General features: G+C 44.1%; 1 long non-coding RNA gene across 1 annotated transcript; it reads left to right on the top strand.

Annotated features, from left to right (window-relative positions):
- Window positions 1-14,389: 14,389 nt before the first annotated feature.
- Window positions 14,390-25,212, top strand: LOC139239601 (uncharacterized). The gene is made up of 3 exons (XR_011588686.1): window positions 14,390-14,470; window positions 18,004-18,091; window positions 24,955-25,212. It is a non-coding gene; the product is annotated as an uncharacterized lncRNA (long non-coding RNA).
- Window positions 25,213-72,089: the final 46,877 nt, after the last annotated feature.

Genomic DNA, 72,089 nt, shown 5'->3' with positions numbered 1-72,089 from the left:
AACCCCTGAACAGTTCTTTGATATCTACCTGCAATGTACAGCTTTCTTCCTCATTATCAAGCATACCTGGTTGACCAATCTTTTAGTCACCTGCGCTAATTTGTATTTAGTGGCTCGGTGTCAAATTTGTATCGCATAATACTCTCGTGAAGTGCCTTGGACGTTTCGCTAATTTCAAGGTGCTAATGATATATAAGTTGTTGTTGTTGTTTAAAATGTGTGTTACATAACGTTATATAGAGATTGCATCACAGAAAGAGATAATTGTACCTATCTGGTGTTGCTAGAGTTAATGCTGCACAATACCCTACTTCACTTGATCCTATCAGCATATTATTCTCTTGCTTTCTCAGTCATGTGCTTAGGTAATTCCCTTTAAAATGAATCTGTGCTATTCGCTTTAACTACTGCTCGTGTAGCATCTTCCACATTGTAAACACTCTTTGGTAAATAAGTTGCTCTTGAATTGTCTATTGAATTTATCGGTGACCTCCCGTTCTGAACTCCTGCACAATAGCAAACATTTTATCCACATCAACTCGATCAAATATCTTCATAATGTTAAAAATCTATCTCACTTGTTTTTCGAGAAAGAAGCTCCCCAGACTGTTCAGTTTTTCCCGAAATGTAAATTCTTTCAGTTCTGACCGAAATTTTTCCTTCTTTGCTGTGAGATTCTGTGATTCGACGACTTAATTTTCACTTCGTCTGGGAGATCCAATCGGGCAAGCATGCAGGCGGTCTCTCTGATAAATTGCACCAACGATTGGACTATTAAAGCAGCTCTACTGTGTAGCTGCGATGGCCGAGTGGTTAAGGCATTGGACTCGAAATTCAGGTTCGAACTCTGCTCGCAGCGATTCTACAAGTGCTCTTTTTTTATCGACTCACGGTATCTCATTGGAATCTGATCATAATTCCATCCACTGCCCTTTATTACACTGATTGACGCGAAGCTCTTGTTCGAACTGGAAACATGAATAGTTTATTAATTTTTGGTTTTTGGACACTATCTGCAAAAATCAGTGAGCAATATACACAGCATGAAAAATGCCTTTTAATAAAGATCAGTGCATTGTTTGGGAGAAACTCACCTTTAGTTAATGAGTGCGAACGAGGTTTGGTTTTATAAAGATGAACAAGTTTTGCCAAAATGACCACGGCAGCGTTTGACGTTGCAATTGTCTGATAACATCAGTGTTTGCATCAAAGTAGATGCCTTATCCATTAAGCGACGTGGCCCCTGCAGTTTGCAGCTAACTAATGTACAGCAAAATTCTAAAGGGTCAAAGTGTAATAAAAAGGCAAGCATGAAATCTCGGTGCCGCAATGCAAGGAGTATTCGGAACCCAGGAGAGGGCTCTGAGCTAGTTAGAGTGCGTGAGAGCTCAGATCACAGGACCCCAAGAAAAAATGCAAAAGGCAGGAGGCAACAGATCAGAGTAGCACTGGGGTGAGTGTAAACGACGAGGTGATAGGAAGGGACAATATGTATGAACATAAATGGGCTGCAGGAGGGGTCAAAACTAAAAATCATGGTTTAAAAACTAGTATTAAAACACTCTACCTAACCGCACGCAGCATTCGAAATAAAGTAAATGAGTTGACGGCACAAATCATCATAAATGGGTAAGATTTGGTGGCTATTACAAAAACGTTGCTGGTTGGTCAGGACAGGGAATTAAACATACAGCAGTATCTGATAATTCGGAAAGATAGACAAGAAGAGAAAAGAGGTGGGGAAGCTCTGTTAAGAAAGGATGATATAAGGGCAGTTGTGAGAGACGATATTGGCTCTAATGAACAAAATGTTGAATCATTGTGGGTGGAGATTAGAGATAGTAAGGGGAAAAAGTCACTGGTGGGCGTAGTTTATAGGCACCCAAATAATAGCTTCACGGTGGGGCGGGCAATAATCAGGGGAATAATGGAGGCATGTGAAAAAGGAACGGCAGTAATCATGGGGGATTTTAACCTACATATCGATTGGTCAAATCAAATCACACTGGGTAGCCTTGAGGAGGAATTCATAGAATGCGTACGGGATTGTTTCTAAGAACAGTATGTTACAGAACATACAAGGGAGCAAGCTATCTTTGATCTGGTCCTGTGTAATGAGACAGGAATAATAAACGATCTCCCAGTATAAGATCCTCTCGGAATGAGTGATCACAGTATGGTTGAATTTGTAATACAGTTTGAGGGTGAGGAAGTAGTGTCTCAAACGAGCGTACTATGCTTAACCAAAGGTGACTATAGTGGGATGAGGGCAGATTTGGCTAAAGTAGACTGAAAACACAAACTAAACGATGGCACAATTGAGGAACAATGGAGGACTTTTATGGAGCTCTTTCATAGTGCTCAACAAAAATGTATTCCAGTGAAAAAGAAGAGCGGTAAGAGAAGGGATAACCAGCCATGGATAACCAAGGAAATAAAGGAGAGTGTCAAAATAAAAACCAATGCGTATAAGGTGGCCAAGGTTAATGGGAAACTAGCAGATTTGGAAAAATTTAAACGACAACAAAAAATGACGAAGAAAGCAATAAAGAAAGGAAAGATTGATTACGAAGATAAACTTGCACAAAACATAAAAATACTTAGTAAAAGCTTTTACCGATATATAAAACGGAAAAGAGTGACTAAAGTAAATGTTGGTCCCTTAGAAGATGAGAAGGGGGTTTTAATAATGGGAAATGTGGAAATGGCTGAGACCTCAAACAATTATTTTGCTTCGGTCTTCACAGTGGAACACACAAAAACCATGCCAAAACTTGCTGGTCACGGGAATGTGGGAAGGGAGGACTTTGAGGCAATCACTATCACTAGGGGGGTAGTGCTGGACAGGCTAATAGGACTCAAGGTAGAAATGTCCCCTGGTCCTGATGAAATGCATCCCAGGGTATTAAAAGAGATGGCGGACGTTCTTGCAGCTGAATTCGTTATAATCTACCAAAATTCTCTGGACTCTGGAGAGGTACCAGCGAATTAAAAAGCAGCAAATGTAACGCCTCTGTTTAAAAAAGTGGGCAGACAAAAGGCATGTAACTATAGGCAGGTTAGTTTAATATCTATAGTGGGGGAAATGCTTGAAGCTATCATTAAGGAAGAAATAGCGGGACATCTAGATAGGAATAGTACAATCAACCAGACGCAACATGGATTCAGGAAGGGGAAAGCATGTTTAAATAATTTACTGGAATTCTTTGAGGATATAACGAGCATGGAGGATAGAGGTGTACCGATGGATGTGGTGTATTTAGATTTCCAAAAGGCTTTCGATAAGGTGCCGCACAAAAGGTTACTGCAGAAGATAAAGGTACGCGGAGTCATAGGAAATCTATTAGCATGGATAGAGAACTGACTTGCTAACAGAAAGCAGAGAGTCGGGATAAATTGGTCCTTTTCGGGTTAGAAATCAGTGGTTAGTGGTGTGCCACAGGAATCGGTGCTGGGACCACAACTGTTTACAATATACATAGATGACCTGGAACAGGGGACAGAGTGTCGTGTAACAAAATTTGCAGATAACACAAAGATTAGTGGGAAAGCGGATTGTGTAGAGGACACAGAGAGACTGCAAAGAGAATTAGATAGGTTAAGCGAATGGGCTAAGGTTTTGCAGATGGAATACAATGTCGCAAAATGTGAGGTCATCCACCTTGGGGGAAAAAACAGTAAAAAGGAATATTATTTGAATAGGGAGAAATTAGAACACGCTGCGGTGCAGAGGGACCTGGGGGTCCTTGTGCATGAATACAAAAATGTTGGTTTGCAGGTGCAGCAGGTAATCAGGAAGGCGAATGGAATGTTTGCCTTCATTACGAGAGGGATGGAGTACAAAAGCTGGGAGGTCCTGCTGCAACTGTATAGGGTATTGGTAAGGATGCAACTGGAGTACTGCGTGCAGTTTTGATCACCTTTCTTTAGGAAGGATATACTAGCTTTGAAGGGGGTACAGAGACGATTCACTAGGCTGATTCCGGAGATGAGGGGGTTACCTTATTATGATAGATTGCGTAGACTGGGTCTTTACTCGTTGGAGTTCAGAAGGATGAGGGGTGATCTGAAAGAAACATTTAAAATAATGAAAGGAATAGACAAGATAGAGGCAGAGAGGTTGTTTCCACTACGGGAGACTAGAACTAGGGGGCACAGCCTCAAAATACGGGGGAGCCAAATTTAAACCGAGTCGAGAAGGCATTTCTTCTCCCAGAGAGTTGTGAATCTGTGGAATTCTGTGCCCAAGGAAGCAGTTGAGGCTAGCTCATTGAATGTATGCAAATCACAGATAGATACATTTTTAACAAATAAGGGAATTAAGGGTTATGGGGAGCGGGCGGGTCAGTGGAGCTGAGTCCACGGCCAGATCAGCCATGATCTTGTTGAATGGCGGATCAGGCTCGAGGGGCTAGATGGCCTACTCCTGTTCCTAATTCTTATGTTCTTATAATGAGGGATTATGCAGTGGAATTGTATTTAGATCAGTTCCGTACTTTGCACTACAAACCAATCAGCGGCAGTGAGCATTTCACTGATTGAAAATCGAGAAGTCACAAATCCACCGGAGGATGTGGAATTGTTCATTTAATGCTGGAAACACTCCGCAGGGGCACCAGATCTCGGCAGAACTAATGTTTTGCAGCATTGCTTCAATGTATTACAGGTTTGGTGTGAGTTTCGTTCCTGAATGTTTCAGCTGCTCTAAAATACTTGCAGCCCAACCGCACCACCAAAAATAAAATGAATAGCCCAAATTGGGTTCGAACTCGCCAATTTGGCGTTAGCAACACCAAGCGCTAACCAAGTGAGGCAACCGGCCTTCATGCTATGTATTTTCTTATGGCACTCTTACATTAACATGATAGCATTACTATAGCGACTTTCACTTCAGCACTTCCCAAAGCGGTTCAGAGCAAATTAATTACTTTTAAAATGTAATCACTTTGCAGTGTAGGAAATGCAAAAATGTACAGCATGGCAGGAGGCCATATCAGCCAATAGTGCCCGAGGAGGCCGATCAAGGGCTTTCCAGCCTAATTCCCACTTCCCAGCTCTAAGTCCATCCTATGGGTTACAGCAAATTAAGTGGCATTCTAGTATTTTTAAAATGTGTGAGGATTTCTGCCGCATTGAGGCGTTGAGTTCCCGACCACCATGACGCCCTGGGTAAAGACATTTATCCTCACAGCTCGTCTAACTCTCCCCCTAATTCATCATCATAGGCAGTCCCTCGGAATCAAGGAAGACTTGCTTCCACTCTTAGCATGTGTTCTTAGATGGCTGTACAGTTCAATACGGGAACCACAGTCTCTGTTACAGGTCAGACAGACCGTCGTTGAGGGAAAGGATGGGCAGGGAGCCTGGTTTGCCGCAGCTCCTTCCGCTGCCTGCACCTGATTTCTGCATGCTCTCGGCGACGATTCTCGAGGATCTCAGCACACTCCCGCATGCACTTCCTCCACTTAGAGCGATATATGGCCAAGGACTCCCAGGTCACAGTGGGGATGTCACACTTTATCAGGGAGGCTTTGAGCGTGTCTTTGTAACGTTTCCTCTGTCCGCCTTTGGCTCATTTGCCGTGACCTCAAAGAGCTCAACGCCCTCCCGGATGGATTTTCTCCACCTCGGGCGATCTGCGGCCAGGGTCTCCCAGTTGTCAGTGGTGATGTCGCACTTTACCAGCGAGGCTTTGAGGGTGTCCTTATAATGTTTACGCTGTCCTCCTTTGGCTCGTTTACCATGAAGAAGCTCCGCATGAAGCATTGCTTAGAGAGTCTCACATCTGGCATGCGTGCTATGTGGCCTGCCCAGCGAAGCTGATCGATTGTGGACAGTGCTTCAATACTGGGGATGTTACCCTGGTCGAGGACACTGATGTTGATGCGCCTGTCCTCCCAGGAGATTTGCAGGATCTTGCGGAGACATCGTTGGTGATATATCTCCAGCGGCTTGATGTGCCTTCTGCACATCGTCCATGCCTCAGACCCATATAGGAGGGCGGGTATTATTACAGCCCTGTAGACCATGAGTTTGGTGGTAGATTTGAGGGCCTGGTCTTCAAACAGTCTTTTCCGCAGGCAGCCGAAGGCTGCACTGGAGCACTGGAGGCGATGCTGAATCTCCATATCAGTGTCTGCCTTTGTTGATAAGAGGCACCCTCTCATTTCCAATGGAATTCTTCCAGTCACACAGCCTTCCTTCAATCAAAAATATCTATATTATGAATCAATTCTTTATTTATTTAAAACAAATCAAATTACTTTTTTTTAAATGAAATTTAAATGTATTTATTTTGTTAAAATGTTAAATATATATATATTTGTAAATTGGCTGTCAGTCTGGGCTGGTTTTACGTCCCTCCCTCCTCCCTGCCTGTCTATCACCTGTGGCTTCAATAACCGTCTCTGCCCCGCGTGGTCCTGAGCCCCACTGCACAATTGCCTTCAGTGATGACAGAAATCTCACTTTATTCTTTTAAAAGGGAACTGCGGTCAGTCAAGGGTGATTCTGCATTTGGGTAAAAGCGATGTCCTTGCAGTCCCCGATCATTCTGTATCTCTTTAAAAGGGCTAGTTGTCAGTTCCGGTTCATAAACTTTCCCTTTAAAACGGTTTTTCTCATAAACCCGGGTCATCCTGTATAGTTTGAGAAGGAGTATGATTTCAGCTGCAATGACCGAATTGTTAAACTGTTGTGTTCCAATTTACATTGGGGTTTCCTGTGCCGGTGCGCACCCTGATCGCAGTGCATCTGTTCAGTTGCTCGAAATATGCTCATCTTTTCCTCAATCCACTCCTTGATTTTGCTCGCAATATACACAACAACACATTGCACAATGGCAGCAGCGGCCGCGTGGTCTAATGGATACAGCGTCTGGCTTCGATTATAACCGCGAACTTATCAAAACATTGCAGATTCGTATCTTGCCGCGGTCACTTAACTCGCTGCCTGAAATTTTATATTCGTTGTTGAGATTCTGCCGAGAAACCAACCATCACTTCCAGTCACTCAGCTGAAGTAAAGGCAGGCTGTTTGCTTTAAGAATCTAATAGCACGTTTTCATCATTGTCGATCTGCATACACGGGCGCAGCAAGCTGTGAAGTGGACTTTCTTGCACATTATCTCTATTGGGTTACAAAAAGCAGGAGATTGAAAGGCTGACGCTTGGCTGCATACGGGACGAGATGGCCGAGAAGTTAAGGCAATGGACTACTAATCAATTTTGTTCTACACGCATGGGTTCGAATCCCATCCTCGTCGTATTTGTGTTCAGCTTTGACTCCTCTGGTCACTTTGTCAATCACATTAACCTCATCGCTGAATTTCCCTTTCACTGACAAGGATGCTCATGTTATGTCTCAAATTCATAATATATTCGTCAAAAGGATAACATTTGTCGGACTGCGGAGAGGGGGACTAATTAGAATGGTCCCTGAGGGACAGCACAAGCACGATGGGCCTAATATCTTTTCTCACTACCGTCAGAATCTAAGAACTGCGCTTTTCACTGTCGGCGGCTCGTTGGTCTCGGGGTATGATTGTCGCTTAGGAATGATCACATTTGAAATGCGAGAGGTCTCGGGCTAAATCCTGAACGAGCCCCGTCATTTTTTATTCAAAGTTCCGCTTCTCACAGCCGCTTGACATGTGAGAAAACAGACATATTTCACATTAAAACGTGTAATTTTGCGCCGATTGTTCCCACAGCGTCCAAATCCCAGAGCAAAGTGAAACTCACCCAACTGAGTAAAGTTAAAGTATCTCAGAGGTACTCGGCTCTGTGATTCGTTGGATAACCTAAGCCCGTGTTTAGTTCCGGCCAATAAATGATCAGTATATCCTCCTGTCTGTACGCATCAGCTCAGCTCAGTGGGGATATGCATACCTTCAGCGTCAATCTCCACCTCTGCCCTGAATATGAAGGCGTCTTGTTTCTCGAGAGCTGAAAAGATGTGAGAAGCTGGCTTTTGAATTAGTCTCTTGGTTGACGGATTCAGAGCGGACAGGAAATCAATCCGGGCTGGCCAAGCTTCCTAGTCTGATTAAAAGGCGTTCACACCTTATATTGCAGGCATGTTATAGTCTTCTGGCCTCAACATTAGGTTCAACGTATCGGGTGATAAGCACCGCTCCCATTGTCTAGTAATGGTTCTGCTATTCCCACTAACACCTCCTCTGGACCATCCTTTGATACGTTATTAACCGATTACCACCCACTTTGCCTTCTCCATTGTGCCATTTATTATTTAATCACTCCTGCGTTCCACTGTATCACAGACATTCTCATTTGAGCTTTCTCGCTGCTTATTATTTCCAGGCGCTATTTTTGTTGAAAAAAATCTGTAATCTTGAAATGTTTCCTGAAATATAGGAATGATTATCCGACAGAACGTGAAACCGCGTTCTTCATCCACAGAATCTGCACGACCTGCTGAGTTTTACATATTTATCTGTTTTTATTCATTCTGTTTCCGTGTCCCTTTAATGGATGTGTTGTCTGTCCGGGATCATTCTCTGTCTGTTTAAAATGGTGTGCTATCAGACCCGCATCATTCTGTGTCTGTTTAAAAGCGATGTGCTGTCTGTCCCGGAGTTCACATTTCAAATTTCAAAAACTGCCTTTAGAGGGTGCAGGAATTTTAGTTTGTTTGTGTGTTTGTGTAAGCCAGAGTGTGTGCAAACGTGCTGTGCGATCTTACTATCATGTGAGAAAAATGCATTACATGCAGCTTGAAACCGTACTGATTTGATTGAACACTCCTTCGTGGACTCTCGGACGGTAGAAGAATCTGCTGTGAGATTTTGCTATTCCACATCTAAAAGAAGGGAAAATACACAAGTTAGAAATATAGCGATTTTATCGAGGGCTTGCGTGTGGGCTGTGTGACATGATGACATCCTCCATCCTTATTTTCAAATTCAAATCAAATCAAATAAAATCAAGAAAAGACGAGACAAGACAAGACAAGACATGACTGACTGACTGACTTTGTATATCTAAATATATGTATATTTATATCCAATCCCAACTTTTTAACTTCCAAAATAAATGTACTTTTTCTGTTCTGCCTGCACGGGGCTCGATGACATTTGACCTCTTTCACATTTGACCTCTTTCACAGCACAAGCAGCTGCTGTCAGATCCAGCAGAAAGACACACGTGGCACATACTGGATCAGTATTAAGAGCAATTGATGTGGCTAAATTTTACTCATATTTAGCGCAGTAGTACTGAGGACAACTATAACCCGTGAATTGCTGCCTTGGCTGAAATCAACTAACAGCCCAGATCAAGGACCGAACTTGGCACCTTCCCAGTCAGTATTGCAGAGTATTCTAAAATTTGGGAGCTGAGGGAGGGTGAGAAAGAATATTTTGAAACAAATTTTACTCTACCTTTAAACAAAACCTTTGTCAAACTGCACAATTCTGAAATTTTGACAAATAAGACAAGCAAGTCAAATGGATTATAAAAACAATGTGACATTTTAGAAAGGCTCAAGTCACTGAAATAGACAGCTTTACAATCACAGCACAGTACAGAAGGGAACGAATGGTAATGGTAGCTCGGTTCGTGAAGTCCGCCAACACTCTAAGATAAACTGGACTGTTCCTTAAAGTATAAATAGGCAGAGAAAAGAGAGTGCCTGTCCGTTTAAATAGCTACCCGATTCCCCCGGGCAGTGGGAGGAGCAACGGCGCGCTATCTCTTGAGATACTGAAACAGCAAACACCGCCTGATGGCTTCCCGCGGGTTCCTAAAGTCCGAAGAAATAAAATTGCATCAGGTTAAGTCGAACAACTGAAAAGAATGCACACAGAGTCGTTGCTGTGTGTGTGTGTAAACAAAACACATCATTCTTAATGTTTGATAGAGATAAGCTATTATCTGCACCAGTTATTTTCCAGCATTTTATTTCCTATTATTTACAATGTAATTGAAGAGTGTTTAATTCATTTACCATTTATTGATGACGCATTGTCTTGTGTGCTATTGGATAGAAAGTGATGTCACAATGACCATTCCATTACCAAGATGACCGTCTGTCCAGAGTATTCAGTGGGAAAGGGGATTAAATATCACCGAGGGTAATGAGCAGCCATCCATCAGTCTCTGCACTTTATTGTCCAGTGATCACCTCACCATCACACAGAAGATCCTAGATTTACCTCCAGTGTGGATGACTTGTGTAAGTGATGTTGAAAATGAAACTGTCGGGATGAAAGAGGAGTTGGAGGAGGTGGGTTTGGAGAGTAGGGTGAAAGAGGAGTTGGGGTGAAGGTTTGAAATAAATGGGGTGATAGAGAAGTTGGGGTGAGGGGTTTGGTAAGTAGGGGTGAAAGAGTAGTTGGCGAGGGGGAGTTGGAGAGTAGGGGTGAAGGAGGTGTATGAATCAGTGGGATTTACTGCCCATTAATTGCCTTTGTTGAACTATGATGGGTTTATTTTTCTTTTAAAATGTTTTGCACTGTGTTCCACTGAAGCGAAATGCGGGGCAACAGTTCCTTGCAGGCACTGGGCTGTTTCTGGTGAAATAGTATGGGTAGTGTTAATTGGGAATAGATTTTAATGATATTTTTCTGTGCTGAATGCGCTGCTGGGCTGCGGGGTTGTCATCAGTCCCAATGACGAGGTGCTGTTGACAACAAATCCAAGATTCCCTTACATTGTGACACCAAATCCAGGGACCACAGGAACTGAGGCATCAAATCCAGGGACCCCTTACACTGAGGCACCAAATCCAGGGAGCCCTTACTGAGGGATCAAATCCAGGGACTCCTTACACTGAGGCACCAAATCCACGGACCCCTCACACTGAGACACCAAATCCAGGGACCCCTTACACTGAGGCATCAAATCCAGGGAACCTTTACACTGAGGCACCAAATCCAGGGATCCCTTATGCTGAGGCATCAAATCCAGGGACCGTTTACACTGAGGCATCAAATCCAGGGATCCCTTACACTGAGAGACGAAATCCAGGGACCACTTAATCAGAGGCACCAAATCCAGGGAACCTTTACACTGAGGCACCAAATCCAGGGACCCCTTACACTGAGGCACCAAATCCAGGGACCCCTTGCACTGAGGCACCAAATCCATGAACCCCTTACACTGAGGCACCAAATCTAGGGACCCCTTACACTGAGGCATCAAATCCAGGGACCCCTTACACTGAGGCACCAAATCCAGGAAATTCTTACACTGAGGCACCAAATCCAGGGAGCCCTTACACTGAGGCATTAAATGCAGGGACCCCTTACAATGAGACATCAAATCCAGGGACCTATTACACTGAGACATCAAATCCAGGGAGCCCTTACACTGAGACACCACATTCTGGGACCCCTTACGCTGAGGCATCAAATCCAGGGACCCTTACACTGAGACATCAAATCCAGGGACCCTTTACACTGAGACATCAAATCCAGGGTGCCCTTACACTGAGGCACCAAATCCAGGGAACCTTTTACACTGATGCACCAAATCCAGGGACCCCTTACACTGAGACACCAAATCCAGGGACCCCTTGCACTGAGGCACCAAATCCAGGGACCCCTTACACTGAGGCACCAAATCTAGGGACCCCTTACACTGAGGCATCACATCCAGGGACCCTGTACACGGAGGCACCAAATACAGGGAACCCTTACACTGAGGCACCAAATCCACGGACCACTTACACTGAGGCATCAAATCTAGGGACCCCTTACACTGAGACAGCAAATGCAGTGACCCATTACAGTGAGGCATCAAATCCAGGGACCCCTTACACTGAGACATCAAATCCAGGGACCCCTCCCAATGAGACATCAAATCCACGGACCCCTTACACTGAGACATCAAATCCAGGGACTCCTTACACTGAGACATCAAATCCAGGGACCCCTTACACTGATACATCAAATCCAGGGACCCCTTACACTGCGGCATCAAATCCAGGGACCCCTTACACTGAGGCATCACATCCAGGGACCCCTTACACTGAGACACCACATCCAGCGACCCTTTACACTGAGACACCAAATCCAGGGACCCCTTACACTGAGACACCAAATCCAGGGAGCCCTTACACTGCTACATCAAATCTAGGGATTCCTTACACTGAGGCATGAAATCCAGGGACCACTTACACTGAGACATCAAATCCAGGGACCACTTACACTGAGGCATCAAATCCATGGATCCCTTACACTGAGGCATCAAATCTCGGGACCACTAACACTGAGGAACCAAATCCATGGACCCCTTACACTGAGACATCAAATCCAGGGACCCCTTACAATGAGGCACCAAATCTAGGGACCCCTTAAACTGAGGCATCAAATCCAGGGACCCATTACACTGAGGCACCAAATCCAGGGACCCCTTACACTGAGGCATCAAATCCAGGGACCCTTTATACTGAGGCATCAAATCCAGGGACCCCTTACACTGAGACATCAAATCCAGAGACCCCTTACACTGAGGCACCAAATCCAGGGACCCCTTACAATGAGACATCAAATCCAGGGAGCCCTTACACTGAGGCATCAAATCCAGGGACCCCTTACAATGAGACATCAAATCCAGGGACCAGTTACACTGAGGCACCAAATCCAGGGACCAATTACAATGAGGATCAAATCCAGGATGAATAACACCGTGACACCAAATTGAGAGATTAATAATACCGTGACAACAAATCCAGGGACCACTTACACGAAGACTACAAAATTACACAGAAATGAGCCATTCGGTCTAACCAGTCCATGCCTGTGTTTTTGCTCTGCTCGGGAATTAGTGAGCTTCAGTATGGGGAATGGTGATGCCGGTGAAAACAGCTCTACTTCGGGGGAATGGTGGGTAATGAATGAACAGACGATGCGGGAATCAGACGGTGACTGGTGAGGCCTGGTGACAGATTATTGTCAGAAGTCCTTTTCAGGCAGGCTGATGATTAGATGTAACCAGCGCAACAAATATATCCATCTGTTATTGGCCCAAAATACCCAAATCTAATGTCACTCAATTATTTTTCCATGAGAAATGTCGAGATTACGATGTGCTGTTGACAGAAAGGAGCGAGTAAATGAGGCTTGTACTGAATGAAGGTTCCTTGAATGAACACATTGTGAGGCTGTTTTGTGACTCGGCTCTGTGAGGTTGAAAATTTGAAATGGAAAAGGGCATGTCCAGTAACACTTATATTGGCAATAGTTCTTTCTAAGTTCATAATTATATCCTAAGCCAAATATCCCATTGACTATCCCAATCACTAATCCCAATCCTAACAAATAACCACAAACCACAACCACTAAACCTTCATCTAAACCCAGCCCGGTTACCAATGCTAAGAACATCTGAACTAGGATTAGCAGTCGGCCATCTGGCCACTTGAGCCCACCCCGCCATTCAATATGATCTTGGCTGATCTGATCTTGGCCTCAATTCCACTTCCCTGCCCTTTCCCCATAAACCTTGACTCCACCATCTTTCAAAAATCACTCTATCTGCAACTTAAATATTTTCAATGACCCAGACTCCACTGTTCTCTGGGGTAGAAAATTTCAAAGATTCACGACCCTCTGAGAGAAGAAATTCCTCTTCATTTCATTTTAAATGGGTGCCCCCTTATGCTCAGGCTTTACCACCTAGTTCTCGATTCCCCCACAAGAGGAAACAGAGATCAGTGGGGAAGCTAAAGACCTGATAAAGGAAGTAGGTAAACAATTATTTTGATGCAAGAAATAGTGCAAGGTATGTTAGTAACAAGAAATTGTAATCAACTAACCCATCAAAATTAGCAAAGGCAATTACAAAGGTCAGAACATTTCAAAGTTGATCACATGCAGTATGTGTGGAGATCTATTAACCGCATTCAAAAATCGTTAAATACAGGAAATAACAGATTTACAGTCTTACGCAAGATAGTTCTTTCAAGGGTTGGTTGAAAGGAAGGTTAAATGACTGGAAAGTGAGACACGCCGGTTCAGTCTGAGACATCCACAAGCCGTATACTCAAATGAAACAAGTTTGGGATTTGATGTGGGAAAAGATGATTTACGTGAGATGTGAAATAATCTAGAGTAAGAAAAGGCCCTAAATGGAAGGGAAGGGAACATGAATTAGTCTCTTTTTGTGGAGAAATGAAATATTGGACACACGATTTTGAAACAATATTGAGACAGAACATTAATCTCCAGCTCAGGTATCGGGTTATTCAGAGCAGCAGAAACAAAGTCTGAGTGCCAGAATGAACATGGTTCAGTGCCCAATGGGGGCCCAGTAAATACTGCCCCGTTCACTGAGGTGGTCTTGGTATTTATCCAGCATTCCCCGCGACGGAGAACGTGCCTTCTACAGGGGCCCAGTGCGCAGGCGCGAGATCGAGCTGTGTTTGGAGCATGCGCGGTGCGTGTAATGGCGGCGTGGACATGGTGAACATCTGCTCCGCAAAACAGTCGTTGTTCAGCGTGGCGGAGGTGAGTAATGGAGCAGCGGGTAGGCGGGGAGGATTCATAAACTACTGGTCCCCGCCGCAAGCCCGGAATAATAACCGGAATATCGGCGGCTGCAGGCTCGAGGCTTTCTCCCGGTCACAGGCCCAGGGTAACGGCGGCCATTTTTGTACAGGAAGGCAGGGTCAGTCCTCCGCCATCTTGGTTCAGCGAGCAGCAAAGCGAATGCGCGGTCATCTTGGTAAAGTAACAACTGAGTTATTTTATTCTCGACACCTCGGAGTTCTCACCATCTCCTAAAGGCGCTGCTCAGTGCTAAGCTTCTGGTTACATCCCAGACAATTGTAACAGGAAAGACCCAGAGCTGTTCAGTCCCAGGGTTAGAGTCCCCAAGTACAGTCCCAGGGTTAGAGTCCCCACGTACAGTCCCAGGGTCAGAGTCCCCATGGAGAGTCCCAGGGTCAGAGTCCCCATGTACAGTCCCAGGGTTAGAGTCCCCATGTACACTCCCAGGGTTAGAGTCCCCATGTACAGTCGCAGGGTTAGAGTCACCATGTATAGTCCCAGGGTTAGAGTCCCCATGTAAAGTCCCAGGGTTAGAGTCCCCATGTACAGTCCCAGGGATATTATCTCATAATAACATAATAACATAAGAAATAGGAGCAGGAGTGGATCATTTGCCCCTTGGATCCTGCTCTGCCATTCAATAAGATAATGTGATCTGATCATGGACTCACCTCCACTTCTCTGGCCGCTCCCCATAACCCTTTAATCCCTTATCGCTCAAAAATCTGTCTCGCTCTGCCTTAAATATATTCAATGACCCAGCCTCCACAGCTCTCGGGTAGAGAATTCCACAGATTTGCAATCCTCTGTGTGAAGAAATTTCTCCTCATCTTCGTTTTAAATGGGTGACCCCTTATTCTGAGACGATGCATCCTAGTTTTAGTTTACCCTATGAGTGGCAATATCCTCTCTGGATCTACCTTGTCGAGTCCCCTTGATATATGTTTCAATAAGATCACCTCTCATTCTTTTGAACTCCAAGTGTATCAGCCCAACCTTCTCACCATATCCTCATCAGACAACTCCCTCATCGCCGGAATCAACCTCTGAACAGCCTCCAATGCAAGTATATCCTTCCTTAAATCCGCAGACCAAAAGTGCATGCAGTATTCCAGGTGTGGTCTCACCAATACCCTGTACAGTTGTAGCAGGACGTCTCTGCTTTTTATACTTTATCCCTCTTGCAATAAAGGCCAACATTCCATTTGCCTTCCTGATTACTTGCTGTACCGACATACTACCTCTTTGTGTTTTATGCACAAACAGCCTCAGGTCCTTCTGTCCTGTAGCACTTGCAATTTTTCTCCATTTAAATTATAATTTGCTTTTCTATTATTTATGCCAAAGTGGATAACCTCACATTTTCCCATATTATACGACATCTGACAAATTTTTGCCCACTCATTGAGCCTGTCTATATCCCTTTGCAGATTTATTTTGTCCTCAATTTGCTTTCTCACCCATCTTTGTATCATCAGCAAACTTGGCTATATTACACTCGGTCCTTTTCTCCAAGTCATTAATATAGATTGTAAATCGTTGAGGAACAAGCACCGATTCCTGCGGCACCCAACTAGTCACCATTTGCCAACCAGAAAAAGACCCATTTATCCCGACTCTCTGTTTTCTGTCAGTTAGCCTATCCTCTATCCATGCTAATATACTGCCCCCAACCCAGTGAGCTTTTATCTTGTGCAGTAACCTCTTATGTGCCACCTTATCAAATGCCTTCTGGAAATGCAAATACACCACATCCACTGGTTCTGCCTTATCCATCCTACTCATTATATCCTCAAAGAACTCCAGCAAATTTGTCAAACATGATTTTCCTTTCATGAAGCCATACTGACTCTGCTCGATTGAATCATGCTTTTCCAAATGTCCCACAACGACTTCCTTAATAATGGCCTTAAACATTTACCCAATGACAGATATTAGGCTAACTGGTCTATAGTTTCCTGCTTTTTGTCAACCTGCTTTTTTTAAATAGAGGCATTACTTTTTTGGTTTTCTAATCTGTTGGGACCGTCCCAAAATCCAGGGAATTTTGGTAGATTACAACCAATGTGTCCACTATCTCTGCAGCCACTTCTCTTAAGACCCTACGATGTAAGCCATCAGGGCAGGGTGACTTGTCTGCCTTTAGTCCCATTATTTTAACGAGTACTACTTCATTATGAATAGTGATTGTATTAAGTTCCTCCCTGACTATCGCCCCTTGATTATCCACTTCAGTATTACTCTCAGTATCCGAGTGTTTTACTCTAATTAAACTGATCTCAGATTCTTTCTGTCAGATATTAACTCCTGCACGGTCCCAGCAAACACTCCCTCGTCCCTCTGATGTTTTTGCAGAATTGCTTTGTGAAGATGGGCTCACGGAGAGAAACACCCTGCACGGAATGATCCCAAATTGAGCATCTCCAAGGGACAAGGCTCCCAGCTTTTATCGTTCTCTGTCCTCTTCCCCCTCAGGCCCAGTTCCTTTGCACAGATTCTGATAAAAGTAAATTGGGGAATGTGCGCTTTGATTTTTACAGATTGAATTATTGCAGAGAGATGCGCATGCGAGGTTCAGCCCCACCCCCTGTGTCGATTTCCAGTGATCAGAAGAGCACATGCGCCCTCCCCTCCCCCAGCCCTGCCTGTGATCACCATTCACTCAGTGAGTGGAAGAAGATGGTTTAAAACAGCCAGGAATGGAGACACCGTGACCCCGGGGTAAGGCAGCGAGCAGCAGCCTCCTGACAGCAGCGCAGCGCTTTGGGAGCATATCCGCAGATGGGCTCAGAGATCGGCATTGAGTCCGGGGGGAGTCGGGAGTTGTGTGTAAGAGGCAGAGTGGACCAAGAACCAGTGTCAGTGCGTAGTGTGAGTCAGAGAAGGGAGAGGCCATTCTCAGGCTGTGTGTGGACAGTGTGTGTCCAGGGTAAGGGAGACAGAATGGGCTGAATCTGCTATTTACAATCATTGCTGCTTTCTCTCTCCAACCCAGTAGTGAATATTCCTGGTTTAGTTCCGTCGGGGGCTGTGTGTAAAGAGGCAGAGTGGAGCAGGAACTAGTTCCGGAACATGATGTGAATGGGGGAAGGGAAAGGCCATTCTCGGGCTTTGTGTGGACAGTGTAAGATAGCAGAGAAAGTAAACCACCTCGCTCTTTCAAATCATTGCTGCTTTCTTTCCCCAAATCAGTAGTGAATGTTCCTGATTCAGTTCCAATCTCACCGTGTCTGTTGTTCTTGGACAGTGTGCAGTGGAAACACAGCCTGACAGTGAGGATGTGGGGTGTTTCACAAAGTGCATCTATTGCAGGCACCAGGAGAGGAGTGTGGGAGAAGATATTTTAAAGACGGGTTATATTTCGGTGAGCTGAGTTCTCCAGAACCGTGTTGCTGATGATCGAGAGCTACATTGTCACTCCCTCAGATACATCATATTCTCCCCGCATCCATATCTTAGAACTAATAATGTTCTCGTATTATTATTCTCAGATCAAAATTCTTCACCAGCCAGAACAAATATGATCTTTCCTCCACCCAGAATACAAGGAACAGTGCAGGCAGCTCCTTCTCACACACAGTAAATAGATTATCACTCACAGACCATAGAGACACAGAACTGGCCTCAATCCTATTGTCACAGACTGCAAAAGCTGTCGGTCCCACAGTGATCCGAAGTGACAGAGTTACATTGTGAATCTTACAGCCACATGGAACAGTATAATCACATGCTGTTTCACCATTGAAACAGATCACACTGACATGTACATTAAACACACACACTCACTTGCCGGAAACTGGCAGGTAGAGAATAAAAGACAATCATCTATCAGAAAAAATGTCAGATAGTATAAACCACACTCGCATATAAGAAGCTGGTGTGTACAGAGCAAAAGCCATATTCATGTTTCAGAATCTGACGGAACATACCAGAAGATGACAAGTGCAGAATAAAACCCACATTCCTATACCACAGACTGACAGATACAATATACAACGCACACCCACATATGTGAAAGTGACAGTAACAGAATAAAATCCCCACTTGCATACCAGAGAGTGACAGGTAAAGTGTAAATCCCATGTGCACATATCGGAAAACTGAAAGGCAGTTAGTAAAATTGTTACTTGCATCGCAGAAACTGATAGGGGCAGAGTAAAACCCACACCCACACATCTGAAAAATGACACGTAGAAGGCAAAATCTTCACTCACATATCAGAGAAATACAGGTAAAATGTAAAATTGATTCTCACGTTCACATACTAGAGACTGGCAAATACAGATTAAACTCAGACTACCACAGCAGAAACTGAGAGGCGCAGATTAAACCTCAACACACACCAAAACCTGACAGTTACAGAAAAATACACACACTTGCATATCAGAGACTGAGAGATACAGTATAAAACCCATACACACATATCAGAGGCTGACATTTTAAAATCCAGATTCCCATAACATAAATTGACATACAGTGACATGCCCATACTCACGAACCAGTAATTGACAGGTACACGGTAAAGATCTCTCTTTCATTCCAGAAACTGACAGGTGCAAAGGAAAGTCCACTCACAATTAAGCAGAAACTGGCAGGTATAGATTAAGGCCCACAATCACATATAAGAACTTGACGGGTGCAGAATAAAACCCAGGCTCCCATAACAGAAATGGATAGAGACAGAGAAAGGCCAACACTCACATACCAGAGACAGATAGATACAGAGTAAAACTCAGACTCATTTACCAGAGACCGACAGATTCAGCATAAAACTCACCTCCATAACACAAATTGAGAGTTAGAAAGTAAAACGAATACTCTATCAGGAATTGGGGGTGCACAGTAAAACAATACTAACATACTGCAGAATGACAGGTATGGAGTAGAGCTCACATTCACAAAACAGAGATGGACAGATACAGCACAGAACACACACTCACACATCAAGAATGGATAGAAACATAGAAAATAGGTGCAGGAGCAGGCCATTCGGCCTTTCGAGCCTGCACCGTCATTCAATATGAGCATGGCTGATCATGCAACTTCAGTACCCCACTCCCGCTTTCTCTCCATACCGCCTGATCCCCTTAGCCGTAAGGACCACATCTAACTCCCTCTTGAATATATCCAACGAACTGGATTCCACAACTTTCTGTGGTGGAGAATTGCATAGGTTTACCACTCTCTGGGTGAAAAAGTTTCTCCTCATTTCAGTCCGATATGGCTTACCCCTCATCCTTCGACTGTGACTCCTCATTCTGGACTTCCCCAACATTGGGAACATTCTTCCTGCCTCAAACCTGTCCAGTCCCGTCATAATTTTATATGTTTCTATGAGATCCCCTCTCATTCTTCTAAATTCCAGCCTAGCTGATCCAGTCTTTCTTCATATGTCAGTCCTGCCATCCTGGAAATTAGTCTGGTGAACCTTCGCTGCACTCCCTCAATAGCAAGCACGTCCTTGTACAGATTAAGAGATCAAGACTGCACACAATACTCAAGGTGTGGTCTCACCAAGGCCCTGTACAACTGCAGTAAGACTTCCCTGCTCCGATACTCAAATCCCCTCGCTATGAAGGCCAGCATTCCAGTTGCTTTATTTACTGCCTGCTGTACCTGCATGCCTAACTTCAGTGACTTGATGTACCATGACACCTAGGTCTCTTTGCACATCCCATTTTAATAATCTGTCAACATTCAGATAATAATCTGCCTTCCTGCTTTTGCCACCAAAGTGGATAACCTCTCCTTTATCCACATTATACTGCATCTGCCATGCAATTGCCCAATCACCTAACCTGTCCAAGTCAACCTGCAGGCTCTTAGCATCCTACTCACAGCTGACATTGCCACCCAGCTTAGTGTCATCTGCAAACTCAGAGATATTACCTTCAATTTCATCGTCTAAATCATTAATATATATTGTAAATAGCTGGGATCCCAGCACTGAACCTTGCAGCACCCCACTAGTCACTACCTGCCATTCTGAAAAACACTGTTTTTTCCTACTCTTTGCTTCCTGTCTGCCAACCAGTTCTCTATCCACGTCAATACATTACCCCCAAATCCAAGTGCTTTAATTTTGCACACTAACCTCTTGTGTGGGACCTTTTCAAAAGTCTTTTGAAATTCCAAATATACCACATCCACTGATTCTCCCTTATCCACTCTACTAGTTACATCCTCAAAAATCTCTAGAAGATTTCTCAAGCATAATTTCCCTTTCAGAAATCCATGCTGACTTGAACCAATCCTGTCAGTGTTTTCCAAATGATTTGCTATTACATCTTTAATAATTGATTCCAGCATTTTCCCACCACCGACGTCAGGCTAACCAGCCTATAATTCCCTGTTTTCTCTACCCCTCCTTTTTTAAAAAAAAGTGGGGTTACATTCGCTACCCTCCAATCCATAGGTTTGATCCAGAGTCCATGAAATTCCAGAAAATGACCACCAATGCATCTACTATTTCTAGGGCCACTTCTTTAACTGCTCTGGGATGCAGACTATCAGGCTCTGGAGATTTATCGGCCTTCAGTCCCATCAGTTTCCCTTCAACCATTTCCTGACTAATAAGGATTTCCCTCAGTTCCTTCTTCCCACTAGACCTTCGGTCCCCTAGTATTTTCGGGAGGTTATTCGTATCTTCCTTAATGAAGACAGAACCAAAGTATTTGTTCAATTGGTCTGCCATTTCCTTGTTCCCTGTTGTGAATTCACCTGATTCTGACTGCAAGGGGCCTACATTCGACTTCATTAATCTTTCTCTCTTCACATATCTATAGAAGCTTTTGCAGTCAGTTTTTAATGTTCGCTGCAAGCTAACTCTCATATTCTATTTCCCCTCTCCGAATTAGACTCTTAGTCCTCCTCTGCTGAATTCTAAATTTCTCCCAGTCCTCAGGTTGACTGCTTTTTCTGGCCAATTTATATGACTCTTCCTTGGATTTAACAATGTCCCTAATTTCCCTAGTTAGCCATGGTTGAGCCAACTTTCCGGTTTTATTTTTACGCCAGGCAGGGATGTACAACAGTTGTAATTCATCCATGTGATCTTTAAATGTCTGCCATTGCCTATCCACCATCAACCCTTTAAGTATCATTCGCCAGTTTATCCTAGCCAAATCACGTCTCATACCATTGAAGTTTCCTTTAAGTTCAGGACCCTCGTCTCTGAGTTAACTGTGTCGCTCTCCAGCTTAATGAAGAATTCTACCACATCATGGTCACTTTTCCCCAAGGTGCCATGCACGACCAGATTGCTAATTAACCCTCTCTCGTTACACAAGACCCAGTCTAGGATAGTCTGCTCTTCAGTTGGTTCCTCGATATATTGGTCCAGAAAACCATCCTTTATACACTCCAGAATATCCTCCTCCACAGTATTGCTACAGGTTTGGTTAGCCCAATCAATTTCTAGGTTAAGGTCACCCATGATAACTGCTATACTCTTATTGCACGCGTCCCTAATTTCCAGTTTGAAGCCATCCCCAACCTCCCTACTACTGTTTGGTGGTCTCTACACAACCCCAACGAACGTTTTCTACCCTTTATTGTTTCGCAGCTCGACCCATATAGATTCCATATTATCCCAGCTAATGTCCTTCCTTACTATTGCGTTAATCTCCTCTTTCACCATTAACACTACGCCACCTCCCTTTCTGGCTATCCTTCCTGAATATTGAATACCCCGGGATGTGATACTTCCAGCCTTGGTTAGCCTGGAGCCATGTCTCAGTAATCCCAATTACTTCATATCCGTTAACAGATATCTGTGCAGTTAATTCGTCCACCTTATTACAAATGCTCCTCGCTTTAAGACTCAGAGCCTTCAGGCTTGATTTTTTTAAACACTCTTTTTCCTTTAAGAATTATGTTGTAGAGTGGCCCTTTTTGATACAGAATGAAACCCACAGGCAATTACCAGAAATTGACAGGTACAGGATAAAATCCATGCTGTCGTATCACAAACTAACATACAGACTAAAACCCTCAACCGCATACCAGAGATGGACAGCTACAGAGTCAAATCCACACTCTCATACCAGACACCCATTATATAAGAAAATAAGAACATAAGAAATAGGAGCAGCAGTAGGCCATATGGCCCCTCGAGCCTGCTCCACCATTTAATACGATCATGGCTGATCCGATCATGGACTCAGGACCACTTCCCTGCCCACTCCCCATAACCCCTTATTCCCTTATCAGTTAAGACACTGTCTATCTCTGTCTTAAATGTATTCAATGTCCCAGCTTACACAGCTCTCTGAGGCAGCAAATTCCACAGTTGTACAACCCTCAGAGAAGAAATTCCTCCTCCTCTCAGTTTTAAATGGGGTGGCATTTATTCTAAGATTATGCCCCCTAGTTCTAGTCTCACCTATCAGTGAAAACATCCTCTCTGCTTCCACCTTTTCAAGCCCCCTCATTATCTTATACATTTCGATAAATCACCTCTCATTCATTCTTCTGAATTCAATGAGTAGAGGCCCAACCTCCTTAACCTTTTCTCATAAGTCAACCCCTCATCTCTGGTATCAACCCAGTGAATCTTCTCTCAACTAACTCCAAAGCAAGTATATCCTTTCAATAATATGGAAACCAAAACTGCACACAGTATTCCAGATGTGGCCTCACCAATAACTTGTATAACTGTAGCAAGACCTCCCTGCTTTTATACTCCAACCCCTTTGCAATAAAGGCGAAGATTCAGTTGGCCTTCCTGATCACTTGCTGTACCTGCATATTAACCTTTTGTGTGTCATGCACAAGTACCCCCAGGTCCCGCTGTACTGCAGCACTTTGCAATCTTTCTCCATTTAAATAATAACTTGCTCTTGGATTTTTTTTCTGCCATAGTGCATGACCTGAAACTTTCCAACATTATACTCCATCTGCCAAATTTTTGCCCACACACTTAGCCTATCTGTGTCCTTTTACAGATTATTTGTGTCCTCCTCACACATTGCTTTTCCTCCCATCTTTGTATTGCCAGCAAACTTTGCTACGTTACAGTCGGTCCCTTCTTCCAAGTCGTTAATATATATTGTAAATAGTTGGGGTCCCAGCACTGATCCCTGCGGCACCCCAGTCGTTACTGATTGCCAACCCAAGAATGAAACATTTACCCCAACTCTCTGTTTTCTGTTAGTTAGCCAATCCTCTATCCATGCTGATATATTACCCCCAGCCCCGTGAAATTTATCGTGTGCAGTAACCTTTTATGTGGCACCTTGTCAAATGCCTTCTGGGAATCCAAATACACCACACCCACTTTATCCACCCTGTTCGTTACATGCTCAAAGAATTCCAGCAAATTTGTCAAACTTAACTTCCCCTTCATAAATCCATGCTGACTGCCTGACCGAATTATGCTTTTCCAAATGTCGTGCTACTGCTTCTTTAAGAATAAACTCTTGAATATTTTCCCAACCACAGATGTTAGGCTAACTGCTCTATAGTTTCCTGCTTTTTGTCTGCCTCCATTTTAACCGAGTGTGGCTCTCAGTCCCCGGGCAACACCGAGTGCGGCTCTCAGTCACTGGGCAACACCGAGTGTGGCTCTCAGTACCCGGGCAACACCGAGTGTGGCTCTCAGTCCCCGGGCAACACCGAGTGTGGCTCTCATTCACTGGGCAACACCGAGTGCGGCTCTCAGTCACCGGGCAACACCGAGTGCGGCTCTCAGTCACCGGGCAACACCGAGTGCAGCTCTCAGTCACTGGGCAACACCGAGTGTGGCTCTCAGTCCCCGGGCAACACCGAGTGTGGTTCTCGGTCCCCGGGCAACAACGAGTGTGACTCTCAGTCCCCGGGCAACACCAAGTGCTGAACTCAGTCTCTGGGCAACACCGAGTGCGACTCTCGTTCCCCGGGCAACACCGAGTGTGGCTCTCGGTCCCCGGGCCGTGCCGAGTGCGGCTCTCGTTCCCCGGGCCGCGCCGAGTGCGGCTCTCGTTCCCCGAGTCAGAGCCACCAGGCCCGGCACCAGCAACCCCCGGGCGAAGCACCTCCCCCACACCAGGAAAACAACAACTTACATTTATACAGCAGGCCCAGCAATTCCCAGCCGCTCTGTATCAGGTGGGCGCTGGATGTGGAAGTCACTCCCTGGCCTCCTGTGTGGGTCTGTTTGTTACATCAGTTTGAGCTGAATGGAGAGGGGGAGAAGCTGCTGGATTTCATCCCCAGTACCTCTGGGACCGGTGGGACCAACAATTTACCATGTGGGCCTGTCGAGAGAGGTGGGTTCCCTTCCCTGAAAGACAGTACTAACCCAGATGTGTTTTTACGACAATCCGGCAGCTTTCATGGTCACTTTTTCCTCGTGCCAGCCCCACAAATGACCAGATTCATTAAGCTCAATTTCACAATCTGCCTTTGTGTTTTTGTGGGTTATCTCTCACACTCACTTTTCCTGTTTGAAATTCACTTTTCAGGGTGTTAAAAGGGGAGGATTTGTAGACTGGAAGCTCAAACCAAACATCACCTCAAGATCTGACAATCACTCGCTACATCGGGACTGGAATATCATCAGCTTTTGACCATGGAAGCAGAAGGCACCGTTCACAGTGGGGAGAAACGGTACACGTGCTCTATGTGTGGACAAGGCTTCAGCCAATCGTCCAAACTGGAGAGACAGAAGTGCAGTCCCACTGGGGAGAAACCATGTAAATATGGGGATTGCGGGAAACGTTTCAACTCCCCATCCCAGCTGGAAACACATCGGCGAGGTCACACTGGGGAGAGGCCATTCACCTGCTCCAACTGTGGGAAGGGATTCACGGCATCATCCCACCTGCTGACACACCAGTGAGTTCACAGTGGGGAGAGGCCGTTCACCTGCTCCGAGTGTGGGAAGGGATTTACTCTGTCGTACCACCTGCAGAGACACCAGCGAGTTCACACTGGGGAGAGGCCATTCACCTGCTCCGACTGTGGGAAGGGATTCACTACTTCATCCCACCTGCTGAGACACCAGCGACTTAATCCCACCTGCTGAGACACCAGCGAGTTCACGAGAGGCCGTTCATCTGTTCTGAGTGTGGGAAGGGATGCATGCAGTTATCCAACTTGCTGACACGCCAGCAAATTCACACTGGGGAGAGACCGTTCACCTGCTCTGAGTGTGGGAAGGGATTCATTCGTTCATCCCACCTGCTGACACACCAGGGAGTTCACAAGTGACTGCAGGGGTTGGATTCTGCTGTTATTACTGCGGTTAATACATCCCGGACTGAATCGTGTTCATTCTGACAGTTGGGGTTTGTAACTCCTGTAACGCTGATGGTAATCACTCCTGTAACTGTACTGGAGTTTAATATTTGGTATATAGACACATAAATTAGTTTTGCTTTCAACACATTGCTGTGAATTTTTGTCTTTCCCACCGGAGGGTTTAGCATCACCTGGCTGGAGCTGAGAAAGGACAATCTTTGAGGAGGATCTTACAGGGGGAACAGAACTTCAGCCTGGTCACTGACCTTCAGGGCCACACAGAGATCACCTCATTCTTCTGAACTCCAATGTGTATAGGCCCAACCTACTCAACCTATCGTCATAAGTCAAACCCCACATCTCTGGAATCAACTCCGAAATCTGCAGCAGACATGAAAAAGGACCTGAGGTTTATTAAATTACACATATTTCATTACAGAAAAGGTTACACTGGGAGAAATGTTCAGTTACAACATAAGAACATAAGAAATAGGCGCAGGAGTAGGCCATTTGGCCCCTCGGGCCTGCTCCGCCATTCAATAAGATCATGGCTGATCTGATCATCGACTCAGTTCCACTTCCCTGCCCGCTCCCCATAATCCTTTACTCCCTTAATCGCTCAAAAATCTGTCTATCTCCGCCTTAAATATAATCAAAGACCCAGCCTCCACAGCTCTTTTGGGCAGAGAATTCCATGGATTTACAACCCTCAAAGAAGAAATTCGTCGTCTCAGTTTTAAATGAGCGGCCCCTTATTCTAAGACTATGTCCCCTAGTTTTAGTTTCCCCTATGAGTGGAAATATCCTCTCTGCATCCACCTTGTCGAGCCCCCTCATTATCTTATGTTTCGATAAAATCACCTCTCATTCTTCTGAACTCCAATGTGTTTAGGCCCAATCTACTCGACCTATCTTCATAAGTCAATCCCCTCATTTCTGGAATCAACCTAGTGAACCTTCACTGTACAGCCTCCAATGCAAATATATCCTTTCGTAAATATGGAGACCAAAATACGGAGTCCATTACAGGCAAAATGCCAAGCAAACCAGCAGCACACTGGCACATTAGCAGTGTGACATTGGCCTACAGGCTTTTCTTAAATAGATTTGCTGAGTGGATATAAATTTAAACCAGATTTACAGGCGTGATGCTCTATTCACATATTGAAGGTAGAAGAGATGCTGTGGGGTACATGCTAAGTCCAGTAGCTGAAAGTGATTAACAGACTGGGTTTTGTATTTACTGATCCCACGCGTGTTACCAATACCAGCAAAATCGAAGCCCATGGAATAACAGGGACAGTCGCAGCATGGATATGAAAGTGGCTAAGTGATACAAACAAAGTAGTGGTGAACGGTTGTTTTTCAGACTGGAGGAAGTGGTGTTCCCCAGGGGTCAGTACTGAGGCCACTGCTTTTCATGATCTATATTAATGACTTAAACTTGGGTGTACAGGGCACAATTTCCAAATTTGCAGATGACACAAAACTTGGAAGTACAGTGAACAGTGCGGAGGATTGTGATAGACTTCAGAAAGACATAGACACGCTGGTGGAATGGGCGGACATGTGGCAGATGAAATTTAACGTAGAAAAGTTCAAAAGTGATACATTTTGATCGAAAGAAGGAGGAGAGGAAATATAAACTAAAGGGTACAATTGTAAAGGGGTGCATGAACAGAGAGACCCAGGAGTATATGTGCACCATTTGCTAAATGTTGCAGTGCTGGTTGAGAAAGCAGTTACAAAGACTTAGCGGATCCTAGGCTTCATGAATAGAGGTATAGAGTACAGAAGTGTGGATATTAGGATGAACCTGCATAAATTACTGGTTCGGCCTCAACTGGAGTATTGTGTCCAATTCTGGGTCACCATCATCATCATAGAAAGATAGAAACATAGAAAATAGGTGCAGGAGTGGGCCATTCGGCCCCTTGAGCCGGCACCACCATTCAAAAAGATCATGGCTGATCATGCAACTTCAGTACTCCATTCCTGCTTTCTCTCCATACCCCTTGATCCATTTAGCCATAAGGGCCACATCTAACTCCCTTTTGAATATAATCTAACAAACTGGCCTCAACAACTTTCTGTGGAAGAGAATTCCACATGTTCACAACTCTCTGAGTGAAGAAGCTTCACCTCATCTCGGTCGTGAATGTCTTACCCCTTATCTTCAGACTGTGACCCCTGGATCTAGACTTCCACAAAATCGGGAACATTCTTCCTGCATGTAACCTGTCCAATCCGATCAGAATTTTACATGTTTCATTGAGATCCCCTCTCATTCTTCTAAATTCCAGTGAATATAAGCATAGTCAATCCAATCTTTCCTCATATGTCAGTCCTGCCGTCCCGGAAATCAGTCTGGTGAACCTTCGCTGCATGACCTCAATAGGAAGAATGTCCTTCCTCAGATTAGGAGACCAAAACTGTACACAATATTCAAGGTGTGGCCTCACCAAGGCCCTGTACAACAGCAAGACCTCCCTGCTCCTTTACTCATTTCCTCTCGCTACGAAGGCCAACATGCCATTTGCCTTCTTCACTGCCTGCTGTACCTGCATACCAACTTTCAGTGATTGATGCACCATGATACCCAGGTCTCGTTGAACCTCTCCTTTGCCTAATCTGTCACCATTCAGGTAATATTCTGCCTCCCTGTTTTTGCCAACAAAGTGGATAACCTCACATTCATCCACATTATACTGCATCCGCCATGCATTTGGCCACTCACCAAACCTTTCCAATTTACGCAGCAGCCTCTTTGCATCCTCCTCACAGCTCACACTGCCACCCAGCTTAGTGTCATCTGCAAACTTGGAGATATTACATTTAATTCCTTCGTCCAAATCATTAATGTATGTTGTAAATAGCTGGGGTCCCAGCACTGAAGCTTGTGGCACCCCACTAGTCACTGCCTGCCATTCTGAAAAGGACCCGTTTATTCCTACTCTGTTTCCTGTCTGTCAACCCGTTCTCGATCCACTTCAATACATTACCCCCAACACCATGTGCTTTAATTTTGCATACTAATCTCTTGTGTGGGACCTTGTCAAAAGCCTCTTGAAATTCCAAATACACCACATCCACTGGTTCTCCTTATCCACTCTACCAGTTCCATCCTCAAAAACTCCTTTTCATATATCCATGCTGACTTGGACCGATCCTGTCACTGCTTTGCAAATGTGCTGCTATTAAGTCTTTTATAATTGATTCCAACATTTTCCCCACTGCCGCTGTCAGGCTAACCGGTCCAAAATTCCTGGCTTTCTCTCCCACATTTTTTAAAAAGTGGGGTTACATTCGCTACGCTCCAATCCATAGGAACTGATTCTGAGTATATAGAATGATGGAAAATGACCACTAATACATCCACTATTTCTAGAGCCACTTCCTTAAGTACTCTGGCATGCACACCATCAGGCCCTGGGGATTTATCAGCCTTCAATCCCATCAATTTCCCTAACTCAATTCCCTGACTAATAAGGATTTCCTTCAGTTCCTCCTTCTCACTTGACCCTCGGTCCCACAGTATTTCCGGAAGGTTATTTGTGTCTTCCTTAGTGAAGAAAGAACCAAAGTATTTGTTCAATTGGTCTGCCATTTCTTTGTTCCCCATTATAAATTAACCTGATTCTGGCTGCGAGGGACCTACATTTGTCTTCATGAATCGTTTTCTCTTCACATATCTATAGAAGCTTTTGCAATCCGTTTTTATGTTCCCTGCAAGCTTACTCTCATACTCGATTTTCCCCCTCCTAATTAAACCCTTTGTCCTCCTCTGTTGAATTCTAAATTTCTCCCAGTCCTCACGTTTGCTTCTTTTTCTGGCCACTTTATATGCCTCTTCCTTGGATTTAACACTATCCCTAATTTCCCTTGTTCATGACAGTTGAATCAACTTCACCGTTTTATTTTAACGCCAGACAGAGAGGTACAATTGTTGAAATTCATCCAGCGATCTTTAAATGCCTGCCATTGCTTATCTACCGTCAACCCTTTAAGTATCATTGTCCAGTCTATCCTATCCAATTCACGTATCATACCATCAAAGTTACCTTTCTTTAAGTTCGGGACCCTAGTCTCTGAATTAACTGTGTCACTCTCCATTTAATGAAGAATTCTACCATAATATGGTCACTCCTGCCCAAGGGGCCTCGCACAACAAAGTTGCTAATTAATCCTCTCTCATTAATAGATTCCCATTTCCCTGGCATATTAGTTTAAAACCTCCCCAACAGCACGAGCAAACATTCCCCTTTGGACATTGGTACCAGTTCTGCCCAGGTGCAGACTGTCCGGTTTGTACTGGTCCCACCTCCCCCAGAACCGGTTCCAATGTCCCAGGAAGTTGAATCCCTCCCTCTTGCACCTCTCCCACAAGACCCAGTCTCGGATGGCCAGCTCTCTAGTTCATTCTTCGACATGTTGGTCTACAAAACCATCCCATATAGACTCCAAAAAATCCTCCTCCACCGTGTTGTAACCAGTTTGGTTAGCCCAATCTATATGTAGATTAAAGTCACTCATGATAACTGCTGTACCTTTATTGCATGCATCCCTAATTTCCTGGTTGATGCCATCCCCAACCTCACCACTACTGTTTGGTGGTCTGTACACAAATTCCACTAGCGTTTTCTGCCCTTTGGTGTTCCGCAGCTCTACCCATACAGTTTCAACATCCAAGCTAATGTCCTTCCTTACTGTTGCATTAATCTCCTCTTTAACCATCAACGCTACACCACCTCCTTTTCCTTTCTGTCTATCCTTCCTGAATATTGAATACCCCTGGATGTTGAGTTCACAGCCTTGGTCGCCCTGGAGCCATGTGTCAGTAATCCCATTTACATCATATCCGTTAACAGCTATCTGCGCAATTAATTCATCTACCTTATTACGAATGCTCCTCGCATTGAGACACAGAGCTTTCAGGCTTGATTTTTTAACACTCTTTTTCCTTTTAGAATTATTTTTTAATGTGGCCCTTTCTGATTTTTGCCTTTGCTTTCTCTGGCCTACATCTTTCCTTATCTCCTTTTTACCTTTTGCTTCTGCCCGCATTTTTCTTCCATCTGTCTCCCTTAATAGATTCCCATTTCCCTGGCATATTAGTTTAAAACCTCCCCAACAGCACGAGCAAACATTCCCCTTTGGATATTGGTACCAGTTCTGCCCAGGTGCAGACTGTCCGGTTTGTACTGGTCCCATCTCCCCCAGAACCGGTTCCAATGTCCCAATAAGTTGAATCCCTCCCTCTTGCACCGTTCCTCAAGCCACGTATTCTTCTTAACTCTCCTGCTATTTCTACTGTAACGAGCACGTTGCACTTGTAGCAATCCTGAGATTACTAACTTTGAGGTTCTACTTTTTAATTTAACTCCTAGCTCCCTAAATTCAGCTTGTAGGACCTCATCCCATTCTTTACCTTTTTCGTTGGTACCTATATGCACCACGACAACTGGCTGTTCTCCCTCCCCCTCCAAAATGCCCTGAAGCTGCTCTGAGACATCCTTGACCCTTGCACCAAGGAGGCAACATACCATCCTGGAGTCTCGGTTGCAGTCGCAGAAACGCCAATCTCTTCCCCTTACAATTGAATTCCCTACCACTATAGCACTCCCACTCTTTTTCCTACCCTCCTGTGCAGCACAGCCACCCATGGTGCCACGAACTTGGCTGCTGCTACACTCCCCTGATGTGCCATCGCCCCCAACCGTACCCAATACGGTTTATCAGTTTTTGAGGGAGATTACCACAGGGGAACCCTGCACTACCTTCCTTACACTGCTCTCCCTGATGGTCACCCATTCCCTAACTGCCTGAGTGACCTTTACCTGCGGTGTGACCAACTCACTAAACATGCTATTCACGACATCCTCAGCATCGCGGATGCTCCAGAGTGAATTCATTTGCAGCTTCAGTGCTGCAATGCGGTCTGTCAGGAGCTGCAGCTGGATACTCTTCCTGCACACATAGTAGTCAGGGACACCGGAAGCGTCCACATAGCAGAGGAGGAGCATGACACGGGTCTGTGCTCCCCTGCTGTGACTTAACCTCTGAATTAATTTAATTTGACAACAATGGCAAGGTTTCTTACTGGTAAGGCTATAAAAAGCAAAAGAAAGATTAAATACTCACCAATTCACCAGCCAATCACTTACCCGCTTGACTGTGACGTCACACTTCGATTTATTTTTGCTTCTTTATTTACCTTCTGCCCCTGCACCAGCTGACCTCCTCCGATCTGCCACCGCTCCCACTCGCTGCCGCCGTCCTTTATCCTCCTGCATTGCCCGCTCTCGCGATGCTGGCCTCCTCTGATCCGCCACCGCTCCGAGTCGCTGTCACCGCTCCTACTCGCTGCCACCGCCCTTTATCCTCCTGCACCGCCCGCTCTCGCGATGCTGAATTCCTCCGATCCGCCACCGCTCCAAATCACTGCCGCCGCCCTTTAACCTCCTGCGCCGCCCGCTATCTCGATGCTGACCTGCTCATCATCGGCAGTCCCTCAGAATCGATGAAGACTTGCTTCCAATCTAAAAATGAGTCCTTAGGTAGCTGAACACTCCACTATGAGAGCCACAGACCCTGTCACAGGCGGGACAGATAGTCATTGAGGGAAAGGTTGTGTGGGAGAGGTTTGCCGCACGCTCCTTCCGCTGCCTGCGCTTGATATCTGCATGTTCTCGGTGGTGAACTCGAGCTGCTCAGCTCCCTCCCGATACACTTTCTCCACTTCGGGCAGTCTTTGGCCAGGGACTCCCAGGTGTCATTGAGGATATTGCACTTTATCAGGGAGGCTTTGTGAGTGTCCTTGTAACGATTCCTCTGCCCACCATTGGCTCATTTGTCGAGAAGGAGTTCCGAGCAGAGCACTTGCTTTCGGAGTCTCGTATCTGGCAAACAATGTGCCTTTCCCAGCAGAGCTGATCAAGTCTGGTCTGTGCTTCAATGCTGGGGATGTTTGCCTGGTCAACGACGCTAATGTCTGTCCTCCCAGGGGATTTGTAGGATCTTGTGGAGACATTGATAAAAATGGATTATTTTCCCTCAATCAGGTTGAGCGAAATTACTGAGTCGAATACCGTTTCTTGCTTAAACAAAGCAAGCTTTTATTTCAAAGCAAGTCTCGATCGGGGTCGGGGTCAGCCATGATCTTATTGAATGGTGGTGCAGGCTCGATGGGCCAAATGGCCTACTCCTGCACCTATTTTCTATGTGTCTATGAACCCAGCCAGAGTTAACACCTTGAGGGGAGGGGAACCAGTGAGTGTAGAACTGAACCCAGCCAGAGACAGCACCTACAGGGGAGGAGAAGGAGGGGAGCCAGTAAGTGGAGAACAGAATCCAGCAAGAGTCAGCACATTCAGGGGCAAAGAGGAGAGGGAAGGGAACCAGTGAGTGTAGGACTGAACCCAGCCAGAGTCAGCACCTTAATGAGAGGGGAACCAGTGTGTGTAGAACTGAACCCAGTCAGTCAGCAGCTTCAGGGGTGGAGAGGGAGGGGAACCAGTAAGTGTAGAATTTTAACCGAAACAGAGTCAGCACCTTTCGGGGAGGGGAACCAGTGAGTGTAGAACTGAACCCAGCCAGAGTCAGACCTTCAGGGGAGGCGAACCAGTGAGTGTAAAACTGTACCCAGCCAGAGTCAGCACCTTAATGAGAGGGAAACCAGTGAATGTAGAACTGAATCCAGTCAGTCAGCACCTACAGGGGAGTCGAGGGAGTGGAACCAGTGAGTGTCGAACTGAACCCAGCCAGAGTTGGTGATGATAATTGTGAGCGGAGGACAAGAGATATGTTTGAATTTCAAGTCAGGCAGAGGGAAGTGTATGGGGCGGGGATTTATTGCTTTGGGACGAACAAGAGAGCAAAGAATGTTCCATAGCATCTAGAATTGTCTGTTCTGAATTTCTGTCCTGTACTTGCAGTAATAATTTTAGTAAACTACTTTTCCAGAGTATTCGATTGCAGGATTTTCAGACGGGAAGTTCAAACCAACCAACACGTCAAGATCTGACAGAATCACTCGACTCCTCAGGACAAGAATATCATCGGTGTTGAATGTGGAAGGAAATAAGTTTGTCTGTTCTATCTGTGGGAACAGATTTCAAACATCAGTGTGACTGGAAAACTACCGAGACAAACACACGCGAGTGAGAGTGTTCCAGTGCACTGACTGTGGAACGAGCTTTAACCAGTTACACAGCCTGAAAAACACATTGCACCATTGACAGCAGGGAGAAAATGTACATGTGTTCTGTGTGCAGACCAGGCATCAACTGATCGTCCAACCTGGAGAGACACGAGGACACCCGCACCACTGAGAAACCGTGGGAATGTGGGGACTGTGGGAATGGATTCAATTACCCGTCTGATCTAGAAATTCATCGGCGCAGTCACACTGGGGAGAGGACGTTCACCTGCTCCAACTGTGGGAAGAGATTCACGACATCATCGATCCTGCTGAGACACCAGCGATTTCACACTGGGGAGAGGCCATTTTCTGCTCCGAATGTGGGAAGGGATTCACTACATCATCGGAGCTGCTGACACACAAGCGAGTTCACACTGGGGAGAGGCCGTTCACCTGCTCTGAGTGTGGGAAGGGATTCACTACATCATCCGAGCTGCTGACACACCAGCGAGTTCACACTGGGGAGAGGCCGTTCACCTGTTCCGAGTGTGGGAAGGGATTCACTCAGTCATCCCGCCTGCTGCAACACCAGCGAGTTCACACTGGGGAGATGCCGTTTATCTGCTTCGAGTGTGGGAAGGGATTCGCTACATCATTGACCCTGCTGACACACCAGCGAGTTCACACTGGGGAGAGACCGTTCACTTGCTCCGAGTGTGGGAAGTGATTCACTACATTATCGATCCTGCTGAGACACCAGCGAGTTCACAAGTGACTGCAGGGTTTGGATTCTGCTGCTGTCCCAGACTAAATAATGTCCATTCTGACAGTTGGGCTTTCATTCTGCTGATACTGCTTGCCCCTAGAACTGGGCTGGAGTTTAATATTCGGGATATTTGAAAAATTAATCAATAGAAAAATGGTCAGATAAAAATATTATGCTGATTATGTCTGCATCTATACTTCACACTTTAAAAAACATAAGAAATAGGAGCAGGAGTAGGCCATTGACTACTCAAACCTACTCTGCCATTTAATAAGATCATGGCTGATCTGACTTTGGGCATAGCTCCACTTCCCTGCACAATCTCAATAAGCCTTCACTCCATTATCTCTCAAAAATCTTTCTATCTTCACCTTAAATATATTCAATGACCCAGTCTCCACAGCTCTCTGCGGTAGAGAATCCAAAAATTTACGACATTTCGAGAGAAGAAAATTCTCCTCATCACAGTTCTAAATCGGCTACCCCTTATTCTGAAACTATGCCCCTAGTTCTAGATTCCCCCACGAGTGGAAACATCATCGCTGCATCTATCTTCTCGCGCTCCCTCAGCATCATATATTTCAATAAGTTAATCTCTTATTCTTCTGAACTCCAATGAGTATAGGGCCCAACCTGCTCAACCTATCTTCATAAGTCAACCCATTCATCTCAGAAATTAAACTAGTAAAGATTCTCTAAACTGTCTCCAATGCAAGTATATCCCACCTTAAATAAGGAGATCAAAATTGCAAGCAGTGCTCCAGGTGTGGTCTCACCAATACTCTGTACAATCATAGCAGGACTTCCCTGCTTTTACACTCCATTCCCTTTGCAATAAAAGCCAACATTTAATTGCATTCATAATTACTTGCTGTACTTGCATACTAACTTTTTGCATTTCATGCACAAGGACCCCTAGATCCCTCTGCATTGCAGCATTTTGTAATATTTCTCCATTTCAATAATAAATTGTTTTTTATTTTGTCTGCTTAAGTGGATAACCTCACACTTTCCCAGATTATAGTTAATTTGTTTGTCCACTCAATTAGCCTGTCTACATACCGTTGCAGATTATTTCTGTCCTCCACACAATGTGCTTTCCCACCCATCTTTGTATCATCAGCAAACTTGGAAACATTACACTCGAACCCTTCTTCCAAGTCATTAATACATATTGTAAAAATTTGGGGCCCCAGCAATAATCCCGGTGACACCCTACTAGTTGCCATTTGACAACCGGAAACTGACCCATTTATCCTGACTCTCTGTCTTCCGTTAGTTAGCCCACCCTCCATCGATGAGAATATATTACTCCCAAAACCGTGAACTTTTATCTTGTGCAGTAACCTGTTATGTGGCACTTTATTGAGTGCCTTCTGGAAATCCAAATACACCACATCCACTGGTTCCCCGTTATCTAACTTTCACATTACTTCCTCAAAGAACTCCAGCAAATTTGTCAAACATGATTTCCCTTTCTTTAAACCATGCTGACTCTGCTTATCTGTATTATGCTTTTCCAAATGTCCTGCCACTGCTTCCTTAATAATGGACTCCAGCTTTTTCCCAATGACAGAAGTTAGGCTATTTTCTTTCTCCCTCATTTTTTAAATAGGGTGTTACTTTTGTGGTTTTCCAATCTTCTGGGACCTCCCCAGAATCCAATGAATTTTAGTAGATTACAACCAATGCATCCACTATTTCTGCAGCCACTTATTTAAAGACCCGAGGATGCAAACCATTAGTTCCAGGAGACTTGTCCACCTTTAGTCCCATTATTTTACCAAATACTACTTCTTTAGTGAAAGTGATTGTTTTTAGTTCCTCCCTCTCTATAGCCTCTTGATTATCTACTATTGAGATGTTTTTAGTATCCTCTACTCTGAGGACCGATACAAAATATTCCTTCAATATCTCTGCCATTTCCCTGTACCCATTATTAGTTCCCCAGTCTCATCTTCCAGGGGACCAATATTTACCTTAGCCAGTTTTTTTCAATTTTTTTACTGGTATCAGTCATAATATAATGAGCTGGATTGTGAGTGAGCTGGCAGTGCCTAGGCAGCAAGCTGTTATAAATGGATTTGTGTTGGTTTGGATACCGGTCAGCAGTGAGGTTGCGTAGAAGTTGGTGTTGAGCGGGATGGCAGTGTGTAGGCACCAAGCTGTTATATATGGATTTGGGTTGGTTTGGATACCAATCAGCAGTGAGGTTGCGTAGAAGTTGGTGTTGAGTGGGATGGCAGTGTGTAGGCAGCAAGCTGTTATAGATGGATTTGAGTTGGTTTGGATACCAATCAGCAGTGAGGTCCTGCAGGAATTGGTTTTGAGGGGGCTGGCAGTGCATTGCCAGCAAGCTGTTACAGATGGATTTGGGTTGGGTTGGAGGTCCCGCAGGGGTTGTTGGATCCGTTGTTCTTTACTAATTTTATTAATGATCCGGATGTAGGTGAAGGCACAATCTGCAAATTTGCAAAGGATATCGAGTATTTGGGTCTCGTCTGCTTCAGGCAGATCTTACTCTTTTGGGAGATTTGTCTCATTACTGGCAAATTGTGTGCAACTTTGATAAGTGCACGTGGGCAGGGTAAGTGCTCAACAGTCATTCATGTGTCAGGGATAAGCACGAAAGAAAGGGGAACCAGAGAGAGATTTAGGCATTCCAGCACAAACATCTTTAAAGGTTCGCAGGCTGTGGGCCGCTCAGCCATCGGAGCAGGTTCGGGAGTGGAAAGAGCAGCGTGGAGGCCTGTCCCAGCACTCCATGGCACTGCGAGCACCATCAGTGCTACAAAATGGCTTTCTCTGATCCAGATGGAGGATCTCACACTTTCCGACTTGAATTCCATCTAGCACAGTTTCCCTCCATTTTCTTGAAGCCAAACCCACAGATATTGAAGACCAGGAAGTGAAAGCACAATCCCTCGGTGGTCTCGAATCATCACCCTGTCAATTAACAGTCCGTTAATAAACGAGCGTGCCACCCAATTGCACCACAGAGATTTGCAGAATTATTGGCTGCACCACAGAGATGTGCGGAATTATTGGCTACAACATATGAGGTTATCGAGCCAAAACTTCAGATGTTGAGGATTCGCAGGCCATTTGCCAGCTCTGAATTCATGCAGTGTTTGATGTAATTCACTGTGTCTTCAACACAGTGAGATCTCGCCTGGGTTACAAGCTTTGTATCTTTATCAACACTTCATAACACTAGCCTGGTTTGCAAGCTTTGTATCTTTATGAACATTTGAGCAGAACATTAAATCAACAGATGGAACTAGAATTGCTGATTGACACTGTAATTTTGCCAACATTCAACTACAGTGTGAGAACAATCACAATTATCAATATGCTTCCATGTACGTTCTGGCGCTGCATCACGCGAACAAACCTAGCTCATCACAGCACAGATATCAGGCAATTCATTGCCAGTGTGCAAACATGCACATTTTGAACTTAGCTACTTGGGCAAGACTGGAATCAGAAAGTGTCTGGGCCGTGGGCAGCGATAACTTAATTTGAGCGTTAAGATTTTCATTATCATTATGCATTACATAAACACAATCTGATCTCCGAGATCTGTTTGGGACCCATTGCCCCGAAGTAAGGACTGCGTGGGCGAGATAATTCCTTCCGGGGTTAGGTTTTCTTGTAAAAATGTGTGAGAAAGTTCTGGTTCACTTCCTGGCAGACCGATATAGCTGAGTTTGGTGGGCGTTCGCTTTAAAACTCAAACAGTATCTGGTTCAATTCTGTGTTTTGGCAATTTTTCATTATTTTGTTCAAGGGGAGAGGCTGGTTTTGCATGGGGACAGTGCTTATGGCATGGGCTGTTCAGCGGTTCCATGATAATTTTCAAAATGAATTTTGTTAGATGCACTGCTCTTTTTCTGTTACTTTCAATGTACACTCTGCCCAGTTTTGAATATGAATCGTGAAAAATGTTTAAGCGATGTGATGTGTTCAATGGTTGTGTCGTAACCTTGTCACCCAGTGCCGAGCCGGAAGCACGAACCTTTGCTGTACTTTGTAGTCAGTTAGCTTAGTAGTTTAGAGCATGATGTTCATAACGTGGAGGTCGTAGGTTCCATTCCTGTACGGGTCATTGGAATGCAATTGATACTTTTTTCGGTTTTTTATAACATTTAAAATCCAATCTTTATAATGAATCAAATCTATACTGTATCCCAAGGCTTGGGAATTATTTGGAATAACAGCTATTGCTTCTTTGCCGCCGGGGTGGAGAGGCACATCTTCTGTTTGTTTGTGTTTCTTGGTCCGCTGATAAACAATAAACTGGCGGCCTGTTCCCGTAAATGGTCATAAGCAGGAATGCGCAGACAAAACGGGTCTGTCCCCCGAGATGAGCAAAAGGCTTCAGTTCAGGAGAAACACACCAAATGAAATGTTCACCCGGCACCGAGAGTGAACAACCCAGAGAAAAAGGCAGAATGAAATAGATTTCAGTGGATGCCTACCCGCACTTAATGCTGTGGTTGTGCTGACATGCCTTTCGTGTTCTCAGCAAAAATGCCATTCCTACCAACGGTTTTACCTGGCACGAATGTGATGTGAATTTCGAAGGAGCAAGGAGGAAAGACTGCGTTGGTCTGCTTGCTGGCAAAGTCACTTGCAGCAGCTTCCCTGATGGTCTAGTGGCTAGGATTTGCATTTTCACTGTTCGTGCTCAGGGTTTGCTTCCCGGTCAGGGAACAGTGTATTTTGGGCTGTTTGAACTGCAAGGTAAACGGCTGCTCCTGAAAAAATTTGCAGCTCACCACAGTGCTGCTGCCCCAACCTTCAGCACCGCATCATTCGTTGCAACGATTCGAAATACTTCTGTGCTTGCTATTTCAAAGTCAGCAGTAAATGACTAGATCTCTATCAACAAATGGAACTAGAATTGCTGATCGACGCAGTAAATGTATCGAATCATGGCTATCATTTGTCTTCCATGTACCTTTTTGCGCCACATCACCCTTGCTTATCACAGCACGGCTATTAATCAATGCATTGCCAGTGTGGAACAATTCAACATTGTAATCTTAGTAACTTGTGCAACACTGTAATCAGATAATGCCTGGGCCATGGGCTTATCCTGAACATTAAGATATTCATTTGGCCTGGCCCTTCCTGTATTGCACATTGGCTCACTGTATGTCTAGGTTTAAGTTTCACAGGCGATGTCCCAGATCTGAATTCCCCAGCAGAGAATTCATGGAGTGCTTGATCTAAAGAAGATTCGACATCAGTATCGTTAACTCTCTCCTTGTTTCACGACTCTTATCTCTCTTCAGCATCTCATTGCTAAGGACTGAACCTGTTATAATTTCACCTTGGCTCGCATTAATTGCGGCTCAGTGTGACTTCGACCCATGTCCCTTTGACAACTCATCAGTGCCATCAAAAGAACGGGGAATTTTACGAAAATTTCAACACTGAGATATAGCCTGGGGAGCTTTGCATCTTTATGAATACTTCAGCAGAACATTAAGTAACATATGGAACTATAATTACTGTATGTTTTGCCAAAATTTAACTGCAGTGTGAGAACAATCACAATTATCATTAGGCTTCCATGTACGTTCTGGCGCGGCATCACCCTAACAAACCTAGCTGCTCACAGCACGACGATCAGTCAATTCATTGCCAGTGTGGAGAAATACGCATTTTGAACTTAGCAACGTGTCAGAGACTGCCTGGGCCGTGGGCAATGATAACTTAACCTGAACGTTAAGATTTTCATTTTCATTATATATTACATTAACACAACCTGATCTCCGAGCACAGTTTAGGATTCATTGCCCCCAAGTGAGGCCTGAGTGCGCGGGGCAATTCCTCCCGGGGTTAGGTTTTCTTTCAAAAAAGTGTGAGAAAGTTTTGCTTCATTTGCTTTCGGATTGAAAAAGCTCAGTTGGGAGAGCGTTAGGCTGAAGATCTAAAGGTCCCTGGCAGGACTCTTAAAATTTAAGGGGAGAGGCTGGTTTTATATGTGGACAATGCTTGAGGGACAGGCTGTTCAGTGGTTGTGCGATAATTTTCAAAATGAATTCTGTTAGATTCAGCGCTCTTTTTCTGTTACTTTCTACTTCCACTCTACCCAGTTTTGTATATGAACAGTGAACAATGTGTACGCATTCAATGTTTGTGCAATAAATCTATCAGCCAGTGTGTACCGGAAGCTCGGTACATGGGGTGGCCGAATAGCTCAGTTGGTTTGAGCATGATGCTATTAACGCCAAGATAGCGGGTTTGGTCCCTGTTCGAATGCTGTTCATAATTTTTTCCGGTTTTTCATAACATTTCATCCCATATGTATAATGAAACGAATCCATACAGAATCCCAAGGATTGCGAATTATTTGGAATAACATCCATTGCTTCTTTGCCGCTGTGGCGGTGAGGCACATGTTTCTGTTTATTTCTATTTCTTGGTCTGCTGATAAACGATGAACTGGCGAACTGTTCCCGTTCATGGTCATAAGCAGGAACGGTTAGACAGAACGCGTCTGTCCCCCAGAGATGGTCAAATGGGTTCAGTTCAGGACAAATACATCAAATGAAATGTTCACCCAGCACCGAGAGTGAACAAACCCCAGAGAAAAAGAAAGGCAGAAATAGATTTCAGTGATTGCCTACCCGCATTTAATACTGTGGTTGTGCGGACATGCCTTTCGTTGTTTCAACAAAAATGCAATTTGCTACAAACAGTTTAACGTGGCATGAATGTGAAGTGAATTCCGAAGGAGCAAGGAGGAAAGAGCATTGGTCTGTATTGTATGTAGGCACTCTTTTAATGACTCCACGAGGCAGGAGTATTGTACTTAAACTGTGATGACTGTAGTCGTTTATTGCAGCTCCTAGAGTGAGGACACCAAGAGGTGAGCTCCCTTTTATACTGGGTTACCTGCAGTGTGCAATTGACCCTTAGGTCTCCAGCAGCAGCACCCTATGAAGTACAGGTAAGGTCTGTCCAGGGTGAAGGTGGTGATGTGATCAGTCATAGGATTGGGAGCTTTTGGTGATGGCTGTGTGGGTGCGAGGTGTGATCGCTGTGCATGAGGCTGGCCTCATACATTCAGTGTTACAGTACATCATAGCATTGTAGGCATGCATACATAACAATACTCCCCCCTAAGCATTTTTCAAGTCCTTATTGCCATGGCCTGTGGCCGTGATCAGTAGTGGGCTGTGGGAGCTTTTGATGAGCGCTGTGTTGGTGCCAGATGTGATTCCTGTGCATGAAATTGGCCTCATACATTTCCCCCTTCACGCACAGACCATGTGGGTGTCAGTTTTGTGGGTTCTCACAGAGGGGCTGCCAGTGCAGCAGTGGGTAGGGGACATACTCTGTAGAGTGGATAATTGTGTGGTGGTGGGCAGGGATAAACAGCAAGGGTGCATGTTGTGCGGACTGTAATGCATTAATGCAGGCTGAGCGGCCCGCAGCCTGCGAGTACCATCAGAGCAGGCCGGGGAGCGGAAGGAGCAGCGTGGCGGCCTGGCCCAGCAGTCTGCACGGCCCTCGGCCTGAGAGCAACATCGGAGCAGGCCAGGGAGCGGAAGGAGCAGCGTGGAGGCCTGGCCCAGCAGGCTGAGTGGCCCCGGGCCTGAGAGCACCAGCGGACCAGGCCGGGGAGCGGAAGGAGCAGTGTGGAGGCTTGGCCCAGCAGGCTGAGTGCAGGGTGACGTCACCAATGTCCAGGTCGGTGATTGGAGCATTGGCAGTTACTGCAGAACCGGCGAGGTCGGGGCGAAGGAGCGACGAGATATTGCAGAGGGACATGATCGTGGCTCAGGAGAGGCACGAGTTTAGGGCCCAGAAGAGGCGAGGGCCCAGGTGCAGCACGGGTAGTCCACACTGTTATTTGTGTGCGCACTAGGTCCTTGCAGCAGAGCTGGTCTCCAGTTAGTCTTCGTTAACCCTTGCCACTGGACCAAGACCGAGGTCTGTCAAGCCCGTGTGGTGACGGTTGTGCAAGGGCCACCACACGTTAAAAAAAATCCACGCACAGGCATCGTCCACATTTCAAGGTTTAGTTCGAATCTAGAATTTTAGGTGCTTTGATGAAAAACCTGTGAACGTTTTGACGTGGAAGCAAGTCATCCTGGATTCGAGGGACTGGCGATGATGATAGATAGTGATGGTGGTGGGCAGGGCCACAGGGCTGTGTGGGCTCCTTGTCCTCTGTTTGTGATGAAAGTCTGGTCATTCCAGGGTCTGGCAGGAAAGCTGGAGGGGACTGGCCTCTCGCTCCTGGTGTTGGCACTGGTGACCAGGGGGTGTAGGGCCGATCTGGGGCAGGTTGCCAGTATTGGTGGCTGTGCTGCCCATTGACCGCTGTCTCTGTCCCTGCAGTGGGACTGTACCCACTGTGTGTGTGTGTGAGCCCTTCCTGGGGCATCACATTTGTCCCAAAAGTCCAGGCCACATGGTCAGGTAGCCCGCTGGACCTGGGGGTCTCCCACTGGGGGATTCCTTGGCATAAACATTGTCCCTATTGAAAGCGGTGTCCTTTAACAGTATACTTCTTGTATACATGACACATTGGCTCCAATCATACAGAGTCCAATCTACACTGCTTTCTCGCTTTACATTGTCACTTACAGCATTTACATCAATTTCTTGTATCTTTGTCTCTCCATACATGGTTGCCTTTGGCATTTTTAAATTTCTATCATCATCAATAAGCGTTACAAACTTGTTCTCAACATCACTTACACAAGCATTCATTACATTTTCTCATCAGTTACTCCAGCATCACAATTCAACGTTACATTATCATACCTGCATTTGCTAACTGCATTTTAAACTTTATAGTCCTTGTCATCTTTACAGTGGAACTGTCCATTTAAATTCTTTCGGTTACCGGTCGCCATTAAGGGGGCCTTCCAATCCACTTCGCCGCACGTTGCCACGTGTCGCTCCTCCAACGCTGCCCCTCGTGGTCTGATCGTGTCTTTTTAGATTTTAGTTTCTTCGCCTCGAGTGTGGCTGCCATCATCTCGCTCTCCTCCAGTTAGGCTGTGATGATCTCTCCTTCTCAGGTACAGCCACAGACGCCGGGAATCCACTTTTCCCGACGATTTGCTTCACGTGGAGTTCTGCCACGGCCCGGAAGGTGAAGCCTGGACGTTTGGTTCTGGTGATGTCGCCATGGTGTTGTGAAGTTGTCGCCGAGCAGTAGAGCTGGACGGTAGGATTTCTAGGTGCAGCCATGGATCCAAGTTCTGGATGAATGGGATGTGGATTGCTGGAGCCCGGAGGCCGTCATCACTTCGACTGACTTGGAATTGCTTCATCGAACTTCTTCCCTGCACCTGCTTCATCCAACTTCTTCCCAGCAGAGTTTGGACCATCGATGGCAGTGATCCACAGTGGGTCACACCGCCATTGGAGTCCTGGACATCCCCGCTGCCAACGACATAAGTTTGCCTTTGGTGTAGGTGAGCAGCTTCGCTTGGACAGGAGACAGGTTTGTTCGTTTGGCGGGATTGATCCAAAGTTTTTCAAAGGTCGGCTGGCTCATCAAAGACTGGCTCGCCCCTGTTTCGATCTCCATCGAAACTGGAACTCCTATCATGTCAACTTCCATCTTCCATGGGGAACTTTCAGTGGAGGAGGTATAAATTCCACACTTTTCTTCTAGGGGTTGAGCAGCTTCATCTTCATCTATGTCGGAGCCAAGGTGATCAGACAATTCTTCAGCGACGTGCTGAGTAAAGCTTTTTCTGTAGATTCTCTGAAGGTGCCCTTTCGCTTTGCAGCCTTTGCATCGATAGTCTTTATAGCGGCACTGCTACACAGCGTCAGCATGGGACAAGCCCATTTGCCCCATGTGGTGGACTCAGGGCTGTGGGACTCGGGGCAGCAATTCTGACTTTAGAAGTAGCCATTCGGTTCACTGTATTCGTTAGTTTAGAGTTCTGGGTGTGGGTCATTATTCGCTTGGAGTCGCCGACTGAAATCACCTAGGCCTGGCTCAAATTAATTGCATTCTGCTGGGTGACTGTGATGTCCGCAGTGAGCAGTTTGTGGAGGAGGCCCTTCTGGCCGATTCCACTGAAAATATGTCCCTCAGTGCTTCGTTAAGGTGGTCGCCAAAATCACATGGTGATCTTCTTAAATCTGCAGCATACTTAGCAATTTCTTGGCCTTCGGGTCGCCAGTGAGTTTAGAACCGGTGCCTGGCTGTGAGGATGCTGTCTTTGCGTTTTAGTTACTCCTGTATTAAACTTACAAGTTCCCCATAGCTCTGGTTGTTGTCTTCGCTGGGGCTAGCAAGTCCCTGACAAGGCCATGGATAGTGGGCCCACAACTACTAAGCAGGACGGCCCTGCGCTTCTGCGGCAGTGTAGCCGGTGTGTCCCCATCCAGGTCGTTGACTATGAAGAAGTGCTTTAACCTTTCCACGAAGGCGTCCATATCTTCCTCATCGGTGAATAGTTGACAGTTGCTGACATTCGAAATGTTGTGCGTATAGTTCGTGACCCTCGTCGCCAGTTATTGTCTGGGTAGATATTATGTTAATGACTCCACGAGGCAGGGGTATGATACTTAAACTGTGTTGACTCAAGTCCTTTATTGCAGCACCTGGAGTGATGACACCAAGAGGTGAGCTCCCTTTTATACAGCGTTACCTGCAGTGTACAGGTGACCCTTAGTTCTCTAGCAGCAGCAGCCTCTGGTGTACAGGTAAGGTGTGTACAGGGTGAAGGTACATTCAGTGTTACAGTACATCATAACATTACATCATAACATTGTAGGCGTGCATACATAAAAGACTGTTTACTGGCAAAGATATTTGCAGTAGCTTCCCCGGTGGACTAATGGTGAGGATTTGGTGCTTTTACCGCTGCAGCCTCGGTTTGATTCAGAGAACAGTTTATTTTCGGCTCTTTGCAGTGGTACTCCTGAACAAATTTACAGCTCACCACACTGCTGCTGCTCCAACCATCAGCAGCGCATCATTTGTTGCAGTTATACAACATACACTTCTGTGCCTACTGTTTTAAATTCAGCAGTCAATGACTAGACCTCTCTCAACAACTGACACTAGAATTGCTGATTGACACAGTAAATGTTGCCAGTCATATCCATCATTAGTCTTCAGTGTACCTTTTTGAGCCACATCAACCTTGCTTATCACAGCACGGCTTTCTGACAATGCACTGCCAGTATGGAAAATTCAACATTGTAAACTTAGCAACGTGTGCAAGATTGGAATCAGATTATGCCTGGCCTATGGGCACTGATAACTTATCCTGAGCATTAAGATTTTAATTATCATTATATATTACATTAGCACAACCTGAACTCCGAGATCTGTTTGGGACCCATTGCCCCGAAGTGAGAACTGAGTGAGCGGGGCAATTCCTCCCCGGGTTAGCTTTTCTTTCAAAAAGCTGTGAGAAAGTTTTGCTTCATTTGCTGTCGGGCCGAAAAAGCTCAGTTGGGAGAGCGATGATTTAAAGGTCCCGGGTTTCGGCAATTGCTGGTTATTTTGTGTTCCTTTCATTTTATGGGAGAAGCTGGTTTTATATCTGGACAATGCTTGAGAGATGGGCTGCTCAGCGCTTGCATGACAGTAATTTCTAAATTAATTGTTAGATTCATGCGCTGTTTTTCTGTTAATTCTTATTGACACCCTGCCCAGTTTTATATATGAACAGTGAACAATGTTTAAGCGATATCATGTGTTCAATGTTTTTGCAGTAACTCGGTCACCCAGTGTGAGCCGGAAACACCATCCCCTCAGGCTGGGCTGGCACCTACCTTCAGCGCACTTTGTGGCCGGTTAGCTCAGTTGGTGCGAATGACGCCGATATCCCCTTACGTGCCATTCAAGTATTTCTCATATTTTTTTCGATTCTTCCGAACATTTAAAATCCAATCTTTCAAAATAAAACAAATCCACACAGAATCCCAAGGGTTCGGAATTATTTGGAATAACATCCCTTTCTTGTTTCCCGCTGGGGCGGAGAGACAAACTTTCTGTTTATTTGTGTTGCTGGGATGCTGATAAAAGTTGAAGCAGCGGCCTGGTCCCGTAAATGGTCATAAGCAGGAATAGACAGACAGAAGAGCTCTGTCCCCCGAGACGGGCAATCCAAATCAAATGTTCACCGGCTCCAAGAGTGAAAAATCCAGAGAAAAGTACATAATGAAATAGATTTCAGTGGATGCCTAGCCGCACTGTGGCTGCTGCTGAACAAACTTGCAGCTCACCACACTGCTGCTACACCTAACATCAGCAGCGGATCATTCGTTGCAGCGATACAAAATACTTCCCCGACTATTGTTTTAAGTTGAGCAGTAAACAACTCGACATCTCTCAACATTGCTGATTGACATTGTAAGTTTTACCAACATTTAACTGCAGTGTAGAACAATCACAATTAACATTAGTCTTCCATGTAAGTTTTGGCGCTGCATCACCCTAACAAACCCGGCTTATCACAGCACGGCTATCAGGCAATTCAGTGCCAGTGTGGACACATGCATCATTTTGAACTTAGAAAAGTATACAAGACTGTAATCAGAGAGTGCCTGCGCCATAGGAAGTGATAACTTAACCTGAGCATAGAGATTTTCGTTATAATTTTACATTACAGTAACACAAGCTGAGATCCGAGATTTGTTTGGAACCCAATGTCCTGAACTGAGGATTGAGTGAGCGGGTCAATTCCTCCCGGGGTTAGATTTTCTTTCAGAAATGTGTGAGAACGTTTTCGTATGGTTGCTGTCGCGCTGTAATAGCTCAGTTGGAGAGCAGTAGACTGGAAATTTCAAAGTCCATGGTTCAATCCTGGGTTTTGGCAATTTCTTGTTATTTTGTGTTCCCTTCATTTTAAAGGGAGAGGCTGGATTTATATCCGAACAGTGTTCATCTCTGTTTTAAATGGGTGGCCCCTTATTCTAAGATCATGACCTCTAGTTCTAGTCTCACCCATCAGTAGAAAGATCCTCTCTGCATTCACTTTATCCAGCTCCCTCATAATTTTATACTTATCAATAAGATCACCTCTCATTCTTCTGAAGTCCAAAGAGAAGAGGCCCAGACAGCTCAACCTTTCCTCATAAGTCAACCCCCTCATCCCCGGAATCAACCCAGTGAAGTTGCTCTGAACTGCCTCCAAGCAAGTATATCCTTTCGTTAATATGGAAAACAAAACTGCACGTTGTGGCCTCACCCATAACTTATATGGCTGCAGCAAGACATCCCTGCTTTTATACTCCATCGCCATTGCAATAAAGTCCAAGATACCATTGGCCTTCCTGATCAATTGCTGCACCTGCATGCTATCCTTTTATGTTTCAAGCAAGTACCCTCAGTTCCCGCTGTACTGCATCACTTTGCAATCTTTCTCCATTTAAATAATAATTTGCTCCTGAATTTTCTGCAAAAGTGCATGATCTCACACTTTCAAACATTATACTCTTTCTGCCAAATTTGTGTCCACTCACTGAGCCTGCCTTTGTCCTTTTGAAGATTTTTTGAGTCCTCCTCACACATTGCTTTTCCTCCAATCTTTGTATCGTCAGCAAACTTGGCTACGTTATGTAAGTTGTCTACTTTCAGATGTGCAACAGCAAAATCCCACATCAGATTCTTCTTCTGTCAGGCAGTCCTCGAATGCGTGTTCAATCAAATCAGTATGGATTCAAGTTGCATGTAATGCCTTTTTTCTCACATGACATGAGATGCACTGGAAGATCGCGCAACACGGTTGCATGCACTCTCTCCCTTACACAAACACACAAACAGACTAAAATTCCTGCACCCTCCAAATTTGAAATTGGAAATGCGGGACTGACAGCACATCCCTTTTAAACAGACACAGAACGATCCGGGAATGATAGCACACCATTTTAGAGAGACAGAAAAAGACCCTGGTCATCAGCACATCACCTTAAAAGGGATACGAAAACAGATTGAACAAAAACAGATAATTCTTTAACGGTAACAGGTCGTGCAGATGCTGTGGATGAAGATCCCGGGTTCACATTAATTCAGATGATCATTCTGATACTTTAGGAAAAATGTAAAGTTTACACATTTGTTTCAACAAAAATAGAGCCTGGAAAAAAATAGGCAGCGTGGAAGGTCAAAAGGGAATTTATGTGATACAGTGGAGCTTAGGAGTGATTAAATAATAAATGGCACAATGCGAAAAGGCAAAGTGGGTGGTAAGGGGGCAATAAAGTAACAATGGATGGTCCGATACGTTGAATCTAATGTTGAGACCAGAATATTATAACATGCCTGAAATATAGGGTGTGAACGCCTTTTAATCAGACCAGGCAGCTTGGCCACCCCGGATTGATTTCCTGTACGGTTTGAATTCGGCAGCCAAGGGAATAATTGAAAAGCCAGCTTCTCACATCTTTTCAGCGCCAGAGAAATAGGACGCACTCATATTCAGGGCAGAGTCTGTTTCACGTTAAAGTGGAGAATGACGCTGAATGTATGATTATCCCAATGGAGGTGAGCTCATGCATGCAGAAATGAAGATATACTGACCAAGTATTGGCCGGAACCAAACACGGGTTTAGGTTGTCCAATGAGACACAGAGCTGGTTATCTCTGAGATATTTTAACTTTACTCAGTTAGGGAAGTTTCACTTTGTTCCTGGGAAACTCCAGGATTTGGACGCTGTGGGAACAACGGAGCGAAATCACACGTTTTAATGTGGAATATGTCTGTTTTCTCACATGTCGACAGGCTGAGAAGCAGTTGTTTGACAAAATGTTGGAAGAGATCATTCGGGATTTGAACCCGGGACAGCTCGCATTTCAATTATAAAAATCCGTAAGTTAAAATCGCAGACCAAGAAGAACGAGCTGCCGACAGTAACGAACGTAGCTCTCAGATTCTGACGGTAGTTTACTATTCGGCCCATCGTGCCTGGGCTGATTCTCAGAGACCGATCGAATGAATACCCCTCTCCATAGTCCTGCTAATGTTTTCACTTTGATGAATATATTATTAATTTGAGATATTACATTATCAAAGAGTTCTATCCTTGTAAGTAAAAGGTTAATTTGGCAATGAGGTGAAATGTGATTGAGAAAAAAAAACTGAGGGTTCAAATGTTTAACACAATAACGACTTGGATGGAAGCACACTGGATCAGCTGTCCATCGCCTGAATCCCTCGGACACCTCGTCTTCTATTTATAGCAACCTCAGACATCCACACCTTACTTTTTGCATCCAAACAGAAATACAGTCGACTTCACCGTTTGTTCTGCCCGTGCAACCAGATCGACAGTGATGAAAATGTGCCATTAGCTTCTTAAAGCAAACAGCCTTCCTTTACTTCAGGTGAGTGACTGTACGAGATGGTTGGTTTTGAGGCAGAATCAAAACAAAGAATATTACATTCATGCGGTGGGATGGTTGACCGCTGCAGGACTCGAACCTGCAATCTTCTGATAACATTGTGGTTACAATCGAAGTCAGACTCCTCATCCATTAGGCCACGCGGCCGCTGCAGACGGCACAAAATTTGTTGTTCTTTATATTGAGAGCAAATTTGGGACAAAGGTTTGCTCAAGGTGTGGATTTTGGAAAACATGAGCATATTTCGAGTAATGCATCGATGCGCTGCGATACGGATGCGCACGGGCACACGCAACGTCAATGTAGCTTGAAACACAACAGTTTAACGATTCTGTTATCGCAGCTGAAATCACACTCCTTTAAAATATACAGGATGATCCGGATTATGAGAAAAGACGTAATAAAGGGGCAAATTATGAACCGGAACTGACAACCATCCCGTTTAAATAGAGTGATCCGGGACTGCACGCACATCCCTCTTACACAGTTGCCGAATGAAACTTCACTGACAGCAGTTCCTTTTTAAAAGAATAAAGTGTGATTTCTTTCATTCCTGAAGGCAATTGTGCTGTGCGTGAGTGAGCGCGGGTCTCAGGACCACGCGGGGCTGGGACGTTTGTTGAAGCCACAGGTGATCGACAGGCAGGAAGGAGGGAGGGAAGTAAAACCAACCCAGACAAAAAGCCAATTTGAAATATATATATATTTATCATAATAATTAAATAAATTAATTTACAATTTTATTGCAAAAAATTGAATTTGATTTGATTTAAATAAATAAATCATTGTTTCATAATCTATAGATTTTTGATTGAACAAAGACTGTGTGTTTGAATAAATTCCACTGGAAATCAGGGGGTGCAGTCGGTAAATACTCAAACACAGTAAGCCCATGGTGGAAGACAAGCTACGAGGGAAGATGTGGGCAACAAAGGCGATCTTTTAAGGTCGCGAGTACCTTTCTGTTGGATCTGACAGCAGCTGCGAGTGCTGTGAAAGAGGTCAAATGTAATAGAGCCAATCCAGGCAGAACAGAAAAAGCACATTTTTTGTGAAAGTTAAAAAGTTGGTAATGTATATAAATATTCATATATATAAATATATATATATATATATAAACAAAGTCAGTCAGTCAGTCATGTGTTGTCTTGTCTTGATTTGATTTGTATTTGAAAATAAGGGGGAAGGAGGTCATCATGTCACACAGCCCATACGCAAGCTCTCGCTAAAATTGCTATGTTTCTAACTTATGTAATTTGCCTGAATTCAGATGTGGAATAGCAAAATCCCAGAACAGATTTTTCACCTGCCAGGCAGTCCTCGAATGCGTGTTCAATCAAATCAGTGTGGCTTCAAGTTGCATGTGATGCATTTTTACTAACATGACATGAAATGCACAGTAAGATCGCGCAGCACGTTTGCACACACTCACTCGCTTTCACAAACAAACCAACAAACTAAAATATCTGCACTCTCCAAAGGCAATTTTTGAAATTTGAATTTGAAATCCGGGACAGAGAGCACATCCCTTTTAAACAGACACAGAATGATCCGGGACTGATAGCACACCATTTTAGATAGACGGAGCATGACCCCGGCCATCAGCACATCATCTTAAAAGGTATACGGAAACAGAATGAACAAAAACAGAGATTTCTGTAAAACTCAGCAGGTCGTGCAGATTCTGTGGATGAAGATCCCGGGTTCACGTTCAGTCAGAAATAGGGCCTGGAAAAAAATAGGCTGCGAGGAAGGACCAAAGGGAATGTCTGTGATACATTGGAGCTGAGGAGTGATTGAATAATAAATGGCACAATGCGAAAAGGCAAAGTGGGCGGTAATCGGGCAATAAAGTGACAAAGGATGGACCAGAGGAGGTGTTAGTGGGAACAGCAGAACCATTACCAGACAATGGGAGCGGAGATAATGATCCGATACGTTGAAACAAATGTTGAGGCCAGAAGACTATAACATTCCTGAAATATAGGGTGTGAAAGCCTTTTAATCAGACTAGGCAGCTTGGCCACCCCGGATTGATTTCCTGTCCGGTTTGAATTAGGCAGCCAAGGGACTAATTCAAAAACCAACTTCTCACATCTTTTAGGCGCCAGAGAAATAGGACACACTCATATTCAGGTCAGAGTATGTTTCACGTTGAAGTGAAGATTGACGCTGAATGTATGCTTATCCCAATGGAGGTGAGCTCATGCATGCAGAAATGAAGATATACTATCAAGTATTGGCCGGAACCAAACACGGGTTTAGGTTGTCCAATGAGACACAGAGCCGAGTACATCTGAGATACTTGAACTTTACTCAGTTTGGTGAGTTTCATTTTGCTTCTGGGAAACTCCAGGATTTGGACGCTGTGCGAACAACGGTGCTAAATCACACGTTTTAATTTGAAATATGTCCCTTTTCTCACATGTCGACCGGCTCAGAAGCGGTTCTTTGACTAAGAATGGATGTTTTTTTTAACTTGCGAGCAAATTTGGGACAAGGGTTATTTCAAGAATGGATGTAGGAAAAGATGAGCAAATTTCGAGTGATGAATAGATGCGCTGCTATATGGATGCGCACGGGCACAGGCAACGTCAATGTAGCTTGAAACACAACAGTTTAACAATTCGGTCATCGCAGCTGAAATCACACTCCTTTTAAAACTGTACAGAATGATCCGGCTTATGAGAAAACACGTCATAAAGGGGCAAATTATGAACCGGAACTGACAACCATCCCGTTTAAGCAGACACCGAATGATCCTGAACAGCAAGCACATCCCTGTTACAAAGATGTAGAATGACACTTGACTGACAGCAGTTCGCTTTTAAAAGAATAAAGCGGGATTTGTATCATTCCTGAAGGCAATTATGCTGTGCGTGAGTGAGTGTGGGGCTCAGGACCACGCGGGGCTGGGACGGTTGTTGAAGCCACAGGTGATAGACAGGCAGGAAGGAGGGAGGGAAGCAAAAACAACCCAGACAAAAAGACAATTTAAAATATCGATATATTTATCATAATAAGAAAATAAATAATTTTACAATTTTATTGCAAAAAAATAAATTTGGTTTGATTTAAAAAAATAAATAATTGTTTCATAGTCTATACAATTTTGATTGAAGGAAGGCTGTGTGACTGGATGAATTTCACTGGAAATCGGGGGTGCAGTCAGTAAATAGACAAACACAGTAAGCCCATGGTGGAAGACAAGCTACGATGGAAGATGTGGGCAACAAAGCGGATATTTTAAAGTCGCGAATGCCTTTCTGCTGGATCTGACAGCAGCTGCGTGTGCTGTGAAAGAGATCAAATGTAATAGAACCCAGTGCAGGCAGAACAGAAAAAGTACATTAATTGTGAACGTTAAAAAGTAGGGAATGCATGTTAATATACATATATATAATTTTACATATATATATATATATATATATATACAAAGTCAGTCAGTCAGTCATGTCTTGTCTTGTTTTCATTTGATTTGTGTTTGAAAATAAGGGGGAAGGAGGTCATCATGTTACACAGCCCATACGCAAGCTCTCGCTAAAATCGCTATGATTCTAACTTTTGTCATTTGCCTTCGTTCAGATGTGGAATAGCAAAATCGCAGAGCAGATTCTTCTCCTGTCAGGCAATCCCCATTGCGTGTTCAATCAAATCAGAATGGCTTCAGTAATGCCTTTTTTCTCACATGAAATGAAATGCATATTAAATCGCGCAGCACGTTTGCCCGCACTCTCTCGCTTACACAAACGCACAAACAAACTAAAATTGCTGCACCCTCCAAAGGCAGTTTTTGAAATTTGAAATTGAAATTCGGGACAGACAGCACATCCTTTTTCAACAGACACAGAATGATCCGTGACTGATAGCACACCATTTTAGAGAGACAGAGAATGACTCCGGCGATCAGCACATCACCTTAAAAGGGTACGGAAACAGAATGAACAAAAACAGAGAATTCTCTAAAACTCAGCAGATCGTGCAGATTCTGTGGATGAAGATCCCGGGTTCACGTTCAGTCAGATGATCATTCCGATATTTTAGGAAAAATGTAAAGTTTACAGATTTTTTCAACAAAAATGGCGCCTCGAAAAAAATAGGCAGCGAGGAAGGACAAAAGGGAATGTCTGTGATACAGTGGAGCTGAGGAGTGATTGATTATTAAATGGCACAATGCGAAAAGGCAAAGTGGGTGGTAAGCGTGCAATAAAGGACAAAGAATGGTCCAGAGGAGGTGTTAGTGGACAAGCAGAGCCAATGGGAGCGGTGCTTATGATCCGATACGTTGAACCTAATGTTGAGGCCTGAAGACGATAACCAGCCTGAAATATAGGGTGTGAACGCCTTTTAATAAGACCAGGCAGCTTGGCCACCTCGGATTGGTTTACTGTACGGTTTGAATTCGGCAGCCAAGTGACTAATTCAAAAGCCAGCTTCTCACATCTTTTCGGCACAAGAGAAACAGGATGCACTCATATTCAGGGCAGAGTATTTTTGACGTTGAAGTGGAGATTGACGCCGAATGTATGCTTATCTCAATGGAGATGAGCTCATGCATGCAGAAATGAAGATATACTGATCAAGTATTGGCCGGAACCAAATATGGATTTAGGTTCTCCAATGAGACACAGAGCTGATTATATCTGAGATACTTTAACTTTACTCAGTTAGGTAAGTTTCACTTTGCTCCTGGGAAACATCAGGATTTGGACGCTGTGGGAACTACGGAGCGAAATCACACGTTATATTTTGAAATAGGTCCGTTTTCTCACATGTCGACCGGCTCAGAAGCAGTTCTTTGACTAAAAGTTGGCAGGGCTCGTCCGGGATATAAACCCGGGACCTCTTGCATTTTATGAATGAAAATCCCAAAGCGAGAATCATAAACATAGATCAACGAGCTGCCGACAGCGAGTAATGTAGCTCTCAGATTCCAACGGTAGTATGGTATTCGGCTCATCGTGCCTGTGCTGACTCTTAGAAACCGATCTAATGCGTCCCCCTTCCCATCGTCCTGCTTATGTTTTCCCTTTGATGAATATATTATTAATCTGTGACATTACATTACCAAAGATCTGCATCCTTGTCAGTAAAACGTGAATTTGGTTACGAGGTTAAATGTGATTGACAAAAAATCCAGAGGGGTCAAATTTTTACACAATAACGACTAGGGTGGGAGCACACTGGATCAGCAGTCCATCGCCTGAACCTCTCGGCCACCTCGTCTCCTATTTACAGCAACGTCAGACATCCATCCCCTACTTTTTGCATCCAAACAGAAATAATGTGCAAGGAAGTCTTCTTCACCGCCTGTTCTGCCTGTGCGACCAGTTCGACAGTGAAGAAAATGCGCCATTAGCTTCTTAAAGCAAACAGCCTTCCTTTACTTCAGGTGAGTGACTGTCCGAGATGGTTGGTTTTGAGGCAGAATAAAACAAATAATATAAAATTTCACGCGTCATGTTGGGTGTCCGCGGCAGGACACGCATCTGCAATTTTCTGATAACATTGTGGTTACAATCGAAGTCAGATGTCTTATCCATTTGACCCCGCGGTCGCTGCCATCGGCACACAATTTGCTGTTTCTTATCTTGCGAGCAAATTTGGGACAAGGTTTATATAAAGGAATGCATGTAGGAAAACATGAGCATATGTCGAGTAATGAATAGATGCGCTGCGATATGGATGCGCTAGGGCACGGGCAACGTCAATGTAGCTTGAAACACAACAGTTTAATAATTCGGTCATCGCAGCTGAAATCACACTCTTTTTAAAACTGTACAGAATGATCCGGATTATGAGAAAATACGTCATAAAGGAGCAAATTATGAAACGGAACAGACAACCATCCCGTTTAAGCATCTTGAACAGCAAGAACATTCATAGAAACATAGAAACATAGAACATAGAAAATAGGTGGAGCAGTAGGCCATTCGGCCCTTCTCGCCTGCACCGCCATTCAATGAGTTCATGGCTGAACATTCAACTTCAGTACCCCATTCCTGCTTTCTCGCCATACCCCTTGATCCCCGTAGTAGTAAGGACCTCATCTAACACCTTTTTGAATATATTTAGTGAATTGGCCTCAACAACTTTCTGTGGTAGAGAATTCCACAGGTTCACCACTCTCTGGGTGAAGAAGTTCCTCCGCATCTCGGCCCTAAATGGCTTACCCCTTATCATTAGACTGTGACCTCTGGTTCTGTACTTCCACAACATTGGGAACATTCTTCCTGCATCTAACCTGTCTAACCCCGTCAGAATTTAAATTGTTTCTATGAGGACCCTTTTCATTCTTCTGAACTCCAGTGAATACAAGCCCAGTTGATCCAGTCTTTCTTGATAGGTCAGTCCCGCCATCCCGGGAATCAGTCTAGTGAACCTTCGCTGCACTCCCTCAATAGCAAGAATGTCCTTCCTCAGGTTAGGAGACCAAAACTGTACACAATACTCCAGGTGTGGCCTCACCAATGCCCTGTACAACTGTAGCAACACCTCCCTGCCCCTGTACTCAAATCCCCTTGCTATGAAGGCCAACATGCCATTTGCTTTCTTAACCGCCTGCTGCACCTGCATGCCAACCTTCAATGACTGATGTACCATGACACCCAGGTCTCTTTGCACCTCCCCTTCTCCTAATCTGTCACTATTCAGATAATAGTCTGTCTCTCTGTTTTGACCACCAAAGTGGATAACCTCACATTTATCCACATTATACGTCATCTGCCATGCATTTGCCCACTCACCTAACCTATCCAAGTCGCTCTGCAGCCTCACAGCATCCTCCTCGCAGCTCACACTGCCACCCAACTTAGTGTCATTCGCAAATTTGGAGATACTACATTTAATCCCCTCATCTAAATCATTAATGTACAGTGTAAACAGCTGGGTCCCCAGCACAGAACCTTGCGGTACCCCACTAGTCACTGCCTGCCATTCTGAAAAGTACCCATTTACTCCTACTCTTTGCTTCCTGTCTGACAACCAGTTCTCAATCCATGTCAGTACACTACCCCCAATCCCATGTGCCCTAACTTTGCACATCAATCTCTTGTGTGGGACCTTGTCGAACGCCTTCTGAAAGTCCAAATATACCACATCAACTGGTTCTCCCTTATCCACTCTACTGGAAACATCCTCAAAAAATTCCAGAAGATTTGTCAAGCATGATTTCCCTTTCACAAATCCATGCTGACTTGGACCTATCATGTCACCTCTTTCCAAATGCACTGCTATGACATCCTTAATAATTGATTCCATCATTTTACCCACTACCGATGTCAGGCTGACCGGTCTATAATTCCCTGTTTTCTCTCTCCCTCCTTTTTTAAAAAGTGGGGTTACATTGGCTCCCCTCCACTCCATAGGAACTGATCCAGAGTCAATGGAATGTTGGAAAATGACTGTCAACCCATCCGCTATTTCCAAGGCCACCTCCTTAAGTACTCTGGGATGCAGTCCATCAGGCCCTGGGGATTTATCGGCCTTCAATCCCATCAATTTCCCCAACACAATTTCCCGGCTAATAAGGATTTCCCTCAGTTCCTCCTCCTTACTAGACCCCCCGACCTCTTTTATAACCGGATGGTTGTTCGTGTCCTCCTTCGTGAATACCGAACCAAAGTACTTGTTCAATTGGTCCGCCATTTCTTTGTTCCCCGTTATGACTTCCCCTGATTCTGACTGCAGGGGACCTACGTTTGTCTTTACTAACCTTTTTCTCTTTACATATCTATAGAAACTTTTGCAATCCGTCTTAATGTTCCCTGCAAGCTTCTTCTCATACTCCATTTTCCCTGCCCTAATCAAACCCTTTGTCCTCCTCTGCTGAGTTCTAAATTTCTTCCAGTCCCCAGGTTCGCTGCTATTTCTGGCCAATTTGTATGCCACTTCCTTGGCTTTAATACTATTCCTGATTTCCCTTGATAGCCACGGTTGAGCCACCTTCCCTTTTTTATTTCGATGCCAGACAGGAATGTACAATTGTTGTAGTTCATCCATGCGTTCTCTAAATGTCTGCCATTGCCCATCCACAGTCAACCCCTTAAGTATCATTCGCCAATCCATCCCAGCCAATTCACGCCTCATACCTTCAAAGTTAGCCTTCTTTAAGTTCTGGACCATGGTCTCTGAATTAACTGTTTCATTCTCCATCCCAATGCAGAATTCCACCGTATTATGGTCACTCTTCCCCAAGGGGCCTCGCACAACGAGATTGCTCATTAGTCCTCTCTCATTACATAACACCCAGTCTAAGATGGCCTCCCCCCAAGTTGGTTCCTCGACATATTGGTCTAAAAAACCATCCCTTATGCACTCCAGAAAATCTTCCTCCACCGTATTGCTTCCAGTTTGGTTAGCCCAATCTATGTGCATATTAAAGTCACCCATTATAACTGCTGCACCTTTATTGCACGCACCCCTAATTTCCTGTTTGATGCCCTCCCCAACATCACTACTACTGTTTGGAGGTCTGTATACAACTCCCACTAACGTTTTTTGCCCTTTGGTGTTCTGCAGCTCTACCCATATAGGTTCCACATCATCCAAGCTAATGTCCTTCCTAACTATTACAAACATGTAGAATGACCCTTGACTGACAGCAGTTCGCTTTTAAAAGAATAAAGTGGGATTTCGATCATTCTTGAAGGCAATTGTGCTGTGCGTGAGTGAGCGTGGGGCTCAGGACCATTCGGTGCTGGGACGGTTGATGAAGCCACAGTTGATAGACAGGCAGGAAGGAGGGAGGGAAGTAAAACCAACCCAGACAAAAAGACAATTTAAAATATCTATATATTTTTCAGAATAGGCAAATAAATAATTTCACAATTTTAATGCAAAAAATTGAATTTGATCTGATATAAATAAATAAATAATTGTTTCATAATCTATATATTTTTGATTGAACGATGGCTGTGTGTCTGGATGAATTCCACTGGAAATCAGGTGATACAGTCAGTAAATACCTAAACACAATAAGCCCATGGTGGAAGACAAGCTACGATGGAAGATGTGGGAAATAAAGGCGATCTTTTAAAGTCGCGAGTGCCTTTCTGCTGGATCTGACAGCAGCTGCGTGTGCTGTGAAAGATATCAAATGTAATAGAGCCCAGTGCAGGCAGAACAGAAAAAGCACATTTGTTGTGAAATTTAAAAGTAGGGAATGCATATAAATATACGTATATATAAATATTTATATATATACCTATATAAACAAAGGCAGTCAGTCAGTCTTGTCTTGTCTTTATTTGATTTGTATTTCAAAATAAGGGGGAAGGAGGTCATCATGTCACACAGCCCATATGCAAGCTCTCGCTAAAATCGCTATGTTTCTGACTTATGTCATTTCCCTTCTTTCAGATGTGGAATAGCAAAATTCCAGAGCAGATTCTCCTCCTGTCAGGCAGTCCCCGATTGTGTGTTCAATCAAATCAGTATGGCTTCAAGTTGCATGTAATGCCTTTTTTCTCACATGAAATGAAATTCACGTTAAAATCGCGCAGCACGTTTGCACGCACTCTCTTGCTTACACAAACACACAAACAAATTAAAATTCCTGCACCCTCTAAAGGCAGTTTTTGAAATTTGAAATTGAAATCCGGGACAGACAGCACATCCCTTTTGAACAGACACACTACGATCCAGACTGATCGCACACCATGTTAGAGAGACAGAGAATGAACTCGGCGATCAGCACATCACCTTAAAAGCGATACGGAAACAGAATGAACAAAAACAGAAAATTCTGTAAAACTCAGCAGGGCGTGCAGATTCTGTGGATGAAGATCCCGGGTTCACGTTCAGTCAGATGATCATTCCGATACAGTGGAGCTAAGGAGTGATTGAATAATAAATGGCACAATGTGAAAAGGCACAGTGGGTGGTAAGCGGGCAATAAAGTAACAAAGAATGGTCCATAGGAGGTGTTAGTGGGAACAGCAGAACTATTACCAGACAATGGGAGCGGAGCTCATGATCCGATACGTTGAACCTAATGTTGAGGCCAGAACACGATAATATGCCTGAAATATAGTATGTGAACGCTTTTTAATCAGACCAGGCAGCTTGGCCACCCCGGATTGATTTCCCGTACTGTTTGAATTCGGGAGCCAAGGGACAAATTCAAAAGCCAGCTTCTCACATTTTTTAGGCGCTAGAGAAACAGGGCGGACTCATATTCAGGGCAGAGTATGTTTCACGTTGAAGTGGCGATTGACGCTGAATGTATGCTTATCCCAATGGAGGTGAGCTCATGCATACAGAAATGAAGATATACTGATCAAGTATTGGCCGGAACGAAACATGGGTTTAGGTTATCCAATGAGACACAGAGCAGGCTACATCTGAGATACTTTAACTTGACTCAGTTAGGTAAGTTTCACTTTGCTCCTGGGAAAATCCAGGATTTGGACGATGTGGGAACAACGGAGCGAAATCACACGTTTTAATTTGAAATATATCCGTTTTCTCACATGTCGACCGGCTCAAAATCGGTTCTTTGACGAAAAGTTGGCACAGGTCCTCTGGGATTTAAACCCGAGGCCTCTCGCAATTCAATAATGAAAACCCCTAAGCGAGAACCATAACCCTAGACCAACGAGCCGCCGACAGTGAAGAGTGTAGCTCTGAGATTCTGACCGTAGTTTAATATTCGGCCCATCGTGCTTGTGCTGACTCTCAGAGACCTCTCCATCGTCCTGCTAATCTTTTCCGTTTTATGAATATATTATTAATTTGAGACATTACATAAACAAAGAGATGCATCCTTGTGAGTAAAAGGTGACTTTGGCAATGAGGTTAAATGTGATTGACAAAAAAATAGAGGGGTCAATTTTTTAACACAATAACGAGGAGGGTGGGGGCACACTAGATCAGCAGTCCATCGTCTGAAATTCTCGGCCACCTCTTCTCCTACTTACAGCAACGTCAGACATCCATCCCCTACTTTTTGCATCCAAACAGAAATAATGTGCAAGGAAGTCCACTTCACCGCCTGTTCTGCCCATGCAACCAGATCGACAGTGATGAAAATGTGCCATTAGCTTCTTAAAGCAAACAGCCTTCCTTCATTCAGGCGAGTTACTGTCCGAGATGGTTGCTTTTGAGGCAGAATGAAAACAAAGAATATAAAATTTCACGCGGCGAGTTAGTTGACCGCAGAAGGACTCGAACCTGCAATCTTCTGATAACAACGTGGTTATAATCGAAGTCAGACGCCTTATCCATTAGGCCAACCGGCCGCTGCCATCGGCGCAAAATTTGTTGTTTTTCATCTTGAGAACAAATTTGGGACAAGAGTTATTTCAAGGAATGGATGGAGGAAAACATGAGCATATTTCGAGTAATGAACAGATGCGCTGCGATATGAATGCGCACGGGCACAGGCAACGTCAGTGTAGCTTGAAACAGAACAGTTTAACAATTCGGTTATCGCAGCTGAAATCACACTCCTTTGAAAAATATACAGGATGATCCGGATTATGAGAATATACGTCTTAAAAGGGCAATTGATGAATCGGAACTGACAACCATCCCGTTGATACAGACACCGAATGATCCTGGACAGGAAGCTGATATCTCTTACAAGCTGTAGAATGGCCCTTCACGGACAGCAGTTCCCTTTCAAAAGAATAAAGTCGGATTTCTATCATTCCTGAAGGCAATTGTGCTGTGCGTGAGTGAGCGCGGGTCTCAGGACCACGCGGGGCTGGGACGGTTGTTGAAGCCACATGTGATAGACGGGCAGGAAGGAGGGAGGGACGTAAAACCAACTCAGAAAAAAGACAATTTAAAACATATATATATTTATCATAATAAGAAAATAAATAAATTTACAATTTTATTGCAAAAAATTGAATTTGATTTGATTTAAATAAATAAATACTTGTTTCATCATCTATATATATTAATTGAACGAAGGCTGTGTGACTGGATGAATTCCACTGGAAATCAGGGCGTGCAGCCAGTAAATACCCAAACACAGTAAGCACATGGTGTAAGACATGCCACGAAGGAAGATGAGGGCAACAAAGGCGATCTTTTAAAGTCGCGAGTGCCTTTCTGCAGGATCTGACAGCAGCAGCGTGTGCTGTGAAAGAGGTCAAATGTAATAGAGCCAATGCAGGCAGAACAGAAAAAGCACATTTATTGTGAAAGTTAAAAAGTAGGGAATATATGTAAATATACACATATATAAATATTTATACATATATTTATATAAACAAAGTCAGTCAGTCAGTGATGTCTTGTCTTGTCTTGATTTGATTTCTATTTGAAAATAAGGGGGAAGGAGCTCATCATGTCCCCTCCGCAAGCTCTCGCTAAAATCGCTGTGTTTCTAACTCATTTAATTTGCCTTCTTTTAGATGTGGAATAGCAAAATCCCAGAGCAGATTCTTCTCCTGTCAGGCAGTCCTCGAATGCGTGTTCAATCAAATCAGTGTGGCTTCAAGTTGCATGTGATGCATTTTTTCTCCCATGACATGAAATGCACAGTAAGATCGCGCAGAACGTTTGCACGCACTCTCTCGCTTACACAAACACACCAGAAACTAAAATTCGTTCACCTTCCAAAGGCAGTTTTTGAAATTTGAAATTTGAAATCCGTTGACAGACAGCACATTTCCCTTTAAACAGATACACAATGATCCGATACTGGTAGCACACCATTTTGGAGAGAAAGAGAATGACCCCGGACAGACCAGCGCATCACCTTAAAAGGGATACATAAACACAATGAACAAAAACAAAGAATTCTGTAAAACTCAGCAGGTAGTGAACATTCTGTGGATGAAGAACCCGGGCTCACGTTCAGTCAGATGATTGTTCCGATATTTTAAGAAAAATGTAAAGTTTACAGATTTTTTCCACGAAAATAGCGCCTGGAAAAAATAGGCAGCGAGGAAGGACAAAAGGGAATATCTGTGATACAGTGGTGCGTAGGAGTGATTGAATAATAAATGGCACAATGCTAAAAGCCAAAGTGGGTGGAAAGTGGGCAATAAAGTAACAAAGGATGGACCAGAGGAGGTGTTATTGTGAACAGCAGAACCATTAGCAGACAATTGGAGCGGTGCTTATGATCCGATGCATTGAACCGAATGTTGAGGCCAGAACACGATAACATGCCTGGAAAAAAGGATGTGAACGCTTTTTAATCGGACCAGGCAGCTTGGCCACCCCGGATTGATTTCCTGTACGGTTTAAATTGGCTAGCTCGGGGACAAATCCAAAGCCAGCTTCTCACATGTTTTCAGCGCAAGAGAAACAGGATGCACTCATATTCAGGTCAGAGTCTGTTTCACGTTGAAGTGGAGATTGACGCTGAATGTATGCTTATCCCAATGGAGGTAAGCTCATGCGTGCAGAAATGAAGATAGACTGATCAAGTATCGGCCGGAATCAATCACGGGTTTAGGTTGTCCAATGAGACACAGAGCTGAGTACATCAGAGATACATGAACCTTACTCAGTTCGGGGAGTTTCACTTTGCTCCTGGGAATCTCCAGGATTTTGGACGCTGTGGGAACAACGGAGCGCAATCACACGTTTTAATTTGAAACATGTCAGTTTTCTCACATGTCGACCGGCTGAGAAGCGGTGTTTTGACTCAAAGTTTACAGGGCTCGTCCGGGATCTCTCGCTATTCAATTATTAAAATCCCTAAGCGAGAATCATACCCCTGGACCAACGAGCCGCCGACAGTGAGAGAGGGACCTCTCAGATTCTGACGTTAGTTTGCTATTTATGCCCATCGTGCCTGTGCTGACTCTCAGAGACCTATCTCATGAGTCCCCCACTCCATAGTCCTGCTAATGTTTCCATTTGATGAATAGATTATTTTTTGAGACATTACTTCACCAACGAGCTGTATCCTTGTCAGTAAAAGGTGAATTTGGCAATGAGGTTAAATGTGATTGACGAAAAAAAACGAGGGGAAAATGTTCAACACAATAACGACGAAGCTGGAGGCATACTGGATCAGCAGTCCATTGCCTGAACCTCTCAGTCACCTTGTCTCCTATTTACTGCAATGTTAGACATCCATCCCTTACTGTTTGCATTGAAACAGAAATAATGTGCACGAAAGTCTCCTTGACCGTTTTTTCTGGCCGTGGAACCAGATCGACAGTGATGAAAATGTGCCATTAGCTTCTTAAAGCAAACAGCCTTCCTTTACTTCAGGTGAGTGACTGTACGAGATGGTTGGTTTTGAGGCAGAATCAAAACAAATCATATTAAATTTCACGCGGCGCGATTGCTGACCGCGGCAGAACCCGAATCTGCAATCTTCCGATAACATCACAGTTGCAATCGAAGTCAGACGCCTTATCCATTAGGCCACGCGGCCACTGCCGTCGTCACAGAATTTGTTGTTTTTTATATTGAGAGCAAATTTGGGACAAGGGTTATCTCAAGGAGTGGATTTTGCAAAACATGAGCATTTTTTGAGTAATGAATAGATGTGATGCGATATGGATGTGCACGGAGACAGGCAACATCAATGTAGCTTGAAACACAATAGTTTAACAATTCGCTTATCGCAGCTGAAATCAAACTATTTTTAAAATGTAAAGGATGATCCGGACTATGAGAAAATACGTCTTAAATGGGCAATTGATGAACCGGAACTGACAAGCATCCCGTTTGAACAGACACAGAATGATCCTGGACAGGAAGCACATCCCTCTTACACAGCTGTAGAATGGCCCTTCACGGACAGCAGTTCCCTTTCAAAAGAATAAAGTGGGATTTCTATCATTCCTGAAGGCAATTGTGCTGTGCGTGAGTGAGCGCGGGTCTCAGGACCACGCGGGGCTGGGACAGTTGTTGAAGCCACACGTGATAGACAGGCAGGAAGGAGGGAGGGAAGTAAAATCAACCGAGACAAAAAGACAATTTAAAATATATATATATTTATCATAACAAGAAAATAAATAAATTTACAATCTTATTGCAAAAATTTAATTGGATTTGATTTAAATAATAAAAAATTGTTTCTTAATTGATATATTTTTGATTGAACGAAGGCTGTGCGACTGCATGAAATCCACTGGAAATCAGGGCGTGCAGTCAGTAAATAACCAAACACAGTAAGCCCATGGCGGGAGACAAACAACGAGGGAAGATGTGGGCAACCAAGGCGATCTTTTCAAGTCGCGGGTGCCTTTCTGCAGGATCAGACAGAAGCAGCGTGTGGTGTGAAAGAGGTCAAATGTAATAGAGCCAATGTAGGCAGAACAGAAAAAGCACATTTATTGTTAAAGTTAAAAAGTAGGGAATGTATGTAAATATATGTATATATAAATATTTACATAAACAAAGTCAGTCAGTCAATCATGTCTTGTCATGTCTTGATTTGATTTGTATTTGAAAATAAGGGGGAAGGAGCTCATCATGTCACACAGCTCATCTGCAAGCTCTCGCTAACATCGCTATGTTTCTAACTTATATAATTTGCCTTCTTTCAGATGTGGAATAGACAAATCCCACAGCAGATTCTTCTCCTGTCAGGCAGTCCTCGAATGCGTGTTCAATCAAATCAGTGTGGCTTCAAGTTGCATGTTATGCATTTTTTCTCCCATGACATGAAATGCACAGTAAGATCGCGCAGAACGTTTGAACCCACTCCCTCGCTTACACAAACACACAAACAAGCTAAAATTCCTGCGCCCTCCAATGGCAGTTTTTGAAATTTGAAATTTGAAATCTGGGACAGACAGCACATTCCTTTTAAACAGATACATAATGATCCGATGCAGATAACACACTATTTTGGAGTGCCAGAGAATGACCCCGGACAGACCAGCACATCACCTTAAAAGGGATACAGAAACACAATGAACAAAAACAAAGAAATCTGTAAAACTCAGCAGGACGTGAACATTCGGTGGATGAAGAACCCGGGCTCACGTTCAGTCAGATGATCATTCCAATATTTTAAGAAAAATGTAATGTTTACAGATTTTTTCCACGAAAATAGCGCCTGGTAAAGAATAGGCAGCGAGGAAGAACAAAAGTGAATGTCTGTGATACAGTGGAGCTTAGGAGTGATTGAATAAAAAATGGCACAATGTGAAAAGGCAAAGTGGGTGGTAAGCGGGCAATAAAGTAACAAAGCATGGACCAGAGGAGGTGTTCGTGTGAACAGCAGAACCATTAGCAGACAATGGGAGCGGTGCTAATGATCCGATACGTTGAACCGAATGTTGAGGCCAGACACTATAACATGCCTGGAATGGAGGTTTGAACGCCTTTAATCAGACCATGCAGCTTGGCCACCCAGGATTGATTTCCTGTACGGTTTAAATTCGGCAGCCAGGAACTAAATCCAAAGCCAGCTTCTCACATTTTTTCAGCGCGAGAGAAACAGAACGCACTCATATTCAGGGCAGAGTCTGTTTCACGTTGAAGTGGAGATTGACACTGAATGTATGCTTATCCCATTGGAGGTGAGCTCATGCGTGCAGAAAGGAAGATATACTGATTAAGTATTGGCCGGAATCAAACACGGGTTTAGTTTGTCCAATGAGGCACAGAGCCGAGTACATCTGAGATACATGAACTTTACTCAGTTCGGTGAGTTTCACTTTGCTCCTGGCAATCCTCAGGATTTTGGACGCTGTGGGAACAACGGAGCTCAATCATACGTTTTAATTTGAAACATGTCATCTTTCTCACATGTCGACCGGCTGAGCAGTAATTTTTTGATGAAAAGTTGGCAGGGCTTGTCCGGGATTTAAACCCGGGACCTCTCTCATTTCACTTATTAAAATCCCGAAGCGAGAATCATACCCCAAGATGAACGAGCCGCCGACAGTAAGGGATGTAGCTCTCAGATTCTGACGTTAGTTTGCTATTCGGCCCATCGTGTCTGTGCTGAATCTCAGAGACATATCTCATGATTCCCCCTCTCCATCGTCCTGCTAATGTTTTACCTTTGATGAATAGATTATTTTTTGAGACATAACTTCATCAGTGAGCTGCATTCGTGTCAGCAAAAGGTCAATTTGGCAATGACGTTAAATGTGATTGACGAAAAAAACGAGGGGAAAATGTTTAACACAATAATGACGAAGCTGGCGGCATACTGGATCAGCAGTCCATTGCCTGAACCTGTCAGTCACCTCGTCTCCTATTTACAGCAACGTCACACATCCCCTACTATTTGCATTTTCGACAGAAATAATGTGCACGAAAGTCTACTTCACATCTTGTTCTGCCCGTGCAACCAGATCGATAGTGATGAAATTATGCCATTAGCTTTTTAAAGCAAACAGCCTTCCTTTACTTCAGGTGAGTGACTGCCCGAGATGATTGGTTTTGTGGCAGAATCAAAACAAAGAATATAAAATCTCATGCGGCGAGTTAGCTGACCTCGGCAGGACTCGAACCTGTAATCTTTTGATAACATCACAGTTGCAATCGAAGTCAGACGCCTCATCCATTCGGCCATGCGGCTGCTGCCTTCGGCACAAAGTTTGTTGTTTTTTATATTGAGAGCAAATTTGGGACAAGGGTTATATCAAGAAGTGGATTTTGAAAAACATGAGCATATTTTGAGTAATGAATCGATGCGCTGCGATATCGATGTGCACGGGCACAGGCAACGTCATTGTAGATTGAAACACAACAGTTTAACAATTCGGTTATCGCAGCTGAAATCACACACCTTTTAAAATATACAGGATGATGCGGATTATGAGAAAATACGTCTTCAAGGGGCAATTGATGAATAGGAACTGACAACCATCCCGTTTGAACAGACACCGAATGATCCTGGACAGGAAGCACATCCCTCTTACACAGCTGTAGAATGGCCCTTCACGGACAGCAGTTCCCTTTCAAAAGAATAAAGTGGGATTTCTTTCATTCCTGAAGGCAATTGTGCTGTGCGTGAGTGAGCGCGGGTCTCAGGACCACGCGGGGCTGGGACGGTTGTTGAAGCCACATGTGATAGACAGGCAGGATGGATGGATGAAAGTAAAACCAACCCAGACAAAATGACAATTTAAAACATATATATATATTTATCATAATCAGAAAATAAATAATGTTACAATTTTATTGCAAAAAATTGAATTTGATTTGATGTAAATAAATAAATACTTGTTTCTTAATCTATATGTTTTTGATTGAACGAAGGCTGTGTGCCTGCATGAAGTCCACTGGAAATCAGGGCGTGCAGTCAGTAAACACCCAAACACAGTAAGCCCATGTTGGAAGACAAGCCACGAAGGAAGATGTGGGCAACAAAGGCGATCTTTTAAAGTCGCTAAAATCGCTATGTTTCTAACTTATGTCATTTGCCTTCTTTCAGATATGGAATAGCAAAATCCCACAGCAGATTCTTCTTCTGTCAGGCAGTCCTCGAATGCGTGTTGAATCAAATCAGTGTGGCTTCAAGTTGCATGCAATGCATTTTTTCTCCCATGACATGAAATGCACAGAAAGATCGCGCAGAACGTTTGCACTTACTCCCTCGCTTACACAAACACACAAACAAACTAAAATTCCTGCACCCTCCAAAGGCAGTTTTTGAAATTTGAAATTTGAAATCCGGGACAGACAGCACATTCCTATTAAACAGATACATAATGATCCGATACTGATAACACACAATTTTGGAGAGACAGAGAATTACCCCAGGTAGACCAGCACATCACCTTAAAAGGGATACAGAAACACAATGAACAAAAACAAAGAATTCTGTAAAACTCAGCAGGTCGCGAACATTCTGTGGATGAAGAACCCGGACTCACGTTCAGTCAGATGATCATTCCGATATTTTAATTAAATGTAAAGTTTACAAATGTTTTTCCACGAAATATCGCCTGGAAAAAGATAGGCTGCGAGGAAGAACAAAAGGGAATATCTGTGATAGAGTGGAGCGTAGGAGTGATTGAATAATAAATAGCACAATGCTAAAAGCCAAACTGCGTCGTAAGCGTGCAATAAAGTAACAAAGGATGGACCAGAAGAGGTGTTAGTGGGAACAGCAGAACCATTAGCAGACAATGGGAGCGGTGCTTATTATCCGATACGTTGAACCGAATGTTGAGGCCAGAACACTATAACATGCCTAAAACATTATATATATTTATCATAATAAGAAAATAATTAAATTTACAATTTTATTGCAAAAAATTGAATTTGATTTGATTTCAATAAATAAATAATTGTTTCATAATTTATATATTTTTGGTTGAACGTAGGCTTTTTGACTGCATGAACTCCACTGGAAATCAGGGCGTGCAGTCAGTAAATAACCAAATACAGTAAGCCCAAGGTGGAATATATGCCACGAAGGAAGATGTGGGCAACAAAGGCGATGCTTTAAAGTCGCGAGTGCCTTCCCTGAGCCGCCAAGTATTTCAAGCATTAAATGAACAATTCCATATCCACCATCAGTTGCACTTTGCTTGTTATTTTACAGTTGTGGCCTCAGTATATTGATAAAATATAAAAGTAATTTAAATGTGACCTGATGGCAAATGGCAGCCTGTGAATGGCAACATTGGTGCTTTAAGAAAATAATTCTTACCTGCAACACAGCCGACCCATGTGTGATTCTCGGTCGATGCAGCTTTTCATTTTTACTGATCCATTTCAAACAACAATTTACAAATCAGTGAAGGCATTATGTGAATCATTAATAAGACAGTAAATTTCGTGGTGATGTTTTAAATAATTAATGTAATCTTAATACATTTGATGAATGCACATGTAATTGGCAAATGGATGTCAACACAAATAATTATGAGGTATTACATTTTGTTGACAAAATTAGGGCGGTCACATAATACTCAGTAAATACGAGGCTCAGTGGGATAGAAGAGAAAATGGATCTCAGAGTACAAATATAGAAATCACTGAATGTAGCGACGCAGGTTAACAAGGCAATAAAATGCTAACAAAGCACTAGGGTTTATATCTGACGGGATAGAATTGAAAAGTTATGACAACGTTTTATAGCGCAGTTGGGAATCTGCGTACAATTCTAATCACGTTGTTATTAAATAGGTAGAGAGGCACTGTGGAGGGCGGTAAAAAGACGATGATACCAGAAATGCAAAGAAATGATGAACATGCTGGGTCTCTTTTCTCCTGAAAAGACAAGGCTTGAGGTTGACCTAATAGAATTCTTTAAAATTATGAAATACTTTGGTAGAATAATTTCCACTTGTGTGAAAGAGCAAATCTAAAAGGCCATCAATATAACATAAACTACAAAAATTTAAATATAAACTCATTTACCCAGATAGTGGTGAGAATGTGGAAGTCACTGCAACAAGAAGTAGTTGAATAAAATAGTGTAGATGCTTTTAAGGCTTGGTGGGTTGAGCATATGAGGGAGAAGGGAATAGAGCATTCGAAACATAGAAAATAGGTGCAGGAGCAGGCCATTCAGCCCTTCTAGCCTGCACCGCCTTTCAATGAGTTCATGGCTGAACATGAAAGTTCAGTACCCCCTTCCTGCTTTCACGCCATAACCCTTGATCCCCCGAGTAGTAAGGACTTCATCTAACTCCCTTTTGAATATATTTAGTGAATTGGCCTCAACTACTTTCTGTGGTAGATAATTCCACAGGTTCACCACTCTCTGGGTGAAGAAGTTTCTCCTCATCTCAGTCCTAAATGGCTTACCCCTTATCCTCAGACTGCGACCCCTGGTTCTGGACTTCCCCAACATTGGGAACATTCTTCCTGCATCTAACCTGTCTAAACCCGTCAGAATATTAAACGTTTCCATGAGATCCCCTCTCATTCTTCTGAACTCCAGTGAATACAAGCCCAGTTGATCCAGTCTTTCTTGATAGGTCTGTACCGCCATCCCGGGAATCAGCCTGGTGAATCTTCGCTGCACTCCCTCAATAGCAAGAATGTCCTTCCTCAAGTTAGGAGACCAAAACTGTACACAATACTCCAGGTGTGGCCTCACCAAGGCCCTGTACAACTGTAGCAACACCTCCCTGCCCCTGTATTCAAATCCCCTCGACATGAAGGCCAACATGACATTTGCTTTCTTAACCGCCTACTGTACCTGCATGCCAACCTTCAATGACTGATGTACCATGACACCCAGGTCTCGTTGCACCTTCCCTTTTCCTAATCTGTCACCATTCAGATAATAGTCTGGCTCTTGTTTTTACCACCATTTACCTCACATTTATCCACATTATACTTCATCTGCCATGCATTTGCCCACTCAGCTAACCTATCCAAGTCACTCTGCAGCCTAATAGCATCCTCCTCGCAGCTCACACTGCCACCCAACTTAGTGTCATAGAGTTGACGAGGAAAGACAGGGTAACAGCATTTTAATTCCAGATGTATGTAATGAACTCTGTTTAAATTCCCCACCTGCCATGGTTGGATGCGTATACATGCATCTGAGTTACAAAACCAGTAGCATAACCACTGTACTAACGTACTCTTAACTTCATCCTTTACCTGTGCAACTGGGTGAAGGGAGAGAATAGCCTCCTTCAGCTCCGATGTAACAGACTTGAGTGGCTGAATGGCCTGCTCCGTTTCCTAAATACAAGGGTCAAGGGCTTGAATCACTTCCTCCTGGATCGACTAGGCTAATATTAACTGGAATTTAGAAGAATGAGAGGGGATGTCACAGAAACATATAAAATTCTGACGGGATTGGACAGGTTAGATGCAGGAAGACCCCGATGTTGGGGAAGTACACAACAAGTGGTCACAGCTTAAGGATAAAGGATAAGCCACTTAGGACCGTGATGAATAGAAACCTCTTCAGTCAGAGAATTGTGAACCTGTGAAATTCTCTAACTGTTGTGGCCAGTTCGTTGGATATATTCAAAAGGGTGTTCGACGTGCCACTAAAGGGATCAAGTGGTATGGAGAGAAAGCAGGAATGGGGTACTGATTTTGCATGATCAGCCATCAGCATATGATTGGTGGTGCAGGCTCGAAGGGCCAAATGGCCTACTCCTGCGCCTATTTTTTTATGTTTCCTGTTGCTGTCTAATAGGCTACACGGCATTTAATCAGCCCCTTCTATTCCTATGTAGGTGTTTTGAGGGGCAGAATAGTGTTCTTCTGTGTAACAGTTTTTCGAGGCTGAATTACG

Source organism: Pristiophorus japonicus, chromosome 28 (assembly GCF_044704955.1).
Source record: "Pristiophorus japonicus isolate sPriJap1 chromosome 28, sPriJap1.hap1, whole genome shotgun sequence".
In the NCBI taxonomy this organism is placed as follows: Eukaryota; Metazoa; Chordata; class Chondrichthyes; family Pristiophoridae; genus Pristiophorus; species Pristiophorus japonicus.
This window is presented reverse-complemented; position numbering and strand designations above follow the sequence as displayed.